The sequence below is a fragment of the Blennius ocellaris genome, assembly GCF_963422515.1.
Source record: "Blennius ocellaris genome assembly, chromosome: 17".
Classification (NCBI taxonomy): domain Eukaryota; kingdom Metazoa; phylum Chordata; class Actinopteri; order Blenniiformes; family Blenniidae; genus Blennius; species Blennius ocellaris.
The window spans coordinates 6,351,144-6,421,558 of record NC_137666.1 but is presented as its reverse complement, the minus strand read 5'-3'; the positions used below and the strand labels follow the sequence as shown (position 1 = coordinate 6,421,558).

The following is a 70,415-nucleotide window of genomic DNA, read 5'->3' as shown; positions in this document are numbered from 1 at the left end:
TGGGATTTTCAATTGAAACTCAAAACCATTAAGCACAATTGAGTGACTCAACACCGTCACCCAATATACGGCAGCATGACTCCAATTTTTTATAGAGCCCCTTTAACGTCCTAAGCTATGACTGCGTACAGCACGATGGCAGTTTATATTCAAACCTTTTCATCTGCAGTGTTAAGAAATTACAACCCCACATAATTTCTTCATAAAACTTGCTCTGATATAAATCACAATGAAACTTGCCATTTAAAATGAAGTACAAATTTATTGTGCTCGATCATCCCTGCTCTCAAATGCTTTTGAATTTTAACTGAGGCAGCTTAAGCAAATGATGTATACTTTTCTGAATGACTGCGGTGCTCAGTGAAGACAGGTAGTGAATGGAAGTCCAACCCCTGGTGTGTTTATCTCCACTGATATGGCAGCAGGCACGCGCACAGAGAGACCTCATGTGGTACTCCAGCATCTGCCCCTGTGGTCTTTGCACAAGTGTCTTGTATTCTACTTATTTATACCCAACATCATATTAAGCTGTTTAGATTTGACGTATGCCATCAAATTTCACTTGCAGTTGCTTTATTTAATGTTGAACCAAAGTGTCCTCCAGGTTTCAATTAGGAGGACACGAGCGCCTCCTCCCCGTTGACAACATCGCAGCTTCAAGCCCGGCGTAAAGCTTGACAACAGACATAAATCCTCCCGTCAAAATGTTCCTCCTAATGAAAACCAGTGAAGCGGGCAGACTCGTCATTTTTTTCAGGCAACCTGAATGTAAATGCGTCGCGTGTTATACAGTGTCTGCACCTGTATGCATGAATGCTAACCGACCGTCATGCTGCTTTCATGCCCATCGGGTGAATCACTATCTTACGTCTGCTACAATTCCCAAAATATTAAAAACTCAAGATCATTTAATGCTAAATTATCTCAGGTCACGTTGGAGAAATAAACCATTTGCAGCTGTTTTTGTGCTCTGCTGTACGAAGTCCCCAAATCACAAATTTAAAAGGGTACGTAATCATAGCAATGTGTTTGGTTGAGTACGCTTCATTGTAATAATGCATTGTGGCAATTTTATATTATTATTATTCATTTGATTTCTTGTTGTTTTTAATGTTCTGCTGCATTTGTGGGATGTAGAGCTGAGGATTCCAACTTTGCTGCTCATCCCACAAATGCATCTTCCTTACATATGTGTCTGAATTTAAAAAGGGAAATCAATAGACTTTCCAACTGTATAAGATTGCCAAGACATTGCTACAGCAAAGGAAAAGAAAAACATACATTTCTGTATATTTTTGGCTGACTGATCAACATTAAAATATTAAGCTTTGATCTCGTTCCACTGAAAAATTCTCAATAGTTTGATTCTTATGCGCCATGTGTTGTACTTAGCAATCTGTCAGTTTTATTAGGACGTTCACTGCAAGTTAGATCTTCGTCTTAACACTCCAAACATTATTCACACTATTACGTTAATTTGTACTGTGTATTTTGGAGGCATAATATTTGAGCAATCATCTTATTGAAATGTGTTTGCAGGAAAGAGTGCTGGATTCTGGTGCTCGAATTTGGAGGCTTCGTGTTGTAATACAATGATTCTGTCACCAAGCAGTCTGCTCGTCATGCTGTTGCTCTGTTTTGTTCTAATTACCATGCACATTTTTTTTTTTTACTATTAACCAGTTGCAGCCAACTGACAGCTGGTCTCCTAAAAAAATGTGGTAAAAGTGAACGTTAGAAATCATTTGTCTATGCATAAAGAGCTATACTGGAAGCAATCAGTATTTATTGCACAGCTAATTAAGAAAAACGATAAACAGAAGACGCTCTCTTATGATTGTTGTTTTAGGTTAAAAAAAATCAACTTTGCTGACTGAATCTGAAAACATACATAATGCAAAAAAGAAACCTTCAGGATTCTGAATCCGAAGTCAAAGATGCAAAAACTCTAACCACTTACAAGATACAGGCATTTGAGTGTGACAACTTCAGATGGACCACAAACCTACGTCCGCAAATTTTACAGATGTTAATGATGAAAACATCTTGACATTAGTTTCACTTAATAGTATAGCAGGCCTGTCTATTTAGTTTCTCACGCAGAGCTCTCAGAATTTCCATGCATGGCCTTCGATAGCAACTTTGCGTGTACTCTGAAGCTCTGAATTAAAAGGACTTCTTGTGGCTTTGCGACAAGACACAATGTATTAAATAGTACAACTGAAATTGCAAAGAGACGATAACAAAATGTCTCCTTTCAGGTGTGTGAATGTGAACGAGAAGAGATGAATGGAGGGTGTGTGTGTGTGTGTGTGTGTGTGTGTGTGTGTGTGTGTGTGTGTGTGTGTGTGTGTGTGTGTGTGTGTGTGTGTGTGTGTGTGTGTGTGTGTGTGTGTGTGTGTGTGTGTCGCTGTGGGGAGGATGGAAGGAATATTGATTTCGCTGTATTCATTAGCATGTACCTGTGCGACGAACGTCTCTATGGGGTTCTGGCGAGACAAGCCAATGCTCCGCTCCTCTCCCTGTGGTGAGAGACTGGCTTGCCACTCCCCTCCTGCGCCGCCTGACACTTTGGACTGCGAGCGAGACCAAAATAGAAGCAGTAAAGACAGAACCAGAGACCAAAGGGGAGCCGACACTGTTCTGGCATCTCGAGGAGCCACACACCGGGGGAAGAAAATAAAGCCCAAACGTAACACGCCCGCAGCTTGCCCGACTCCTTTTATTGAACCATAATTCATTATACTTCCAATCACTTACGATGCTGACATGAAATATTTCCCAGCTCGCTTTTGATGCGCTGTCCCTGTCTCTTTTGTAAAGCCAATGTAGTCACATGAACTTCCACATCAAATATAGTGACCTCTTTTACAGAAACACCTCAAGTTAAATCAAACTGCAAGACAATATGAACCATGAAGTTGGAAATACTTAAATCAAGGTCCAAAATAAAAAATTTTAAACTTAATTGTTTGTGTTTTTTATATGTACTACTTACATGTCTGGTCTGTCCTCATCCAGAGCCCTTTGAAGATTCCAGTGTTTTTCATCCGTCTTTCATGGTTACATACAGAATGATAATAAGCTGTTGGAAAGCACAAGCTGAAGTGTGTGGGTACGGCCCTTGTTCAAACCTGCTGCATGATGGAGACTTCCTGTCTCCAGGACTTCCTGGAGTTTGCATGTTCCATCCATGTGGGTTTTCTCTGGGTACTCTGCTTCACCTCAATCTCGAGAAAGGCTTGTTTAGCTGTGATACTAAATGAGAAACAGGTTGGAAACATGCATGGGTGTGATCATATGTCTCACTGCGACCTTTATAGGGTGAACCCTGTGTTTTGCCCCATGTTGGGAATGACAGGTGACCTTTATCTGAATATAGACGATATAATCTAGGTAAACTAGGGGATAAGTGTCATTTTTAAAGTTAGGTGTTTTAGCGTCATATGTCTGGATATATGTTTTACAATTATAAGCTTCAAGACTGGAATGCGGAAAAGAATATTGAATTCAAAGCCTGAATACCGCTAATTAAAACACACAATGAACTAAGCATCCGTATATGGTACAGATTATCGTTGTCGATTAGAAACATCCTCACTATGCACATGCACAACCTCACAGGAACTCCCAGCATGTCTGCAGCATTAGTTGCTGGTGCTCCTCATTCCAAGTGGTTTCATCCGAAGTGGCCCCATTGATGCCATGGCTGTGTAAATAATTCATCTCTATATTTGTGTCAGTGATGTTTGCTAATTCCCACAGAGAAAACAACAATATATGTTGCATTCTTTCAAATGTGTTATATAGGCTACTGTTTCAAATGTATCATGCATGACAAAGCAGAGTACAGACAATGTTGTACATCATCATATAAGGATTATTAATAGAATTCAGTTTAATATTTTGTATCATATCTCTATAATAGATTATTTTTGTCCTTTCTCGCTTTGTAATACAACTTATTTCGAAAAAGAAGAATTGTTAAATAAGAGCCCTTACAAGTTTTGCTATGAATGTCACATTTCATTCGCCGACTTTATCTAATTGCTGGACCAGAGCAGCAGGCCCATCTTTTTGGGTGTGAATGTCTGTCACGAAGTGACTAAGCGATTATGTGATACATGTTACATCACTGGTCGGCTGATTCTTACTGATTCAATTAAAAAAAAAAGAAAAATCCAACAGATTTCTGGTTCCAGTGCTGCTCAGTGACATAATAAATTACACCAGTAGTCAGTTGATTTTTTTAAAAACTTGACTAAGTTAAGGTTACATCATTGGTCAGTCAAGTGCCAAAAGTAAGACGCGGACCCACAACTGTTTGATCAAAAAACAAAAACCAGAGAGATTAAACTGCGAGTGTTTCTGCCGTTTCCATGTAAACGGGCACCGTTTTCAAAATGTTGTAGTGGAAATGCAGAACTTTCCTTAAAATTAAAAAATACCAAAACAATGAGTTCTCACTTTAAACTTTGTTGTGTAAACGGAGCCTTAGTGAATAATAAGACTATGCCATTAGCTGGTTAAATATTGATTGAATTACAATGTTTTCATTGCAGGACAGTTGAATGTTGATTAAATTACAAAGGCGTCACCATGGGTCAGTTAAATCTTAAATGACTAACAATGTTTTCATAATTGGAGATTGGATCGATGAATGAATGATTTTGTATTTGCTATCAGCCTGTTGAATGGTAAATGTCAAGTTAATGGCAATATTTACACATTTGGCCACCTAAATGTTAAATAGAATCATGACAGCTGTAACCAGTGATCAGTCAAATGTTAAAAAGACAATGATTTCATGATGGGAGAACATATTGGTGACTGAGTCATGTATTCATTGTTGGTCTATTGAATTGGTGACTACATGACCATGTTTTCACAATTGGCCACGTTTATACTGGAAAAACAATGACAAATTCATTATTGGTCAAATTGTTGTCACCACTGTCAAATTACATAATTTAAATATTAAGTAAATTGGCTAATGAAATATCATTAATCCATGAATGCCTGTATTCATTACATAGACATTCTATGTTTCATTAAAGCCCTGCAGCCTGTACAGACTTTTTTCTTATTAGAATTGACTTGCGATACCACATGCTTACCAGCCTTCATTTAAACTTACAATAAAACTCAGCAGAGTTGTTCGAAATATGACAATAGATACAGTAGCAGACAAAATAGGGAAAACAAGATGCTGATAGCTTAAATGTATTCTACTCATGCCTGAGTCAGTGCAGACTCCTGCCAAAATGTAGTGAATATTTTCTTGACTGATGGCACAGAACGACAGCAGCATCTCTATAAATACGAGCAACTCGCATTTTGACATTTTGGATTGACAAATAAGAAATTCATAATTTAACTGTATTAATATCCCCAGTGATTAAAACATAGAGAACCTGACATTTCAATTGACTTTTTATTTATCGTCCTACTCAAAAGGGCAGACAAGGATACTGTAAACTTATTTTGAGAGTGACAGCCCCTTCTCTAAATGGAGCATTCCTGCAGCCAGATCTGGGCGAGAGTGATTATGCCTGATGAATGAAAAGTTTCTTTTCCAATTATCTAATTTGTTGTGAATTAATACCAATCTGTTTGCTTCTGCTCTGCCCGAAAGACTCATTATTGAGAAGTTAGGCCTGGAAAAAAAAACACACACACACAAACCACAAGCCAAGACATGGGGGAGTGAAATATTCCATTTCCATTTTCAAAAATGAGCTATGTTGTTGTTTTGTGAAACAATGTGTTGCCTTTCATCAAGTGTTTAGTTACAAATGTATAAATTCAAATCTCAAACTGTCTGTGATGTACAGTTTGGTTTTACTTCCACCAAACCGAGAAGGTGAACCGTTAAAGAAAAGAGAAAACTATTTTTTTTTAATGAAGTACCAGTTGAGGTTAATAAAAAAAACAACAACAAAGAAACATGTAGGATTTAAGCAGTGAAGTGGGAGGACGCAGGTCGGTCCTCCTGAACCGTCCCGGAGTCTGGTGGCAGTAGAGCCGCGGGGTCACAAGCATCTGGCTCACATCATAAATGTCACCTGCGCTCACGCAGAGGTTGTGCAGAGAGGCAGAAACAACGGGGACAGAAGGCGCGCCATTTGGTCTCGCCTCTGAGGCCTTCAGGAAAAACAATGGAGCCATCTTGACTTCATTTTGCTCAAGGTGTACTGTGACTGAGGCAGCTTTGGGACGAATGTTGGTGTCATCATGAAACACAGGATGCGGTTATCCTTTTTGTGATAAACAAGGCTCTGCTTGAGCACACCGGCGATAAGGCCATATCTCCGTTTTCTTTTTTTTTTTGTCTTTGTCATTCGTCCACTTGAGGACATTTTGAAACCGTCAACACGCATCACAAACTGCACGTACTGATGGCATTAAGTGGGGCAGTTATGTAACCTCCACACCTCTCAGAGGCCCTGTGTAAGATAGCTGATGCCTGACCCGTCTCCTGGTGCTTCACAGCGGGGGTTGCATAAGGCCTCCGGTGGTAGCTTGTGTGACAGGTCGCACTCCAACACAAAACAGCAACACATCCAGCTGATGCACTCTGCCACCGATGTTGCTCCTGTCCAAAGAGTTGAGTCAGCTTGTGTTTTGCAACGGCTTAAAAATGTCAACCCACCATCGTGAATACACATCACAAACACAGTTCGGGCCAAGATAGAACAAAAACTAAAATCTTGTTTGACATTTAATAACAGCTTAATACTATAGACTTACGCTGAATTGTTTTCGACGGGTCTGGAAAGGATTTCGTGATCAGAGACTTTGAGGTTGACATTTAAGGGCTCACACATTTTGTTTCTGTCCATTTTGTTTGGTTTTGTGATCAACTATGGGGTTTATAAACAGGCTTCGTCCATTGTCACATGGGATCGCTTTGACTTTACCTACAATTGCAGTAGCAGTCTGTCCATCTTCACAACGTGGAGGGAATTGACAAATGTGATTCCAGCATTCTGCAAATGTATAAATAGTGAATTCCGTCATGGGTATAGTAGTTAGCTCTCTTGCTTCAGAGCGAGATGGTCCAAGGTTGGTGCCCAGGTTGAGCTTGCTTTGTTTGTAGTCAGCACGTTCATCTCAATTGAATCCTGCTTCTTGTACTATATATATATATATATATATATATATATACACACATAACCAAAAACAAGGCACTTTCACATATCTTTTCCACATGAGAAATTATATGTGACAATGGAAAAGACGTCCCTCTTGCCAGGAAGAAGGGACCTGCAGAACCAGAACAGAGGTGAAGATTTTCTGCTGTTCTTGGTGACACAGACTACAGGAGAGACAGAAAGTCAGTGACATGTAAGAGGAAAGAAGCTCAGTCTAATTCTGCCAGTCTTCCTAAAACCAATAGCAGCTTCACTAGAAAATGGTTCAGCGTGGCCATAACCTTAAGTAAGCCAGCACTCTGTAATAGAAATGTTTTTTTCTGGGTAAATATGGGACTAACAGCTCTTTAAGACAACTGAATAATTTTAAAGAAGTTTTTTGGACATTCTGTTAACAGGGAATTACCCTACTGTTGATGATGTACTGTTGAAGTACTCATTTAGCTTCTTCAAATTCTCCCACCGTCCAAAAACATGCGTTTGAGGTCAGCTGGTGAGTTTCTTGAGCCTCTGTTTGATGGACTGGTGACATGTCCAGGGTGTATTACAGTAAGCTGGAATCAGCTCACATCTGTGGTGACCACAAGTTGGATAAAGCAATAAAATATATATATATATATATATATGGACAAATGAATTTGCCTTATTAACCTGCATTAAATGACTGTTGAATGGACTAATATCATGTTTATGTTCCAACAGTAGCAGTCAAACAAGAGGCCACTGCACAGGTAAAAGGCAGAGGGGGAAATTGCCAGGACGTATTACCTCCACAATGAAACCACAACTGAGATTTGCATTCTGTGCTGTGAATGGAACAAACAAGCATGCTTTAAAGGACCTATTAGTAAGCTTCAGCAGTGCAGATATATTCTATTTTTCATCTTTTTATGGTTGGAGTCCTATTCCGTGTAGCCTAAGATAAGCTCTCTATGGTTTTAATTGCCCAACTCCAAGCCGGAGCGTACCACGTGATACAATCCCTATATACGTACAGTAAACAGAAAGAGCCCCTAAAGCCTGGCAGGTAATAAATATACACAGTACAAAGAGCAAATCTTTGTACTGTGATCTTTCGTGGTGTTGGTAGGATTCCTTCACCTGTGGACGTCTGTCTGCTCGTATAGGCTTTGCACAACTCGAAACAAGTCGACTAACATACAAGAGTGACGTCTCTTGTTACTCTCTGGGAGAAAATGTCTCCATTCAGACGGTCTACGTGAAGCAAGAGGCTGTAGAAGAAAAGACAAGGAGAACACTTTGGACATTGGATTTTGTACGGATCAAACACACATGGTAGAGAGTAAGTCTGTTAGCTTTAGTGGTGCTGGAAGGACACGTTTGACCTTTGAATAACTGTTGTCTCGCTGCTTCTATTCAATGTGATAAGCTCCGCTCGAGATTCTCTTGCATCACAGTTACAGGGCTGCCAACTCATGAGGTGTTCCGCGATGCTATTGAAATTCCCAAATCAAGCCAGTCATTAATTTAACATGGGCTAAAGAGAAGCTTTGAACTGGCTGGTTATAAATGTACTAATACTACTACTACTAATAATACACTTATTTATACACTTTAATGCTCATCCATAATTGATATGAAAATTACAGCTCCTAAAACTCACTTTTACACATTTATTTGTACAGCTTTGTGTTGTTTGAGTGAATATAAGTGCTATAATAGGTAAATCTATGGATTTCAACTGTTCTGGCAGGATTATTTTTGATCTATGGTCGACTGGTATCTTTTCTTCTTTTTACTTTATGGTGGATGAGCTAAGCAGTTATGCCGTAGTAGTTTCATCCTCTTCTTGCTCTTCTTGTTTGACCATAATATTGTTCCCTCTAAGTGGTTAAGCCTCATGGATACAGAGGAAAGCTTTCTTTCAAGACATAACCAAGTCCAGTTGCCTGACTCGATTGCTTTGAGTTGGTTCTACCTGAAAAAATGAGAGCATACATAGTCTCATCCCTCGAAGTTGACCGCCAGTTAAAAAAATGTAATACAGTACAAGTTTTTCCACTAAGTTTGATGTATTTCTACAATCATCCAATGCAAAATTTTAATGTCGATAATGAACCAGACGCAGGATCTTTGAATGGAGGGAAGAATGGTTGCGGTGAGCATTGTTCGGGGAATATTAACCGCTTTATCACTGGTCAAACACGCACAATCACACCTGAAGGGAATATTGCAGCCTTTGCTCCTTTTTAAAGAGTTGTGGGAGGAAAATTGGTCAGGAGGGAGCAGCAAAGCAGCTCTGCAATAACAAGCATCCGCCAGTTCGGAGTGTGTAATGAAATTATTTTACTACCAATGCCATGGAAATGAAAATGTGGAGGCAGTGATCAGAGGATAAAGAGCAATATTCAGTGAAACACTGCACCTTTTGTAACGTTTCTGTGTTAAATTGCAAATTTAAAGCAAAACTAACCCTTTTAATGCTTCCTAGTCCAGGCAACATCGTAGAAAATGGCTTTATAGCTCTTGTAACTGTTCAGATTCTCAGTTGTGATCAGAACTGTGCACAACTCGGACATACATCTGTGCTGTATTTGTCTAAATGTAGTAATTAACTAAATGGAAAAAAAGGGAAAAGAAAAGAAGAACCTATACAGATATATATTGCATTTTGAATTCACAAAACCCAAACCATTACTGAACACAAATGCTCCAGTTCAAGGAACTACGAGGAGAGAACCGCCGTGAAAAAGAGACGAATGTTTCCAAGGTGGCGGTGTTAAGATTTTTGAGGCTGCATCAGGCAATGAAGTGGAGCCAAGTGCAGCAAGACTGAACATGCACTCTGAGCATTACCAACACACACACGCAGCTTGAAATCTGAAGGCTTTTGTTACTTGATATTTGTTTTCATTAATCAAATCCTATATATCACAGCCCAACCTTATTGTATGCATGTATTTTATATGTGTTTTTGAATAAAAGGCCTGTTTAAATGACAAATTCCTTTCATCTGTTCCAACAAAGAAAAACCCGTCTCGGTATGACACTGTGACTGTGTCAGGGTTGGGGCTCCCCTCCAGGGACACCCGTGATAAATATGTAGCCTGTGCACTCATGCGCTGGTTGTCACACTCACACACACACACAGCACATGTCGACAAAACGAAGCTTATGTATATTTTGAGAGCTCTCTCTGTGTCTGTGCAAGAGCAGCGATGATCTAGTTTGAGGGAAGTGGTGGCCTATAGGATATATATTCCCCAAGGCTGCCCCAGACAACAATATATACTTTCCACCTTCTTTTATAGTGTGCACGGGCTCAGTGCTGAAAGCTTCAAAGTGCTGATGGACGTCACTAGGCTTTTTTTCTTGTTTTTTTCTGTTCTCTGTAAATGTCTTGTGCACCAGTTGTAGAAGGCGAGCCCTCTTTGAAATGCATATTTACAATAAACCCACAGAGAACTGAAATGCGTCCCCATTGTATACTACACCCCGGCTATAAAAACATATCCATCATATGCAGTTACAAGACAAAAAGCGATCCTATTTCATCCATTAAATGTCATACACAGAATAGATCTCTCTATAAATCTCTCCGGCTTGAGCACAGCTTCTGACGTTCAAATGTTTTCCCTGATTAGTCGATTAACAAAATTATTATTTAAAGCTGCTTTTTGAGGGGATTTTTATTTATTGATTTTTACCACTTATTAAATAATAATCCCTTTTGACCTGTGTGTGATGCATGTTGGTGAGGCAGAGTGTAGTATTTATTTCCAACAAAAACATCAAAATCACAAATAGCTCTATTTAGCCTATTCATTGGTAAGATGGAAAAAGTCCCACTTCCAAATGGGAAAAATGTGTTTGGATTCCATGTGGAAAGTAGGAGTTTTCAGAAAGCCGACATCAATCAACATGGCAGTGTTTTTGGTCAAAGTTTGAAAATGTACTCACTTGCACTCGCAGGCGTTTTTACAACCCTCCATCTCACTACTTCAGTGAAAAAGACTGGTTATTTGTAACTATAAAGATTTATAGCAGGAGTTAGAACGATTGCTAGATATATTAACTGTGGAAAGCAAAGCAGCGGCTGTTCAGCAAATGTGTGTAAATGTAGCGCGAGAATGAATTGTATCTCACGAGCTTCATTTTATCCCCCTCTTGGCTGATCTATGTGATGATGAGCTTGTTTGTCTCTTTTATGCACTCTGACAGCAGCACTGCCGCCGGTGTCCGCGTTCGTGTTTGTTATTGTCGCATGAATGATGTCAACTGGGAAATGAAACTTTCCCAACTGGTAAGTTCCCAGTTCAATTTTACATTGAGTCCATCACATTTCATTAAATACTAATTACATCAGCACCGTATTTAAACATGTAGAGAAAAAGAAGACATTAAGGCATCCAAACAGTCGTTCCCTCCTCAACCATTACCTGGTGTTACTAACGCTACTAACAGGACTCAACAAATTAACAACAACATATACTACATAAAGCACAGAAACAAGTGTAGGAGTTGATATCAAGCTGCTTTCGCTATTGAGGCATCATCCCACTGGGTGCTGGTTAAATATATATTATAATTTTTAAGAAGGGAAAATGCAAAACAATGAATTCATCAGTCTAATCAGACTCATAAAATATGCTAAACTACGCATTTGAACTGTGATTAGTAATTCATTTAATAAGTATAATCAAAATGATAAATTCTGCAGTCAGCAAAGGTTGAACGATTTGGCATTCAGCGTTAGAGTTTTCACTGCCATACATTCAAGCCTTTGTATTTTATAACATTTATTGATAAAAGTATAAAAAGCATGCCCGAGCGTGGGTGGTTGGACTGAACAAAGAGAGGGAAATTTAACCATTTAACATACAAATATCACCTATAAATGTTAGGTGTGTAGAATTTAATAATTTCTACATCACGATGTGGATGTGAACAATTGTGGCTCAAAGCAGTGACAAAACATAATCGATTATAACGCATATTTCGAAAATTCCCCAGCTTAACTTCTCGTGTAAATTTAAGGGAAACTTTCTGGAAATTTGCCGCCCCTTTGGAAGATAGGAACAGGTAATAAAATCCATATTTTGTCATTGTTGTGTTTTATTGCCAAGTGGAGATTGCAAGATTTGTGAATGGTCACATATATCTATCGTTAAAAATGAAAATTGAAGAGAACACTGTCTCTTCCTAGGGTTGGTTGAATATAACTCCTTTTCAACCAACATCAGGTTTACAGGGTTCAGGGTTCATCGGGTAAATATGAGTATTATTAAAGCAACCGTTTATATGGAACGTATTCACTTCGATGAGTCGAGACGACAAATAAAATGCAACGTCTGAATCTCCGGAGTTCATTTGCCACAGATGAGTGATGCAGGCAGAGCACGGGGGGTTATTATTATCAGCCAATTTAATACATAACTGCCAGTGCAAACACTGTGAAACTTCACAAAAAGGCTACGCTAATTATCTCCAGTTTGTGTGAACCCTGCCAGTTGCAACCTCGCCTTCCTTTGAAACTTGGACGAATGTGCAGCTCAAATGAACGAGAACTTCTATTGATTGGATATTTTCAACTTATGTGGACAGTGCTCAGTGGCCTATCAGTTATTTAAGAGAAATAACCTTTTAAGTTGAGATGTTTTTTTCACCCCTTTTGAGATGCTTGGGTTTCACAGGCCTGCTGGGTTTTTATTCCAGCCACCTAATGAGGGACTAACTGACACCTGCAGTGCCAGGTGAATAGGATTAACTGCAATTACCCACCTGGTAAGACCGATAACCAGAAAGCGCAGTGGCTGCTGCAGGCAGGACCCAGATCCACTGTATTAAAGCATAAATCACAGTGGTAATTAACACGATGCAAACTAAATGTCACTTTTTCAATTAGCAAAAGAACGAAGAAAAGGCCAAAGTGGATTGATGCAATGATTAATTGAGCCAAAAGTCTCACTCCCATGGAGCGCATGGAACCGGAAAGCCACTGCTAAAAGACTTAAATTGAGCAAAGAAATAGTTAATCATAGCAATAGCACTATATAAAACAAGCATTAATGGTAACAGATTATTTGAAACTTAAGATAGAAACTTGCTACAATTGAGTTGACAGCTCAATACTGCTACCAACTTAATGTTTTGCAAATTCAGCTTCATATTTAACAGACTTTTTGGCTCACAAAATGGTTGTCTATTAACTTAAAAAACGGTGAAAAGATTCAAAATGATTGCATAATGGAGAAATCTGCCAGCTGAAATGAAATGTATGTGCACAACTGGCCACAAATCAAACAGTCATGGCTTACATGGGTGTTTGCATGTTATTTTTTGAGTTTCGCTGCACTTCCACAACCATTATTTTGGCTGCACAGAGAAAATCTTGCTCTGAGCATCTGTAAAATGTGAAGGAGCGCACACCTGCTGCCACTGCTCTCTGCCTCGCAGAACTAACCTGCTTGAGCTCAAGTGGGATTTCTCAGTAGTAAGTAGACGGAGCCATGCGTCATTGTGTTGTGAAATATAATTAAAGCCTTCATTTCTTATGATTGGCTGTTGCCTGTGTGAAGCTTCTGAAACAATGGGAACACTCAATGGAAGTTACTTAATTGAGAGAAAACTGAAAACTGGGCTTTCAACATCTACTTTAACTACAATATGTTTTCATCTCTCCCAGAAACTGGCCACATATGAACTCAATTTTATAAAGTGCTTCAAATATTGAGATATTGAGATCAGGATTTATTGTGATTGCATTTGCATTTGATTTTTCTAATTTGATTTTCATTAATTGTAACTAATTTAGATATGATTTATATCTATATATTGTTTTTCTTTCTCTGAGACACAATATTGTTTGTGCGAGCAGAGATTTTCTCTGCACAAACATGTGAAACTCTTGCACAAATAACGTGTGTATGGCTGATTGACTTGCACGTGCGCCTCACTGACGTTTGTGTGGACCCTCCTGGATTTTGCCAAGGGATTTGCCATCACATATTTTACGTAAATACCCAATTTGGGTTATCCATATGGCTCATGGTGTTTTGTGCAATGTTGTGAACATTAATATTACGTATATGTTTGGAGAATTTATGTTGAAAGTCTGATGTATTGAAACACTCCCCTATACAGTATGACGATTATTTTAAGCAACATTTTAGTGTACCTTTGGCATACACTTACATCCATAGTGGATTTGAACATGGTAATTATGGCCTTGTAATATAAATTGTGTAATATAAATTATTATTATATTGTTTCCCATATATAAAAATTAAGACTATTTTATTTTGAATTAATGTTCACTGTGGTAGAACAAAATATACATCACATTATTATGAGATAAAAAAAAAAAAAAGGAAATCTATGATAATCCCCCTTATTGAAGTTTCTGCAAGCATTAAATGTTAATTTTGCTCCAAGACACAACCATTCCCACTGCAAATGTAGAATCATATTTCCTGAGACTGGGTTGCATCAGCGGTGTGAATAATTCTAACAAAAGTGTGTATTTTACAGTTCTATGTTCATTTCCCCCTTGAATATGGTCCTCTGTTGCTACAACAGCAACAACACTGGGAAACATACCTGCGTGGAATAAAGTGAAATTCTCCTTGGTGGTGCCAGAAAGCCAGAAAGCTCACTCCCTGGAGCCTTTTGCTCAACAAACAGTTGAAAGTTAAGCGAGGTAACAAGGTTCCAGTGTGAGATGTGTCTTAAAAATGATCAATAAAATGTTAAAATCAATGCCAGGGTGCTTTGGGAGCCAGTAACATGGAGCTGACATGAGGATAATATGCTGTTGGTTCTTAGTTGGCTATGAGGATTCAGACTCAAACAGGTGTACAGGGAGTTTGGATCGATACGATAAATCTGAAAGGCGCGCGAGGACTGCCCAGTGTTTTCTGTGTTTCTTTCTTACCATGAATATTTGTAATATCCTCAAGTATCGCGAGCCTGAGCATTACATGTAATCTGAACCTTTACGTAAAATAGGCAAACTACCTCTCTGATCACCGTCTTCATTTATCTCACCGGGTTAACAAATCCTGTTATGGATTCTTACACCACAGGGAGAAGAACGAGTGCCTAAATGCCCCCCGGGGAAATTGATCAGCCATCTATAGAACGGTAAGCGGATAAAGCATTGAGCTTCACAAATGGCTACAGCTTAGATCCTTTTGCTGTGAGGGTATTCCACAATGTTATGTCCTAATTATAGCTGCTGGCAACATACACTGTAAGTAATATAGTCTTTCTTTGATGTCAAACGTGGAGTCTCATTCCTGGCTCACTGCTCGGCTCCTCGCTCGCATTACACCGCGAGAGCTTTTTCCAGTCACAGCGGCAACACACGGGGAAGTTCCCGTTTGATGTTTCATGGTTTTTGCTGATTCTTTTGAGACTCCCTCTTCACCTCTGCACAAACACAATCCATTTTTCAGCTCTTGTTGCTGCTAAACTTAATTTCCTTTTTTTTGTGTGTGTGTTTTTTTCTTCCCACTCTTTTTTTCTCTCCTCTGAATGGTGTGCTGGCGCCATCAAAGCCAGAGATAGGAAACACCCAGACAGACAACACCGAGCTCCTAAATCATTGCTTTTCAAGACGAAAAGCCTGCAGGACGTAGACTTTAGGCTGTAAACAAATCCATCTCTGTACTGTCTACTTGACCTAACAAACACCAGTTTAAAGTTAAACAGGGTTGCAGCTCCCTCCAGTGTGAAGTGATGGACAGCAGTGAAATTATTACCTATTAAAACCCGCCTGCAGCTAAAGCGTGGACAGAAATACCCAGAGCAGCCCTAAAAAAAACAGTCAGCCGGATAAATACTACTCAGTGATAATATTTTATGTTTTCCCTCTTTGTGCTTTTCTGCAAGTTATAGCTTGGGAAATAAACTGCCTCAGCAGCATTCGTCTTTGTGAAGTCTCCTCCTACTTCCTGTATTTCCCCAGCTGTGTCCTTCCGTCTGACTGATGTGACCCGCCACCTCACGTTGGAGAGTTTGGGGTTTTGATAAGTGCCTGTGATTGGAAAACAAGAAGGCCCCCGCGGCTGCCGGGGGCCCGACCGGAGACCAAGAAAACTCTGCTCGATTCAATTTGGCACATTGATTGCATTCATTGCTGCCAAGGTTAGTCTGTAACCCCATTTAATAAAGTGACCGTGTCGGCAGCCGGGTGTTTACCTGCATTTGCTTTCATTACGTTTCACAACAGAAAGATTAAAACTATTTAAATCCATCTGGGGAGATAGACAGGTCGAGGAATGCAACGTGTAAAAACTAAACTGGCTTCTATTGTTCTAAACTGTTCCGTGTCATGTGTAAAATAAAGTGCGTTGCTTTATTGACCTTTGAACAAATTTTCCTCCCCATTGATATCAAAGTGTGGGCTTTTATTAAAATCGATTCTCATCATATAATCCAGTAGTTCAAAAGCCACACAGCTTCCAAAATGACCATAAAGTTAAAGCAAATGATTATTTTTTTTTTTTTTAATGGTTGGGACATTACAGCTAGCTCAATGGAGAGGATTAATAGTTATGCTGTACTGGTTTCTGGAATCCAACTGTTTCATATTAAATGCTGAATACATACGGTACATATTTTTCCCAATAAATGTAAGCTCAATTACATAAACACAATAAAAGAAAACCCATTTCAGAATAGTTAATAGTTACTAGGTTATTGTAAAAAGAGAAACCTTCCAATAGATAAATGTCATAGTAATGAGCTGATGTTTGAAAACGGGGGTCTCCAAACCTTGGCCTGGACGGCTCCTGTCCTCTATTTTTTAAGTCTCATCCTGCACATTGATTGAGATGAGAGGATCCTTATTGGGCTTTTTTTTTTTTCGAAGCTGGAGAAATAATCATTAGATTCAAGTGTGCTGAAACCTGCAGGACAGGCTCTTCATGACTACAGTACAGCCTGTCTGGTCAGATTGACCTTTGGGATAAAGTGGACAAAATAATGTCGAAATTCATCAAGTGACGAAGTGACTGTGATAAATGATCACATTTTCCTTCAGAACAGACGCTGATGTGACAAGTGGGTCTTAAGCCTTAACTTAGACAAATCCACAAGCACAATTTGTCTAGTTCCAATGATTTTTTTTATGAAATTCCAAAATGTTCCACAACATACAGCATGAAGTAACATTGCGCCGCCTGTTCAGCTTTGTTTGCGACTGAAAACGCGACGTACACACCAATTAAGCCAGACCTTGTTTCTTGCTCTAAATGGCAACTGGCCTTGCTTCAGGTCTCAATGACATTTCACTTCTCAACCGCGAGGCTTCATCAATTCCGGCTGATAGGTCAGGGAGACCAATATTCATTCTGTGGATATCCATACGCTGCTTTCTACTATATTGATCTCAAAGATGTGTCAATCAGTAGTTCAAGCAGGTCCAAGTGCTTTTTTTTCCTTTTTTGCACCAAGGAGGCACACAACATGTATGAACACACCTAAACTAAACTAGATCATGCCTTGACTATAAGAGACATCTAGCTCTTTTGTTCATACTTGAGCACTTTACACTATTAAAATTCACCCTTGTTGGGAGCACTACGCTTCTAAACTAGAATCAACATCACAGCATCACAGTCTGGACATTAATAGAACTCAAAACATGAGAAATGATTGTCTTGTCTGAGACTATAAGCACTTTCGGAAGCGCTCCAAGTACTATGTCTGCTGAACAGCAGGCATTGCCCTGGTTAATACCAGCCATATGGTTAAGCATGGCGGTGGCAGCATCATGCTGTGAGGGTGCGTCTCGGCAGCAGGGACTGGGAGAATGGCCAGAGGAGCAGTACAGCGTGATCATTGAAGGAAATGCCCCTCAGAAAGAAAGTATCAGACATTGGCGTCATAGTTGAGCTTCAATAAATAAAAAAATAAAAAACATAACGTCAAGATGAACTTGGAACAGCTTCAAGACAAGCATCTGACAATCTTTGAACCCCGACTCAAACTGCTGAGAGCGTTTAAAGAAGGGCCTGAAGCTGGCAGCTCTTGACAGTTTTCCCGGCTTTGGTCACAAGCAATGCAAGCCCTGCATGTTTCAGTTCAAAATGGCTGTCAAAGTGCTGGACTCAACAGTTCTTTATCAACAGAACATGGGAACGGGGAGGAGGAATACACAGTCAACAGAAACATGGTAGTAAAAACAAGGGTCAGAGGCGATGACAGGAGTAAGCAAGGGTATAGCCACGCAAACTAGGGTCAGAATCCAACTTGGATCTTGAAACAAAATGCCAGCACAAAGAACACAGACAAAACAACCACTTGACACAGAACAGAGGCCCAATATATGTCTACTGCTATCAGCAGGTGAAGACAATCACACACTCAGGCACAGGTGAAGCTTATGAGGAGAAATTAGGACGGAGAGAAGGAGCCCAAAACTGGAAACAGGAGACATAAATGTGCATTGCGATAATGATAAACTAAGTATAAAGGAATACAATACTTGCAAAGCAATTTAAACTGAAAACGTCCAACTAGTAATTCAGTTTTTGTTTTTGTTTTGGGGAAAAATGCCAAGAGACATTAACTGTAGTATCTTTTAATGCAAAAAACACAACGAAATCTGATTGAAGTAGATGACAAAGTACCTTAAGCTCTGTGTTTGGACTTTGCTCAAAATACTTTTTGTATTTCAATTTTAAATTTAATATACATTTACATTACCATATAATCATATATATATATATATACATACATATTTCTTTTTAGTTTAAGACCATAAATGGCTTCAAAGCAGTATAAAAGACTTATTTATTTAGTGTTGGTCTTTGAGAAGGATGTATCAGGGTTACAGTGACAGATCACTGAATCACTCAAGCAAACTGCAAAATTCCCTTTATAATGGTTTTCTAACAGTAATATGTGTCACCATATTATGTGTATGAGGCCCCACGAGTAATTGGTGATCACTTGTTTGCTCAACCACTCTGCAAATGTGTGCTCATACAGGCGCAGCAGAGATCTTCCCTTCATGACATCATGTGGGGGAAATTACCGCTCCCTCTGGTCATGGACACTCACATTTGCCCTCTAAAATTATGAGTGTGTGCCAGTTTTTCTTTTCTCCTTGCAACCACTACCTGAAAACAAACACAGCTCATTAGCATTTAAAGGCACAGAAATAGAAACAACCTGTTTTCAGTATAGACCTCCCTCGAGGGACTTTTAAACTGACTGAAAATTCAGGACCAAGACTGGAATTGGAGCAATGCACTTTGAGTACAATGTTGTTGGACCTCAGACTACTATGTGAAATTGTGTTTCAGAAACAGTGAAACCTGTATATATACTGTATCTGCAACACAGACTACAGAATGACACTCCTGTATGTCCCTGCTGCTCACCTGCATCTATCACAATCCAACATCCAAACTTGTGTTCATCCCGTAGAGACTGTCTGTTCCCCAACCATTTAATTGAACACAAATTGGATTCCACGGGAGAGGAGTTAATCGATCAAAACTGACTCTGTAGCAGAACAAATGGCCACAATAAACGGATGTGGATTATTAAATATCACCATCCAAATCTTTCATCCAAGCGTTTACTAGTGAATGATTTGATAACTGATAACTCTCACTTGGATAGAGGGGACATATATCTTAGCCTGAACGAAGTGACCAGTCACTGTGTTCGACCAATATTTCATCACCAGGAACCAATGGAACATAAATACAAGACACAACGGCAGGGCCCAAAAATATTGACACATATTATTGCAGTTTTTTGGCATTCGGGTCCACAATTATTTTTCTTTTTTTAATTATTCATTATTTAACCATCGTTTAACGACGTGTGTCCCACTGAGTTTGCAGGATCTCTTTTCCAATGGCCGGGGACCTGTACTGGATCTGTCATGCATGTCTTTCCACCGAATGCTCACATGCATGTTTGTCCTGACAGAGCAGCTTCTCTTGGGACTCTTCTCTGGACCTCAGCAGATGGAGCTGGGTCACTCTCTCAACCTCGCTCATATTTCAGATGTGCACAGAGCATATGTATATGTATGGATGTGTACATGTGTATGTATACATAAATGCACACATTTCTGGTGTCCTTTGCCTGATGTTCTTTTTATATTTGTTCTATATTACTTGTGGGGCCCTTTGTCCTTGTCCTTTTCGACACTTCTTGTAAACTCACAAGGGGGGGGGGGAAACAAAACAAACAAAAAAAACCAACATTGTACATTGTATTTCTTTATAAAATAGTATTATACATCATTCAGTATTTCATTTGGAAGTTGATTATTTCAAATGAAGCCAAACATTTGCAGCTGTTTTTATGAGGAGGAGGATTGTTAATGTAGTCAGTCATTCTATGCCTCAATTCGAGGAGGTGTCTCCTCCAAAGACATTTGTTGGGTCCTTAAAATTAATCACTTTGAAGAAATTGCAATTTTTTTTTTTTAAAGACTCAGCCACAAGGAATGCCTAAAAAAAAAAAAAAAAACCCTGCAGGGACTGGTGAATAGAGAGTAACTCGAATTGCTTTGAAATCTCTCCTCTGAGTTGGTTTGAACCTGCCGTTCAAACGATTTTCTATTCCCTTGAATATTATGTTAAAATTGTATCATTTGCATACACCTACGCTTTTGTCTGTTTTCTCTCTCAGTGTTGTAAATAATGCGTGGTGAAACGTAGTGGACGTTAACAGTAACAGTAGTGGTTACTATTACTGTCGCCATTGCAGTTATAGTAGTAGGTCAATATCTGATTAGTATGAGGGAATTCCTAAAACTGTTTGAGCTCTGTACAATTAAGCTTAGCCCCATAACATGATGGATCAACTGTAAATCTAACAAACATCCCTGTGTCAAGGGACATCACGCTTTTGCCAGAAATCTTATGAACTGCACTTTTCGAGATGGACGTTTTAAGTTTGGTAAACTCGTTCACTGGAGAAGGATCATCAAAACTGAACAAACGTGCTGATTGCAACAGAAAAAAATGTCCCACTCCAGGTAATGTTTAATTGTAATTGTGATCCATTAGCACCCTTTAGTACAATGAAACTTCCTTTGATAAGTGCTATCTGCATTTAACATCCAAAGGTAGTCTTTAATCAAATCCGCAGGTTGTTTTTTTTCTCTTCAGTAAATCACACAACTGATTTCACTGCCTTTGACATGAAATAATCAATCGAAAATTTTACAGATTCTGGCAAGCTGTTATTTCCATTGAGACTTTGACTTTTGTCTGTATTCTGAATTGATTTTCTACCTTTTTTCCTGGACACAGCTGTATAATTTAGCTTCGATCATGCTGTCAACAGAAACTGAATTGACAGGTTGGAGGTAAAAGAAAACAGAAAAACCCAACCTGCTCAGTCTGACTAATTTTATTGTAAAAAAAAATCTGTATTTTACTGACTTTTATTATGCGAGTGTGTGCTTGAAATGGATCTTATATGGCATTTAAAAGGTTACTACCACAACTCCGACGAGGAGCAAATGGAAGGCCGCCGGTCACTTGTAATGCTTCATCAGATGAAGAAGGCTCTGACTGCAGACGTATTGCCTGCTGGCTTAAACGAGCCCATCCTCGAGAACGTGGTGGCATTTGTCATGTACAAGTGACATTTTTATTGCTGCTCCGATGTCAGTGAACAGAGAAAGAAACAGAGAAAGGAATCCATGTTGGCCAACCCTCACCTTTATATATATATATATTTTTTTTTTTATTTTTTTTTTCAAATTTCTTTTACAGTGACATTTTAAGCATCTTAAGAGGGTGGGGGGGGGGGGGGGGGGGGGGCAGATGTAGCCTGGCAAGTGAGATTAAATTTGTCACTTTTCAAAGCAATACCATTTTTTTTTGAACATCATTGTGTCTGTCTTAAGTGGTGGTGAAATACAACAGTGCTCCTGTCTGGGAGATAATAATTTGGTCGATAAATATCAAGATCTTGTGGATTGGGATCGCTATGTCATTTATTGGGGACTGACACAATGAGACAGAAAAAAAAAGCTATTCCATAATGTTTTAATAACCAGCATCACACTCGGTTAGAACTAAAGACAAAAAAGGTGTGAGAAGAAAAGTTCCCCAGCTGACACGGGGCAAGATGGATTCATGCAATCACGTTGTATGAGAAATCGAAACTCATCAGATGAAGATCTCGCGTCGTTTTGGTGAATTTGCGTGAATTGTAACCTCCACTTAATGTCAATCTGCTTCAGGTTCAAATATAATCTTCAGCATACTTGGGTTGAAACTAGTTGTAGAAGTCATGTTGCTTTTGTGTTCTCTGCAATCAGTCTGACTATTTGTACTCTGACCTCTCAGTGAGGGTTTGTTTTCTGTTAATTCACACATTTCTCTGGGAGACCTACAAAAGGAGACTGGTGAAAATCCCTGAAGATTACCTGTGAATTGCCCCCCCCCCCCCTCCCCCTTTAGGAAACGAGCTGGAATTTCAGATCTTCGTCATGTGGTTGTACTGCATGCAATGGTGGCGTATTGGTTAGCATCGTCACCTCACAGCAAGAATACTCAACAGTTTCAGTTTGATCATGCAATATAGGGGGAAGTTGATGGCAATACCATATTTCATGATACCTGCATTCTCAAGCAGGTCCTTCATATTAATCATATGTATTATCACTTTTTGTCAAACACATTTTAGTTCATTGGCCACAGATTGTTCTCCATAGTGACATATACAATTACAGCTGGATTGGAGCTCTCGCCAGCCGGTTTTGGCCCACTGGCCTCATGTCTGCCACCCCTGGTTTAGACTATTATGAACATAAATACCTCGTCAGATCCATCTATTGAATTATTATTTTTTTAATCCAGTAATCTAAATCTTTTGTATGGCATTGTCTATCATAACAAAGCACTAGAATGGCTATTTGTTGACCACAAATGATGCTACGAATACAAATAAAGCACTGAACAACTGAACAGTTAATAACTGCAAAACCAATGTTTAATTATATCAACACTCAAATTAAAATGGGTCATGAAATACTTTAAAAAGGTTTGATTACGTGCAACAGTTCAAAGCAAAAAAAAAAAGAAAAGAAAAGAAAAGCATAAAACAAAAGTCTAGCAAACTAATAATATGCAGGCAAATTAAAACAATAAATTAAAAGGCTTTAATGTCATTAAAGGTTACAGCAAACCGACCATGCTGTAAAACAAAAAAAAAAGGGGGAGGGCAAACCTCATTCTGCATTTCAGAATTCCCTGCCATTCAAAAAACAAAAAAAAGAAGAAATAAAAATAGAATCGGTATAATTATTTTGAATAGAGTATGAACTATTAATCCCTCTTATCGTTAGTGTTTTGGAAGATTTGCGTGCAGCTGTTTTCCTCTGGTGTGTGTGTTTTCCTGTGGTGCGAGTGTCCCGGGCAGGTTATGGAAACATTTGGCATCTTGACTTTTTATTTATTTTTTTTTTCCTTCCTTCCAGATTGCATTCCGCAGAGTCTTTGCAGCAAAGTAAACATACGCACCAACAACAAATAAGACAAGACTATGAAAAGAGGCACATGGGGCAATGCTCAAACGACAAATTTGTTCTTGGTAGTTGAGCCGCTTTTGGTGGCCGTGTCCGAATGGGACTGGTAGCCGATAGTCATTTTGGTGGGGAGCCCCAGGCGCTCTTTGTAAACTCTCCTGTTGACGGGGAAAGCAGAGCATTAGGAAGGAGGGCAGAGTTTAAACACTCGTGATGGTTTGGATTGAAGGAGGGCCTCACCCTATGTGCGTGACGGCATCCCGATTCTCGAAGTCTGATGTCCAGACGGCTATTTTATCCCCTTTAGTGCGGATGTTGACCACGGCTCCGCACACTTCGTCGCTGTAGTCGTCGAAGGCCTCTCCGACTAAGCACAGGAGCTGGTGAGAGGGTGAGGAGGGTGAGGAGGAAGAACAGTGGCCGCCATGGCCTGACGAGCCACAGCTTCCTTTAACCTTCAAATTGAAATAATTTCAGAAAAGACAAGAGTCGATGTTGCTTGTGGAACCGAATATGGCACCGTTTGCATAACATTACGTACTCCGAGCCACTGAAAACGCAACTTTTTGAAATGCTTAGACCTAGTCACTGTCGAAACGGGAAAAAAATGCAACTTTTCTGTAACACTGCTGTTGTCTATGCGCTTGACTGAAGTAAACAGTTGTGCACATGTGCAAGGAGATCAACAATAACGTTTCTCTCCCGGTCCATATTCTACTGGGACTTGGTAGTTTCATAGTTGAGTCACCGAAATAACAATCCGGTCCACATGAATGTCTGTGTTCTCGCCATCATTGGTGTTTATGGCGTAATGCTCTCTGGATGTCAAGTTTCATTACAAAAACAAGCACCAGCACCCACTAGTGGCCCAACATTAATTTTTCAGCATTTGTCGTTTTGTTTTGAAAACGTTGCCATGTGAACGCAAAACTTTTCTAAAACCAAAACACAAAAATGTTGTCGCGTGAACGAGGCCCAAGTAATGAGTCGTAAGATTTCTGATCGCATAAACAATCTTAAAAGTGATATTTAGCTAACATGATAATGGATATTTGCACTGGATGATCATCTCTTTACAAGATGGGGAAACAGGCAGCGCCTTCCTTCCACGGCGAAACGTAGTTAGCGGGCTGTTCATAACTTGCTGGACGTCTGTGTAACACTGCCAGTGACCTTTGGAGCCACAGAACAGCTCACACCAACGCCATGTGGACGGCTTCCTTAGCAGCGACACAATGGCGCCGCTCAGGTTTCAGAGGTATCCCTGGACGTAATTGCTCATTTCCCAAAGCGGTAAAGCAGAACGATAAGAGCATCGGTGCTAATTATGGCTGCCGGTGCCTAATAAAGGCACTACTTCGTGAAGATGATAAGCTGAAGATGTGATGGGAAAAAAAAAAAAGAGCCAGTTGAGGACACAAGAGTAGAAGCAGACACAACCAAACATACAGTTTCCAGCCAGAAGCGGTCCAAGTCTAATCTCCTCTGCTGCTTGTTGAGTGTGATCAGCCAGCGCCCGCCACGCTTGTTCCGCTCGTCCTCCCACATGGGTTCAATGCCATCCTGCAGCGGTGGTTTACATGGTCAATAAACATTCCCAAAGATGAGCTCACAAACTGCTTCTGTATGGGGCTTTTCACATTTCAACAGTTTGAAAAATAAATAAATACTTTTTTTTTTTTTTTTTTTCTTTCACTCCTCCACATTCTCAAATGATTCACCCAGGGTATCCTCACATATTTGAAGTCCACATCTCATGAGTTTCATGATCTTTTTAAGTATGGTAAATGGGAAAATAGAGTATTATGGCATGGAAAGGAAAGAGTAAATGATAAAAAAAAAAAAATAAAGGACAAACTTGGATTTAAAAAAACAAAAAACTTGATATTGTAGCTTATCATTACAACTGTTAGATCAAATTTGATTTAATATACAATTTAATGGCTATTGGTCAGTCTCACGGAGAAGAACAAAACAAACAAAAAACAAACATTTAAAAAACATCAAAACCTGAATAAAGATAGACCCATTCATTCAGCCAGCCTCACCAACATTTTCAGACTTTAAATATTCAAAGGGAGCTGAGGTGAAACAAGTTCACTGATACAAGCAAAGACCTTCTCCGAACAACTAATATCTGACTACATTTTCCAATTCTTCCCATACACCTGAGAAGTGAAATCTCTCGCAGCTGTTAGTTCACATGCCGCACGGCAACGTGATGATAGTTTGTCACTTGTGGTTAAAAGAGATATTTGGCTGACGAGCTCAGCTTCTCCTTAAGTGATGCTGCTACAGCTGCTGGTTCGTCTTGAGTGATGTTTTCCTACATTATGTTGTCAGAAACATCTTACAACTGAAACCTTTTAACCACAGTGATAACTGTGGATAAAGGCTCACTATGACAAATATTAGGTGACTGACTTATAATCTACTGGTCAATTTATATTAGCAGCCGTTGGGTGTATTTTTTTGTGATTGCCAATTCAAAATGGAATGTTTTTATCCAGTCACCAGCTTTATGTATATATCAATTGTTATGTTGCTTTAATTTTGCGGTATTCACGGTTTTAAAATATTGAGCATGTGATTCTACATGATAATTTGCGTGAAATCCTCTGCAGATAATGTACTTTGTGAGCGAAAGAAACAGAAGTTATATAGGACACTGATCAAACAGACAAAAAGCGACGTTACTGCATTTAAAAGTCTCTGATCCCATCAAATGGTGAATAAATCAAACGTACCTTAAACAGGGAGTAATCACAGCCAGACATGAGGTTGCTTGACAACTGGATGTGGTTGTAGAGGCTGAAACGATAACAACATGCGGCGTGAGGAAGGAACGATTCCCTCCACATCTGAAAGGGTGTACAGTCATGGCATGTCTGCACTTTGAAACAGGTAAGCACACAGAAGATGAGCTTTATAGCCTCTTACGCCCAGAAATCTTCGACTGTGTCGAATTTAGAGATGAGTCGCAGGTTGGCCTGCCATGTTTTGCTCTTGTCATTCTTGAAGAACCACAGGGACCAGCTGTTGGAAGAGGAGGAAGAAAAAAAAAAGATTTACATAACTGCGACAAGTCCCTAATTATGTGCACAAGGCAAATGAGGCCATTGTGCCTTCGAGCAAACTTGCGTCGTATGGCTGCACCTGGATAGCGTCGATGCAAACTGCTCTGTAAATCATGCCGTCACTCTCTCGGCCTAATTAATTGTGACGTGTTGAGCATGTGTGATGCTAAAAAAAAAAAAAAAAACTGCCTCATAACTACAGACTGGAAGTCTTTAAGTTGTTGTACATTAAAAGGAAGTGCGCCTGCTGGAACTATTATGCAGCAATTAAAACAGTTCTTCTGTCAGTGGGTGAGTTTAAATGAGAGCACCGTCTACAGAAATGGTAAAGAGAATACAAATTCAACCCTCTTCAGTACATTACGAATGCATAGAACAGCGTCTGTCAAGCAAATTTAGCTATTTATAGTTAATCTCGCCTGATTTAAATGAACAGACCATCTAAAAGTCTCATAATGAGGCATTAGGAGCACCTAGAATTAATTTTCTTGAAATGTCTTGAGCACTAAATCAAAACTTTTTGAGAAACTTTGACCACCAAGCTCTGAGACACCCCCCCCACTAAAGCATTTAAGTTGCGGCTTTTCTTTTAGCTGTCAGGCTTTCTGTAGCATTTGGCTTTTCTAGTTGACCCTCACGGACATAAATATCCTTGCAGAATTTAAATACACATCAAATATTCATTGGTGGCTTCTTTGTATTCGGTGCAGGAGGGAGCCGCAGCCGATCTGGGGTAGGATTGAAAGAGAGACTGTGAACCTCCCCGGACAGGTCACAGGAGCATCACAGGCAATCACTGTCTGAGGAAGAAATTAAACGACTATAGCACAGCAGAGTGAAAGAAATCCACGCTAATTCAAGGCCACAGTGGCAGGATAGACTTAAATACAGTGGTATTGTATTTGGTGAGAGTGCATTGACGAGCATAATCACTGATTGGTTGTCCAATGATTAGCTGAGTATTTCCATTGCGTGTTAGCCAGGTGTTCTCATGTAAAGAGTTTTTGACGATCTGTTTTATTCAGCCCTGTGCAAATAATGGATCTGTTATTTCTGAAAAGACCCGTCAATCCCGCTGCCTTACCCAAACTTTTAGCTCGTCGCGATCGACCATGTGCGTTAATTAAGAACCCATTATTTACGCAGCATTGTCAATAGGTTGTGCGTCACCGGTGGGTCACAGCAAGGCAACATTTAAAAGCTGACTGACTAATATACAGAAAAATAAATGGTTGAAGATATTTAACACTGCCCCTAAGCAGTTGAAAGATAAAATGCTTTCTTCGCTTGAATGAAAATAGCTGCTTTTCTTTGCACAGATGGAGGAAACGCTGCATGAAAAAATGTATGTTGTGCTATTTAACTGTACATAAGTTTCCTGACATTGTGATTTACTTTGAACTAAAGGAAGACCAGCAAAACAGTGGATTGACATTACAGGTAAAATTTTTATGCAATAATTTCATCACAGTACGCAACATGAAATTATCTGATGTGTTATAATACAATACCAAGAAACCTGATCACACCAATATTAGGTTATTCTATCAACACGATATAAAACTAACAAAAACGTCTATCCACCTTATTTAGTTGCTCCTCAATGATAAATTGTATTTGGAAAGTTTAATCTCGATTTGTTTTAGCGCTCATCTGGCAGCAGCATACCCACATGATATTTCACTTAAAAAAAAAAATAAAAAATTCTGTGTATTGTACTTCATGTACACCACTGAAGAATCTGCCCTCAGGCTTCTACTCTGTCTGAATCACACACAGCCCTCGCAGTTTTCTTGCCATGTTAGAGAAATTGTTTCAGTGAGGGAAAATATTTGGTGTATTGAGCTAGATCCAATCATACCAGCTGCACTGTGATATATATCATACGCGAGTGCGGTCGTGTCCAATCCTTATACTGAGAGCCTCTGTAATGCGTTTCAGGTACCTTCATGCTCCGGCGGATTTGTACACATTGTTGTTTTACTGAAGGTGAAAAGGCACTGCTCTCAACAATCTCAAAAAAAAACAAGACATTTCCCAGATGTTGTGACATCTGTGACAGCTGTGCATATGCCTCAGCTTCCCGCTGGTCCGTTAACACCAGTGCCCATTGTTCTTCACTGAATGGTCAATTCATGTCTCGCTTCCACTTCGCCACGTGCCGCTCCACATGCCTCGAGATCAAACGCAGAAGAGTGGCACGCAGGTCGCCAGTCTGCTCTTTGATGTTCAGTGACTTTATCCTCGTTTTGACATGCATGCATGTACACACACATCCTTTGAGCTTCTTTTGCGGCATCTGCATCATAGACGCACCGACGACCAGTAGGGATGTACATATTGTTCAGTGTTGGGAACAATGTCACTACCTTTGGCAGCAACGCATTAGTGCATGACTACAATTATTACGAAATTAATAGTTTCTGCTGCTGCCTATCTGTCTTGGTTGTGTACACTGTTAGCTTCACCATCAGTTTAAATGTTTCTCATAACTTGTTATTATTTCTCTGAATCCACGTTTACTGAAGCATGTACGCCTCGTACATGCTTAATGAACTCTTGATCGCAGCATGAAAGATGTTCACCATAACGCAAGTATATTTTTGAAGTCCGGACGTGTGAAAACACAAAAACCATGAATAAAGATAGATACATACTTGTGATAACAGAGAAATTGGTTTGTTTTCTCAAGGTGGTAAGAAAATGAGACAAAAAAGAAAAGAATCTTGGAAACTTTTTCCATATTAATCACCCAGAATTCAGATTTCTGATCAATCAGAGACATCATGGAGAGAATTACATCAACCACATTTATAGAAGTGATCAGCCACTGACATACCCGAATACCAATTATGATTGAGTTTTAAACCAATACTAATACAAAAGAGACAAGAAAGACCAAAAACTTAAATATTTCGAGCTTCTCAACCTAAAACAAGGCCAAGGTCTGGGAGTGTGGGAACCCAATAGGGAAACACCAGATGTGACATGTGCCAAAGAAAACCCCAATAAGTACAAAATGGTGCTCAAATAGAGGGTCTGTCGCTTTTTGTTTAGACTCAATCTGGATTCAGTTCCTGTTAAAAAAAAAACCCCAACAAAAAACGTTGGTCAAGTCAACACAACACAGGGAGGTGTACAGTGCTGCCATTGATCCTCTGAAGTCCCAGAGTGAGAGAGCGAGACCTTTGAACAGGCTCTATCTTTGGGAACTCGCTCCTGTTTGTGTTCTGATGCCCAAACTGAAGGGTGGATGTGCAGCGGCCGACCTGTTCTGGAGGGGGTGCTTGATGTAAGCCTCTGGGCTCACTATCTCCTGTCCGCTCTCCTCAGCTCCATCCTCCTCAGGCTGGGGTGGACTGGGTTTATTTTCCTAGAAAGTAGTCAGGTGGAGGGGAAGGGGAACAGAGGGAGTAAACAGAAAAAAACATGGAGAAACTCTTGTGTCCTGCAGCTGCGACATGAAGCTCAGTGGCTTCACTCACAACTCAAGTGAAACCACTCATTTCAATGGTGACACAAATAAAAATAAAAACCTAAGAAACAACTTGTACAAAGTTAAAAAGCTATATCGTATTTTTTAAATCTCAAATTACATTGCTCATCCCTTAAATAATGTAAATATTAACCCAAAACCCGATTTCTTTGGCATTAGTGGAACATCTGGAAGACATTTAAATGACATGTGGGGCAGGACTTTGTCAAGCTCTATGTGTTAAGAGTTTGTGTCATTTCCCATCCGACAGTTTGTTGGAAGTCATTCTAGCTGCCCCTAACAAAAACTTAAGGATTCTTAATTAATTCGGCTTGTCACAAAACTTAACTTTCAAGTCGATAAAACTACATTTAAAGGAAAATCACCGTGTAGCCTAGCTGCTGAAACAGCTACATGTACGCTGTAGAGGTCAGCAGGGGGCCAGTCTCCACCACTTATGTCAGTTCACCTATTCACCCACAAATTAAAGTTTCGAGTTTCCTACGCAAAATGACACACGCCGAACTTTAGTTAAGTCTTTGTGAAACATATACGTCTTAGAAACTGGCTTGTCAAGCTAAAGTATCGCCACATAATCTTTGGTTGGCGCTAAATAGGCTGGACGTTTCAGAGCAGTTCTGCCCGGTGGCTGCAGGCGGTTTGCTGTAACGTCAGCCTTAAAGTTGGGACAATCTCCGAACAAGCATTCCTCTTTAACGCCCGGGTCGTGGCACACAGCAGACTTCACTGAAAACTCCCCGAAAGAGCGCACACGGACCCGGCAGCCGTGAGCAACCTACTGGAGGCCGAGGCTGGAAGTCAACCGTCAACTTTAAACCCGACGTCGCCCAGCATTTAAAGCCCAAAGCGCCCCATATGTTTTGACATGATATTTGTAGAAAGTGCTCACCGGTTCGGCGGTCGCCATCTTACAAATCTCTGTTAGGAAAGTTTCCGCTGATTGGCCGGAGCTGGGTTGACGCGAGTCTGGTAGCTCACGCCGCGCGCATGCGCCGTGCGCCGCCCGCTGGATGGCCGGCTGCTCGGCGAGTCGGCGGCGGCTCCACCCCTCCCGCAGACGAAGGCATGGCGAGCACCGAGGCTAGAAGGGAGTGTGAGACAGAGGGCTGCAGCAAGGACGCCAAACTCCAGTGTCCGACATGTATCAAGCTCGGTATCCAGGGCTCCTATTTCTGTTCACAGGTACCGCTGCTCGGCTCGGTTCGGACCCGGTGGAAGCGGCTTGTTTAGCCGCAGAGCCGGGCCCTCTCCCTGCCTGCATCACGAGGCTGCTAACTCACCACCATGCTAGGTGCACATGTGTGCATTAGGAGCTACCACAACAGCTTACCGGGCGTTTATTAAAACTTTAACTGTGCATGTTGCGTAAGGATAAATATTGTGCAAAACCCACGTGGGGAATCGACTGGTCGTGGGTCTTGTTTGTGCAGACAGCAGGCCGGTGAGAGAGCGTTTAGCTTAGCTGACTTGCTAAAAGAAAATGACAACCCAGCTTCAAAAAGTAACGTTGCTCTCAGTGTTGAATGAACGTGTGTTTACGTGAAGCAGTAAACTGCAGTGGAATCTGAGTCACAGGGCAGATCACTTACTGTCATGCTGTCTGACCCTGATCCTGGCACTTATTTTATCACCAGACCAAAGCTCATGCATAAATCTGGCTTCTCAGAAATGCCATTTTGTTCAATTTGCACACATTTTTTGTTAAACAGTCATCCAAAAACCCTGAACTGCTCATGGATATATTTAGCTGGACTTGTGAGTGTAAATCAGCAGTGTGCAAACTGCAGAAAGTTTACAAAGTTCACCTTGAAAAGGTGTCAGATGCAGTTTAGAGACTTGAAGCATGCATATTTAAATATGTGCAGGTTAACTCTTTGTGTACACACTGCCTTGGTTGCATTCACAGTTAAGGCTTGCTTATTGTGCTTGGTTGTCCAATTCAATCATCACAGCCTGACTTTGCTACATATCAAACAGTTAAAATTGGTGGAGAATTTCGAATGAGAAGTTGAACAATCCTGTTTTTGTATAATCATATACCACTTTGCTTGCTTTTGTTGTACAATTGCTTAAATCGTGTACCTAATGATTTTGTAAATTGGTGTTCTTTAGTGTGTCTTAATTTGAGTAATGTATTCCATGTTTAGTTTTGTCTAATAAGTATGCCCTTTTTCAATTTAAAATGTATATTTCCTATGGAATCAATAAGGTGTTTATCCCTCTAAACATCATTGAAGCTGCAAGTCACGTTACCTTCACAGTCCTGACTGTTGGCTGAGCACAGTTATGTTGAGTGACAGTTTCAAGTCTCTTCTGGAACCATCTTATCTAACTCCAGTGGTCTTTGCTGTTAGTGCAGTTTTGTCTTTGCAACTTGACCCTATGCCCCCCCACCCCTCCTAGCTGTCCATGTCATTCCAAGACTGCAGTGGCACACTATAGTCTTAGTCTCTTAAAGTTCTGTAGCTAATTTTAACTTTTAACACAGTTTTAGGGGCTTGATTGAAGCATTTCACTGCACAAAGGGGAAAAAAAGATTGCATTGGGGATTCCTGAGGCTATCAGTATTCCCCAATGACGGTAAAAGAGTGTTGCTCTGCTACTTTAAAAAAAAATTTGATCCAATTATCCAAAGACTTAGTAGCTTCGGACCATGTTAAAACTGAGGATTTTTAATGCTGATCATTTTATTTTCCAGGAATGTTTCAAGGGAAGCTGGCAGTCTCACAAGTTGCTGCACAAAAAAGCCAGTAAGTATCATACAATGTCTGTGATTTTATGAGTAGCTTTAGAAAGAGTTTGTGCAAGATATTTCTGCAACCTGTTTGTTTTTGTTTTTTATTAGAGGAAGACAAGAACCAGAATGAATCTAAAAACTGTGTGGAGAATGACATCAACACAGACCCATGGCCAGGCTACCGCTACACTGGAAAGCTACATCCTCACTATCCTCTGGTCGGTTTGTGTTGTAAATACAATTTGAAAATAATGCGTGAAGCACCTTCAAGCCTAAATTCATGGTAGACAAATGGATTTTACCCCCAGGTGGGGCAGTTTTAAGACTCTTGGGATCCCAAACATGAGTGATGAGAAGAAGGATTGTACAGTAATCTAGTCAACGTTTCCAAGTGGGTCTTCACCTTTGTCTTAATTATCCTAATAAAACAATCAACTTTTATTTATAGAACATTTTCCAGACAGTAAAACGCAGCACAAAGAGCTTCACTTGTTAAAAACAGAGGGTGACATTGTGGATGCATGCAGGCTCTCTCCAAGTGAAAACTCCACAGTTGTTTGGGTGTCTAATTAGGTGGAATCTGGAGGGTTTTTCAATAGATGTGCACCGGGCATTTTTAACTGAGACTCCCAAGGTCGGCTCAGGACACGCTGCAGAGATTTAATCACTTGGTGGGTTTGATAATGGCTCTTCGTATTGCCACCATAATCCCATGAGGAGTACGTGAGAAAGAAGATAGATGGCTGGGTGAAAATTGAATTTAAATGGACTTTTACTAATATAAAACGTTTTTTTACTGCTCCAGTAGTCTCTGATCGTTTTACATGATCAGGCGCAATCACCCATTCACACGTACGTTTTCGAATACACTTCATCCTGTACGGGAACAAGCCGTGGAGTAATCTCGGGACTCGTTGAGATAACTCCAGGTGGTGATCAGAACTGAATCTTGGAATTGGAAACTCCTCGGAACAAGTGTTAGTGAGGCAGACATTGGAATACAACATATATTGTACCTGGGAAAAAAGTCCCTTACAAAGTCCAAACATTCATATTCGTCATATTGCATGTGTCAAAACTCTGGCAGTAACACTAAAAGTCATAGATTGTGACTTGCCGCAGGTCTTTTCTTCTGTGCCATATCGATCAATGTGAATTCAATGATGTAACCCGTCTGTCTCGGCTCTCTTTGTAGACTCCCATGAGGCCGGTCCCGGGTGACATCCAAAGACCTGACTACGCGGATCATCCCAGAGGTAACAAGTTCTCCTTCTTTCACTTCGTTGCGCGTCCTCTGCAGGCACATGCCATCGTAGTTTTAGCTGCATTCAATTAAATCCAAGAATATTAATGATTTGAAATACATTTCGTTTCAACACATGCAAAAGGAGAAACAGCCTTTACGCTGTAAGTACTTAAAGTCTTTTAGTATGTTTTTTTTTTCTTTTGCTTGTAGAACTGTGATCCTTGTCTATTCAACAAGAGCCGTATTTAGCCTTTTACTCCTGAAATGGCATATTTCGCTATTATTGGGTGGGTATTTAAATGTAGAATGTGGCTCAGTAAAGGGAAACAATTTTTTAGGTTTAATCCCATATTTGTTATCCTTAATGATTTATTCCTAATGATTAAACTCTTCCTATAATTTATTTTATTCTGATCTTTTATGCTGTTTTTCAGTTCATTACCTGGTGCAGACTAGGTCATTTGGTTTTTGTGGCTCTTCTGATTTTCCAGACTGTAAAACATTTGCACCCAAGCAAATATCCATTCATAGAAATCTGGTTTGGTAAAAGGAGATGTTTTAGTCTCTGTGTGACTGGGTCCAAGTGTTCTCTTGGAGTTCCTCCCAAAAAATGGATGTTTACTTTAACATGACAACTTGAAAGAAACTACATGACGGTACTCTGAAAGCCCGTTTTCATGTAGGTGGCCAATGAATTGCCAACCAGTTGAATATTGACCTGCCAAATCTCATTAACGTCAATGGACAAACAAGCACGTTAAACCTATCAAACCTGTACCGGCCAGCAGCTCACGGCTTAGCTATCAGCACGACACCAGTAGGCACAACCTGTTGCAGTGCGATCCTCTGGTCAGGACAATGCGCTCGTCCATGCGTGTGTTTTCTATCATGTTTGCGTGAATACACATACGAGTCGATTTGTGTGTCGTCGGCTTCAGAGCGACCGGATCAGCCCCCGCGGGCCTCACTGAGCACAGATTAACACCCAAACTACTTCATTTTGCAGGGAGGAGAAATGTGTGCTCTGCCGCAGCTGTGCAATTTCACAACCACCAATTTGCAGCTGAGCTGGTGTGTTTCAATCAGTATGGCTTGTTCAAGTGGCTGGAAGTTGTTTACAGATGCTCGACTGCATGTTTTCAATACATGGTTTATTTCAGGGTTCTCTTTAAAATGGTTTTGCGGTAGAAGTATTAATTACACCTTTCAAAAACTTTTTGTTGGGTGACAATGGCTATAAATGACTCTAAAAATTAAACTTCAGAGGCAGGCGTGTGAATCAATACCTTCCTCTCTGAGCTATCAGAGCCACTTCTCCAGCAGACTGCACAGCAAACAGAGAATGTTTTTTCAAGTGAAGGCGTAAGAGGGGGCGGTCCGCTTACATGACAATGTTGCTTGGGGCCACTGAAAACGCAACATGTTGAAAATGGCTCCCAAAGTGGAGCCTCTTCAAAACTCTGTGATTCTGTCTCCCTGGAAATGGAGAACTGAAAACATGTGCACTACGGCTGTGTTACATAGTTCTTCTGCACATGCGCGAGTAGAAGGACAATAATGGCAACTTGATAGTTCTTTAGTTGAGTCACTCATGATAGTGGTCCAATGTGGTCATCTGTCCATATGAATGTCCGTGTACTCCCACTGTTAACATTTATAGTTTATTGATCGTTGCACACATGAGGGTGGTTTCATTACAAAAATAAAAACACAAGTTGCCCTATATGAAAACATTTTCAGCACTTCTGCCACTTCAATATTAACTGACATGAAAATGTAAAAACTGTGTTGGCACATGAAACGTGTGGATTAGGCATTGGTTGACTGTAAATACCGCTGGAGCTTATTCAACCTGAATACTTAGCAAAATGCTAACCTCCATTGTGCTCTAGGGTACAAAGCACCTTTTACTTGAGCAGTGTTTAATATCCTTGAGGTTGTTGCGAATGGTGGTTTAAAGATGTCTAGTAACTCTTGACAGTTACACATTCTGGAGTTCTTATGAAATAAAGAACCCCTGCACCCGTTACACCTGTTTTATAATTTGACTTACTTTACTGTCTAATATGGGGTTTTTGCATTTAAAACCTGGTTTAATTGACAATGATTTAAAGTTCAGTTGTAGTTTTCAACAATATATAATCCAAAGAAAAAGTACCATATAGAATAGATGCTAGTATAAAGACACTCCCCTCTTCTTCACAAATACCATCTCTTCACTGCTCATGTTGTTTTAAACGGAAGAACTCACTCAAGGGTGTTTATTCTAAAGCAGTGCTTTGTTGAACCACGCTGTAATATCTCAGGTTGATCTCTGTCCCCCATTGGCAGTGGATTATTGAAGTGAAACGTAAAGCTGCTGACAGGCCTGCAGTTGCTGTATTTCTTCATCGCCCGTCAACTTCTTTTATGTAAACGATCACGCATTGTAATCATTCTAACCTGCCTCAATATACATGTATTTTCGCTGGGAAAGTCATTCACTGTGCAACCATGGCAACCGCCACATCCCTGTCATCAGGCTGCATAGATCCATATTCAGGTAGTCATGGTTACGGTCTCTTTTCTCTCTCCTGTGATGCGTCGTCAGTGAGTGGAGCACAATTGTAGCCAGCTGATGTTTCCCCAACATAACCTAATCTGCATGCTCACCTGAATGCTGTTCTCTTTTTGAACAATGAAGAGTATTGTGGCTGTTACAACTCATAAAGAAGCACAAATAAACTACTATGGGAATATTGTTTTTGCACATGTTTTCCGTCCCTCAAGAGTACCATGTGCATCAAAGCATAAGTAAGTTGACTTGACTGTTGCACTCGCACTATAGGCTCTGGGGGTCAAAAGAAGGGCTGTATTGAACTTGTACACAAATCGGTCTCATATCTGTGTTGCTAAGCAACAGGGCATGTTCATCCAGCATTCATCTCGCGGAGTTAATAAATTATAGATCATTGAATTGTTGATGACGCCCGTGTTTTGGCCAACAAGTGTCGGCGCACACTTTTCAGAGTAATAATAATGTCAGGATCTGGTTTGCGTCCACAGCGGTTGGCTTCGATTGATAAGGCGGCTGCCTGCGCACAAGCCCGTGCTTTCTGTTGTTCTCTAATAGCACCCGCCCCTGCCTGTTCTCCTGAGTCCACAGCGTGAGCGTCATTAGAGTTTGCCTCAGCTCAGGTGCTGCAGCTTGTAGTGTCATCTCTGCAGGAGCAGCTAGTTGCCCACAGCAGCAGCTTTCATATATTTGTTGGATTCAAACGGGAAAATACTCCTCACAAGCTAGTTTCTGCTTAATCTGTTGGCACGAACTAAAAACATGTCAATTTGTTGTGGGGGGGGGTGGTTGAAAGGTGAGTACATCATGATTTGATGACTGCCAATTCTTCCTTACATGCAAACCTGAATTATAAATTGCTTTATTCACTGCTTCAGCATTGCCAAACGCACTTTACATTTTTATTCACATTTACACACACACTCAATCTATCGAATGGGATCAGTTTAGGGTTCAGTTTCTTGCTCGGTTGGTCACTCGGTCAATTCAACATATGGACAGAGGGAAGACGGGGACGATTGAACCTGCAACTTCACTACTGAAAGAGAACATGCTCAACCAGCTGAGCCAAGCAATGCCAACAACTACAATTGTTTGACCCAATAAAGGAAATAAAGTAGGTTTTCATGCTCATCAGTATCATCTTGGTGTCAGAAGCAAAACAATATATATATAAGCAGCTTCTTCAGTAGACTGGCTTCTGCTGTAGACGCTAGTAAGGTTTCATGTTTGCACAGATGTTTATGCGAAATGAGCTGTTTGAAGTTGAATTAACCGTGTGCTGTTTGACCTGTTGAAGCTGCCAGGAGTCAGATGCCACCGAAGGTAAAATGATAACACCAAGGATTAATTGAAATACCTTATAGCATCTTTTTTAGCCCCACTTAAAAATGGAAATGTGAGCCCAAAGTGTTGCCTGTGGTGGAAGCTCATATCAAATCAGGAGGATGTAAGTCCACCTGTGAGTATGTTGGAATTGGTAGACTGACGGCAGCTGCTTCTGGAAAGGATGGAGCAGACCGAGTTCATCAGCGTCGCTGGGTATTGACATGTGAGTGATGTCCGGTGTCTGTCCTTGTTTGTTTCCCACAGGGATGTCTGAGTCTGAGCAGTTCTTGAAGGGGACGTCACAAATCAAGATCCTCTCCCCCGAGGACATCGAAGGCATGAGAATCGTGTGCAAGGTAGCACCAGCTGCAGCTTTCACGCTGTTAGTTTTGCCTCGATCGCAGGTTGGTTTTTGACACATATGTTGTTTGCAGCTGGCGCGTGAAGTTCTGGACATTGCAGCGCTGATGGTGAAAATAGGTGTTACCACGGAGGAAATTGATCACGCAGTTCACCTGGTAGGTATACAACAATTCTACGTAGTGGGTTTTAGATCCTTCCATGTCGGAGGCCTTTGTGTTGCAGACACAAACATACAGCACTGAACGCATTTAGTGTGTTTATGATGTGTTTGTTCTGACATCAGACATTTTGGTAAATCCGAAGTAGCAAGTGTGACGGAATTGTTTTGTAGTGAAGAGTTTTGATCTAGAAATTGCATTCAAATGACACAAAACATGAATATATCTGTATCATATTAAGTACAAGTGGAAAGGCTGAGCACATGCCCATAAAAGAGAGGGGGAAAAACATGACTTGATTCCCTACTTTGAGGTAAACATAGTCTACATGTTGTGTAGAAAAAAGCCATCAAGATCCAAAATAAATCCAAAAACACTAAACCACAAACAAGACAAATCCTCGGTATGCATTTGCAATTAATAACATGTCCCTGACTGATCAGTGTCTACAAAAAGCAGCAATCCTTTAAATATCCACTGAGCTTATGAGAATATTTAGTACACAGCAGCCGGAAACGTCTCAGTGAGAGACCAGGAGGCTCTGCTGCTTCTGCATGCACATCCATGGGTATTAGAATCTAAACAGGAGTCCACAGCAGAATAAGCTGCTTGGTCCTGGCAAAGAGGATTTTGCAAAGTTTTCGTTGTTGCAACCCCATAGTCGGCTCTGCTCCACATTCTATAAATGTATGTTCTTAACAATTCCTCCCGGGTACCGCTTAAAGAGAAGTAATTGTGCTTTCTGTCATAATTGTCAAGAAGCACAATCCTCTGCGTTCAGATTTTTGGATAATTAATGAGTAGTTGTCACAGAACCAAAAGTCAAGAGTCGACACAAGCCTGAGGTTTTCAGTGTTAAACATTGAATAGCACTATTGAAGCTGCTGAATTGCTTTTTGCAGAGTCAGAGCTCGACATTTGTTCTTGTTTCCATGTCTAGAGAGAAGGTGCACCAAGAATTTCCACTTTTAATCACGATGGTTGTCATTTCAGGCCTGTACAGCCAGGAACTGCTACCCCTCCCCTCTCAACTACTACAACTTCCCTAAATCCTGCTGTACGTCTGTCAACGAAGTGATCTGCCACGGCATCCCCGACAGAAGACCCCTGCAAGAAGGAGACATCCTCAACGGTGCGCTCATCACACTACACACCCTCTCATCTCTGACAGCTCCGCTTTTGTTCTGTGGATGAGACGGCAGGCCGTGAGGGGTCGGTGAAACCAGAAACAAACTTGAAACGGCATTTTGAAAGCATTCCAGCCCAGTCATGTTGTCGGTGTCCGACCAACTCCTAGGAATAGTCACACTAAGTTTGGAAGATGGGGGGATGTTTTATTAATGAGAGTGGAGGGGGAAAACAAGTTCTCTTCCATGACAAATGGTTGTCCCAGCATCTTGAAAGGGTGTCAGCAGGAGTTTGGCCAATTTTAGCCTCTTTATGAATATTTCTGTGAAGGCAATGTCTTCCATCCGCCACTCCCCTCAGAGCGACTGATGGAGCACTTGCCAGTAAGTCATCTCTCGCTGCGTGGTTCGACAAGACAAATAGTTTCATTAACCTTTACCAGTGGGGATTTGCTAGTCACATTCTCTGCTCTCTACATTCCTGACAATCAGCAAAAGAAAACCCCCAGTTTGCACAGTAGTACTGCATGCTCCAACTGACGTTGTATTTGGTTTTTTGTGAACGTTTTCTGAAAACCTGCTACGTCGCTACCAAGGGCTTCAGGCAGGTTGTTCACGCAACTCGTCCTCAGTGTTGAACACAATGATTCTGACGCACTCCTCTTCCCACACTCACACAGTGGACATCACCGTCTACCACAATGGTTTCCATGGCGACCTCAACGAAACCTTTTTCATTGGGGACGTGGAAGAAGGAGCAAAGAAGCTGGTTCACACTACATACGAATGCCTTATGCAAGCCATCGACTCCGGTAGGCAATGACTGCACACGCTACTGACGTCGGCGCTTTGTCTGCTCGCGGGGCTGGTGGGCCGCTTGCTCATTAACTACCGCTGCTCAATCATCATCATCACTGCACATGACGTCTAAGACGACGTTGTGAGTAATAAATGTGTGCAAAAGCAAAGAAGGTTAATGTGTATGTGGCCCGAGCAACCGGCAGCTCCAGCTTATTATGCAAGCGTGGACAAAAAGTAATGAATTCCTATCAATGAACAAAGGTCACAACCTAAATCCTCTTTTGAACAATTCTACTCCAACAAAGCCGTGATGATGTTTTATGCTTTTAAATCGCTATTCATCTCCAGTATCCTATGCAATTTGCTGCCTCAACAGTTCAGGATGTTGCTGATATGCGGAGGTGTAATAATAACCGACAGGGTCAGTAGAGGGATTTTGCTTAGTAACACACTCCCTCTGATGATTGCCAAACAGCTGACGGTCATCAGAAGAGGTGTATTATGAGAGTCCAGCAGGGCCCTCTTCAAACATGTTCTGTTGAGTTACATTGAAAGGCACATGATCGCTGGCAAACCTTCACTACGCCTGGTATATCAGAAAGATGAATCGAATCTTGTAACTGGAAGAAGTGGTTCAGATCCCTGTGCTGACAAGTCACTATTGTCATACCTAATTAATATCAGTCTTGTTTAACATTTTATTATTAGTTACTCACACCTGATATTTCCACTAGTTTCTGGCAGTGCATGAGGCTCCTGTCTAATGGTAGCAGCTGTCATATCCTTTTATGTGAAAATCTGTCTTAAAGGGGTGAAATATCCACTCTCAATAATTTGTCAAACCGATAACGATGATCAAATTATTGCAGAAATATATTTATCAATAATATCTTTCGATCAAACAAAATATATTGAATAAGCATGAGAGGCATGAGCCAAAAGCAACTGGCACAGCTCATACAGGGTTGAATCAAAAGGCTATGGTTATTTACCTATTAGTATTAATATTGTTGTAGTTTCTCACTGTGGTGTTTTGTTATTACAAGAACTTGTGGGAAAAAAAACCATGTTATGTAGTTCTGGATTTGTAAACATCTGACAGCGTCATCTTAGACTCAAAATTTTGGCAGATAAATAATAAATGCCGCTTTTGATGCTATTACATAATTTGTCCACCAGAGAGCAGTTACACATGTGAGACTCATTTCAAATTGGGAATGGGAAATACTGGAACAATCAGAGTTGGGTTTTTTTTTTTTAGTTTATACGGTGGAAAATTAATTGCAATTGGCAAAAAAAAAATTATTCATCTTTATTTATGTGACAGTGAATGGTCAAGTGGTCACTGTGTTTATTTCCCAGCCTGCAAAACCTGATGAATTCTTTTGTTTACAAGTTAAAAACAAGTAAAACTAGTCTTCCCTATCGAGACGACTCTTCAAGACTCTGTACCTCTCCACACAGTGAAGCCGGGTATCCGCTACCGGGAGTTGGGTAACATCATCCAGAAGCACGCCCAGGCCAACGGCTTCTCAGTGGTGAGAAGTTACTGCGGCCACGGCATCCACAGACTTTTCCACACCGCTCCCAACGTGCCACACTACGCCAGTGAGTGACCGCACCGGTGGGAATGACTGAATGTGAATTTCACACGTCCCGACAGAGGCGTGATTCTCCTGCTCCTTCATTTCACAGAAAACAAAGCAGTCGGAGTCATGAAGCCGGGCCACGTGTTCACCATCGAGCCCATGATATGTGAAGGTGAGATGACTTCCGTGTATCTGTAAGACAGAGCAATAATTAAAAGTTGTAGCAGTCGAATAAAGCAGACAAACTAATCCAGAGGCTATAGAATAAGAACGGAGCCTAATCCTAATCCTATATTAATGGATTTCCCCCCCCCCCCCCCCCCCTCATAATTCTGACAGTTTAGTGGTGTTTATTTGGCTTTTTGAGAATTTTACTTTCCCTGTCTTTATTTTGCCTGACCAAAGCAGGATTCACATGGATTTCTCAGAAGACAAACAAACATAAATACCCGTCTCAAAGTTTGTGAGTCGGCCAAAGCTCATTTGGAGCCAAAAACCTGGTCACATTCACACTCCGGCTTAGATTTTCTGAGATGAGCTGAGGCTGTTTGGCAGCCACAAGCAGGATTTGTGGATTAAATGGTACCCAAGAGCCAGCAATGCTTTAGAACAGGTCATTATAGATTTAAAAAGCACTTTATACCACGCAGGTATCCGGTTAGCTGCTGCCAGAGTGCGATGGTGCCTTTCCGCGTTTGTGTTTCATTCGACGGTTCTTGCGTTTGGGGTCTCAGGCGGCTGGCAGGACGAGACGTGGCCCGACGGCTGGACAGCGGTGACCAGAGACGGGAAGCGCTCAGCTCAGTTCGAACACACTCTGCTAGTGACGGAGACCGGCTGTGAGATCCTCACCCGCCGCATGGAGGACAACGGACAGGCTCATTTCCTGAGCCAAATGTAGGCCTGGCCAGAACGTACAGAGGACTGGACTTATTGAGACACAAACACACACACACACACACACACACACACACACACACACACACACACAATATATACACTTGTGCACACAGACGCACGCACACACACACACACACACGTTTGAAATCACGAGGCGCCACTCGGAGCTCAGTGTCACCGCTGCCCTCGTGATTCTTTGATTAAATATTGGTTCCTAAAAATAAATGGAAGTACTTGAATGTGTCTTATATCAGATGTGGATTGCTTTATTAGTGAAAACTATCCTCTGGAGGGAATATCAAAAGTATTTATGAGATTTGGTCTTGCTTAGTGGTCAGGCTGGACATCGGACCTGCATTCTAGCTGATATCACTCCGCAGTTCATGGCAGATCCAACTGGTACGCCACGCTTTGCTTCTGTTCTCTCAGCGTCTCCTAACTTAATCGCACGTTCTATACATTTACCCGAGAAAACCAGAGCAGAGTCAGCAATATCTAGAGACACGAGAGGATTCCAACTAAGTCTGCAAGACTCAGCAGCTCAAAATTTAGATGGAAAGTGAGGTCGCATTTGAATCTCAAGCAGCTCTCCTGGATATCCACAGAACTCCTGCCGCACAACAACAGGTCAGTGGAGAAAGTGTAAACTACTCATCGTTTCTGGTGCGTTAAAGTTTCCCCCCGACCTCAGAACCCCAAACATATTTCAGTGTTTCATGGTTAATACAAAAACAAAATGCAGCTTTTAGTCTTGCAGTTCAGTCTTAAAAAAATGAACGAGTGCAGTGTGACGTGTTAGTCTAACGAGTGTCGATGTCTTTGAGCGCTAAAGTGACCCGCACACGCAGCTCTGTCGTGGAGTGTTTCTGTGGGTATGAACGTACAGTGTCGTCGATCTTGTCAAATGCTTTGTGATGTTTATACGGTTTAGAATTAAAGGCAAACAGGCTATCCAGAGAGCTAAATTGATCCTCGGCAGCAGTTAGTTATCCCGAACAACACCCACCTGAGCGTTCGCTGTTAACAATTTCGCTCAACTCTTAGGAATGTGTCCTTTTATGAGCCACAACTGCTTGAAGTGTGACTCAGTGTTTCTGTGGATATCCAGGCGGAGGATCACGACGGTTACTAATTGCTTCAGTCCTGCTTTGAGGGAAAACCTCCGTGTCATTACTAACAGCCCTGGTGTAGCAAAAGTGAAGCCTTAACACGTGAATTTGAGAATAGAAGCATTGCTGGGTGTCTGGAATCATGTAAACTGGTGTCCCTCCTCCCCGAAACTCAGCAGGAGGGATCTTACTGGTGCGAGCAACAGTGGTTATTTCTACTGGTCAGAGCAGTAATGTGATTACAGTTTTTCTGCCATCTTTGTATTTCTTCTAATGGAGTAATAAATGACTCTTCTGTAGCTGTTTGTGGATGACTTTGTCTTCGAAGGGATTGGAATTTGCACTAGGGCCTGAGCAGTATCGATTTTTTTTTTTTTGGGGGGGGGGGGGGGGGGGGGATTCCGATATTAGTGAATAAAGAATTCTGCTATATCTGTCATTATTTGTTTTAGTGCCGAGGTGATGTGTCAACGTAAATGTTTATTATTGGTATCAAATGTGTCAGTGAGGCGCATCATGGTAAACTCTGAGCTGTTCATTTCACAAACCTTTTAGCTTACCGAGGTAAACTCGCTCGGTTCAGTCAATGTGCCGTTGGCTTTGCGCTCTGCTGTTGGGTGACTGGAACGTGACATGAAAGCAGTTGGAGCCTCCTCTACTGGATACCTTATATGAGGATGTTTAGAAAAACACCATTGTCCCTCCATTTTATCTGTGAAAAATAAGCCAGCCAATCAATCGCCGGGGCTCTAACCTTTACTCCCCTCATTTCTGGAAACAATTATCTAATTGATGTTTGTCCAGCTAAAGCATCTAAATATCAGAAGAGAATGCTGAAGCTCCCGATTTCAGAAAGCTCTGGTTGGACCAGGTGTGCGCAACAAAGCATTTCATTGCAGTCTTCATATTTTAATTTGCTCCACCTTAACAGCCAGTAAGTTGATGGGGATGGTATCAATTTACAGACATTGTCAGCTTTGCCTTATAATACCCTGCCACTGACTTCTGACTCCTGTAATGGACATTTTCCCTACAGTTGCTACTGTAATTCTGCATCCTAAATAAAAACTAAATCATACAAAACTGAATAACACTTTTTGGGGTTTTTTTTATACTTGGGACCATGGAGGCTTTAGCGAAGGCCTGGGTGATAATTTTATTTACGGACACTTCTACTATTGATGGTGAGGTCACCACTGGCCCGTTTGTAGAATTGTACAACTGCTGTCAGTAGTGATCTCAACTTAAATTTTCAACTTCCTATAAAAGCCTATTTCCATTAAAAAGTAAGGTTATTTTGTCATCCATTAGAGGGCACGGCACTTGCTGCAGTATCTTTTGCAGATCCAGAGCCCTTTACACCAGGGGTGTCCAAACTCCGTCTTGGAGGGCTGGCGTCCTGCATGTTTTAGCTCTCTCCCAGTTGCAGCACACCTGATTGCAATGAAGGGCTTGTTATTGGGCTTTTTCACAACCTTGGTAATGACATCATTAGATTCCGGTATGCTGAAGCAGGGAGAGGACTAAGAGAACCACCGGGTGCCAATCAAGATGACTGGGATGACCAAGCCGACATCCAGGGAGGCACTATTGGCCACAGTGTCCCTGTCGTATCAGGTCCACTGTGGGAGGCCGAGCATTGGTCGGCACAATGGGCCAAAGCAGTTGGAGAGGCGAGACGGAGTGCCCGACGGCTTTTTTCTCTACTGACCACAACTTTGACCCAAAACCAGTAGTGGTTTGGCGTTGAGCTGGAGGACGGTCAATGGTTTGTGGAATCATCCCAGTGGACCAGGTCCTGGAGGACCGCCGTCAGCCACGGGATTGTTCATTGGCGGTGTCCATGCAGGCTGTCAACAAGGCCGACTGGGCCTTTAAGCTGGCGAACATCCTCCTTAAGGTCAATGAAGTCTTTGTCAGTTAGACTCACAGGCGAAGAGTCTTGAGAGAGCCGGGAAGTAAGTTAGTTCATAGTCCATTGCACAATCCGCCACTGACCAGGAGCGTCAAGCACATTTTAGCTCAGGGGCCAATTTCATCTTGTGTGATCCGGACCGGTAAAATAGTACGTGGTGGTTATCAAAAATGACTAAAACAAAAATCAAAGATTATGAGAGAATGCATCTTCAACCCACCTCCAGATGAAATAAAAATAATTCACCCATACTACCAACGAGAAATCAGCAGCTGTGTCCTTCTCTAACATGAAAGTTTAATGTCACAGCCGGAGCTGGACAACCTTGCCGAGTTTAGAAATGTGGGTTTAAATAAACCCACCAAGCCGCCCCAAACCTCTCAGTTCTTTTTGCTCTCATTGTTCTTTCTCAACCAGATGCATCATCTGTTCGTCTTGCAGAAATCACAACAGGCTTCATTACCACAGAAAGTGTGTGGGAGGAATAATGACTGTAGTCTTCTGGGGTTCATACTGTTCCTGAACCAGGCTGTTTTGAAACCCAGCTGTTGACACGTTTAGCTGAAAAGAACATGTTTGAATCAGATGTGTTGTAAATTCCCTAACTCGGTTACAATTTAAGCCAAAAAAAAAGTACGTCTAACATTCCAAAGCCAAAGTCAGAACTTTCCCCTCTCACATAAGATTAGAACCAAATGTTTGCGCTCGGATCCCACAGGGACGTAAAGTTGAGGATGTTAAGAATTAAAACATTGTGAACTTCATGTGCAGAACGAAATAATCCAACTTTTATGTCCACACTGTTCCAGAAAAAAGGATCTCTCAGCAGTTGTGGTTGTATGATCTTATTATTCATTCACTCAAGATCAAAGAACATTTCTGAATAATCCTGTTTTGGTTTCAATGTTTTCTCGTCTCAGTTCTCTCCCAGTGAGTACTATATACGCTTCTCTCTGACGGAACATTGTCCCAGTAAGACAAACACTCAGGGCATTGAAAGATTTATTAAAGTGAGGTGAATAACCGTGTAAACAGCATGTTTGGTTGTCCCACACTCTGCTCCTCCGTGTCTAGAGCTGGAGGACGACGCGGATGCTGAAACCAAAGGGAGAAAGCAAAAATGTCAGCGTTTCTTCACCACTTAAAATGATTTACCGTGTGAAAAAAAGTTATTTTAAGTGAGGGAATCCAGGATTACCATTTCCCAGCATGCATTAGATCGAAACCTTCCGTGATCTTCTCAAATGGCAGAGTGTGAGTCACGAACTCGTCCACTCTCAGCTTCTTCTTCATGTACTCGTCCACTAGCTTGGGAACACTGTCCACGCTTTTGTAACCTGTGAAAAATTAATATGAGCTCTGTAACAACCGGCAATAATATACAATAATTACATTATTGGTAAGTAATCACAATCTCGCATTATTGGCCATTATTATGCTATTGGTCATTATTACATTATTGTTTGTTACAAGGTCCTTCAGAGGAGGGGAGTGGTGATCGCTGTGTCTTCAGCTGATTACACAAAATGGTAGTTTTTTTTCTGCTTTGTCAAAGTGTAATTAATGACTGTGAGCAAAGTCCAATTACAGCTCAGATAACTACTATCAGTTACTTCTCATGTTACAACACAGCGTCATAGTCACTGTTTTACCTCATAAATGTGAAGAAGAAATGGCTTTTGGGCCATGAATGAGACAAATAGGTAAAAAAAAAGATAGTTGTTGCAGTGTTTGGGGGATATTTTTCCCCAACCCAAACCATGCATGTCAGGTGTTGCTTTGTTTTTTTGTAATACAAACATTGCATACACATAGAGGACATTCAAGCTCCTTTAAACAGTCTTTCTTTGTCTTGTGATCCACATGAGGGTGTCGTAAATGTGCACTCTGTTGGAGAAGCAGTGTTAAATTCAAAAGAGTGAGAGCACAAACAGCACTCTGGATTCCCCCACTCTTATTGTTGATTTCAGTCATCGGACTGCAGTGAACCATCTTAAATCGTCATCTCAAATCGTTCAGTGGTTGAACTGAGTCATACCTCCGAAGGCAGTGCCTTTCCAGGTGCGTCCAGTCACCAGCTGAAACGGCCGGGTGGAGATTTCTTGTCCTGCAGCTGCCACTCCGATAATGACACTTGTGCCCCAGCCTTTATGGCAGGCCTCCAGAGCAGCCCTCTGCCACCAGCAGACAACATCATTAAACCATTACCTCATATATTCAGTGCACCTATGCACACGATTGGTCCACGTTCAGCACGCTAGATTTCCTTGGTTTAGGACTCACCATGATTGCCACGTTGCCTACGCATTCAAAGGAGTAGTCGACGCCTCCATCCGTCATGTCCACCAGAACCTCTTGGATCGGCTTGCTGTGGTCTTTTGGGTTCACGAGGTCCGTGGCTCCAAACTCGCGAGCAGTTTTGAACTTGTCGGGATTGAGGTCGATCCCAATGATCCTGGCAGCCCCGGCGGCTTTGCAGCCCATTATCGCAGCGAGGCCCAGTGCCCCAAGGCCGAAGACAGCACAGGTGGACCCCGCCTCCACCTGCAGGGTTAAAGTGAGCGATGAGCGGGGGGCAAATGCAGATAAATACGATGCTTATTCATGCTACAAAAGCATTAGATATAGTAGTCCAAACAGACAAACTGTTTGTGTCGGTCTCAGCATCTTCAGTCAACTGATGAAATCAATGAACCACAAACTCATGATTTAAGGAATTAACTATGTAATCAGCCTCTGGGCACGATGAATTACATTAATTGCGAAGATACTTTGATCGAGACAAAACCGGACACTAAATATGTGACTTTGTTGCTCCCTTGTCAGGAGAATTAGCCGTGATATTGATATTGACACGGAATCACCTCATGCAGTCGGAAACACGAAAGGTCAATCGCTTTGTTTTGTATAAATGTAAATGATTGAGACGGTGTAAGAGATGAACTAACCTTGGCCGTGTTCAGAGCAGCGCCATAGCCGGTGGTGATGCCACAGCCCAGCAGACACACCTTGTCCAGAGGAGCCCTCTCATCCACTTTGGCAAGAGAAATGTCAGCAACCACAGTGTACTCTGAGAAGGTGCTGCAGCCCATGAAGTGGAAAAGACTCTGTCCTTTGCAGGTGAAGCGAGTGGTCCCATCCGGCATTAGTCCCTTTCCCTGCGTTAGTCTGGAGAAAATCACACAGAATCATTGAGTTTGTTTGGTTTTTTTTTAATTCAAATGCATAAATGGAGAGTATGAACTCTGGTTGGTTACCTGATCTTCTGACACAAGTTGGTTTTGGGATTCCTACAGAATTTGCACTCACCACACTGTGGGACGTACAAGGGTACGACGGTGTCGCCTAAAACAAAAGCACATTGTTACGTTTCTAATATAGATTTATGCAGATGTGTATTGGGAGAATGAGTGTTAATATGTTTGGAACACTGTTGATTTAACGTCTTTTTCAGGCAGAGCTGATGTGGAATGTAATTGGATTACTTCCAACAGTGAGTGGAATCTGTCAAGACTGAAAACCAAGCCTGTGTGAGAGTCCCTAACCAATTTGACTGTGAAGTGCTTGCCTCTGTGCCTGCGAGAGAAGAGGGAGAAAAGGAGAAAAAAGAGGAACCTGGCTTAAACTTGGTGACTCCCTCTCCCACACTCTCCACGGTGCCGGCTCCCTCGTGCCCCAGCACGACGGGGAAGACTCCCTCGGGGTCGGAGCCGCTCAGCGTGTAGGAGTCGGTGTGGCAAATCCCCGTGGCTACAATCTGAAACAAAGGATTGTGGTCTGAAATCCGTTTCCCTCTGATGTACAAAAGGTTGTTTCGCCCCATTTTGTTGTGGAGGGGAAATTAAATATACAGCACTAAAACGGGGTGCTTGGTTTGATTTTATTACAGGTGGGAGGTGCAACGTACACAGGGTGCAGTGTAGTACCTGATTACATGTCTACTTAATGAAAAGCTTACAGATAAGGGCTTTACCGTGGAGCCAGTCAGGATATAAATATATACAGCAAACTCTTGCTTGCTTCAACATTATTACGTCATGCTTCCTTCCTGAACGTTCATGTTAGTGTTAAGTACCTTGATGCGGACCTCCCCGGCTTTCGGAGGTTCCACGTCCACCTCCTCCATTACAAGCGGTTTCCCTGGGCCCCATGCCACAGCAGCCCTGCACCGGATCACCTACAAAACACACATACACACACGCCGAAAAGCTTCAGCTGCTCCATCAAGACTTGTTTGAGCCCAATATGTAAAAACGACCCAAAATGTAACAATGACATGAATTGTTGTGAAATAGGATGTAATAAAACGAGAGATGTAATAACTGGTTGATAATGTAACAAAAGTGCTGAGCCTGACATGTAAAAAGAGCCTGAGCCAAGAACTGAAAAGCTTTTAATATTATAATATGGGGCAGGCAAACTATTTTTCCACTAATATTGCAATAATTCTATTAGATCATGAAGTGATTCAATGATTTATAGTTTGGACTTAACACAGAAGAATGAGATCTAAAAGTTTGTGCTATTTGTTCATACGTATATACAGTTTATGGTATTTATGTATGATTGCGGTTTTCCCAAGTCATTTATGGTCTTCTGTTCTCGATAATCTGTAATCTATTTCTCCAATCATCAGTACAACATAATGTATAACATTAAACATATTAAGATCACATTAAAACCTTGTTACATCTTTTTACATTGTTGACCAGTTATTACATTTTGGGTTTCATTACTTTTTTTTTTTTTTACTTATTGCATTATATTTTATAACAATTCAGGTCATTGTTCCATATTGATTGGTGGAAGCAGACCCCATAAGAAGTGGTCACACTTTTAATCAGGTGGAGCTTCCAGGTCTACTTTTCAATAAGCTGTAGATGAATGAACTTTGACTTTTACGTCCTTCCGAGTGCCCGCATGTTGCAGCAAGGAATCAGATGAAACAGCTCGCAGAAAACATTGAATTCACTGAAAGTGACACGTTAGATTCCTCTTGAACCCGGTTCTGAGAGAGGGGAGATGCCTGCTGCCAGAGCATTCACTGTAAACATGAACTCCACTCTGTAAACACTTGACTGAGCAGGAACAGTTCTTGGCAATCATCGCAGTGTTTTCACGCACTAAAATCTATCAAACATTCACATAAGACAATCCTCCTAAAACTAAACACTGTAGATGTGGCAATGTGCTTACCTTCCCCGCAGTTGCCATACTTGTTCCTTAGCCACACGCTGACTCTAAGCTTAGCCGGGGGTGTTGGTTTTATCAGTGTTTGGACCACACACACACACACACACATACACACACACACACCCTGCCCCTTCCTTTAGCGCTCACTCATTCACATTCTCCAACCAGGAAGAGGCAGACCTACACTCTTCCTCTCATGTGTTCACTTGTGTCTCAAGAGATTTCCCTTCTTTTATTAAATGACAATTAAGGATACTTAAAGAGATAATAGTTTCACGAAGGATGTATTCAATAATAATGTGAATACATGTTATTTTCTCAGGAAAAAGGTAGCCCGTCCCTGGTTGCGTAAGAGACACCGATGCCCCCTATAGGAGGAAATGGTGTAACTCTGTTAGAACCAAGCTCGTGAAAGGCAATGGTGCAGCATGTTGCCAAAACTCTTTCATGTAAATAAAAATGTTTATGAGCTGTCGTTTGACCTGTTGGATGTTTCATGGCTACAATATAGAATTTTGGACATTTTTATTTATATTTTAATGTTTTTTTTCTTCTTTAAGCCAGTTTAGTTGTTTTAGCCACTTTTGTTGATTTCACAGTTTTCGTTATTTTGATGTTTTACTTGTATTTCTCCTGTTACCTTTTAAAGTGATTTACTCTCTATCACTGTTTTATCAATTGAACCCATCAACACTAATATTAATGAGAATTTATTGATTGAGTGGGTCTAAGTGAATGTTAATTTGTGGAAAAAATACAAGGTACATGTATTTGCCTGTTACAGTTCTTTTTCATTGCCGCTGACATCCAAAAAAAAACCAGGAGATACAGAAACAACACTTATTTATTGATCAACTGAAATGGTTGTATTCGATGGATGAAAGGATGGATGGTCTCCGTCAGCCATGGTAATTGACTACTGACCTGTCCAGGCTATATCCTGCCTTTCATCAATTGTTGGCTGCAATAGGCTCTAGGCCCTTGAAACTTTACTCTTGATGAAGTATTTACAGAAAATGAAGCAATGGATGGATGGATTGCTGGTGTTAGCCCACTGATTGACTGTTGACCTGTTCAGGTTTCATTCTTCCTCTCATTAGCATGTAAAAAAAAGCTCTGGCCTTACACTGACCAAATATGAATAAAGCAGATAATAAAGATGGATATATAATCGAATACACTTTGTGTAATACATTGTTAGATTTAAAAACAGAATTAGTGAATTTCAGTAAATCACCATCTTATATTCTGCTGAAACAGAACGTTTCAGATTGGAGACGTTTTTCTCACTCTGGAGAAACCCTCAGGACAGTCCGGATGCTGTGCAACAAAAAGAAGAGGCAAAAAATGAGCACAGCTGCATTTGTTAATATTTAATAGAGAAAACACTGTAAAATCATTACCTCTTTCCCTGTTTCAACAGTTCAATGGCATCGTTGACTTCATTCAAAGTCATGTTGTGAGTGATGAACTCATCCACCTTGATCTTCTTGTCCATGTAGGCTTTTACCATCTGCTGCACGCCATCCTTACTCTTAAACCCTGAGCCACAAAATGCAGATGAGGCTACAGAACTCAAGCAACAATGTGTTTATTCGTTTGCATTTCCTGACAATTGAGACTGTTCTCACCTCCAAAAAGGGAGCCCTTCCATGTTCGACCCGCGATGAGCTGAATGGGTCGGGCAGCAAAGTCTTGCTTGTTGGTGATGCCAACCATCACACTGACACCCCAGCCTTTCACACAACACTCCAATGCACTGCGCTACATGGACAAAGAGCTCAATGTCAAACAGAAATGTGTTTTTTTGGCTTTGTGATAGAAACCTGGGCTGGGCGGTATGGGTACATTTTTGGTTTATCGCCCAGGCCTAATAGAAACCCTGAACTTTTGCACATTTCCTAGATATTAAATACTCTCAATGTGTCCCAAGTCATCAACATACACTAAAATGAAACTGATTGACTAAATTCACAGTTTTTGGTCAATGATATGCTTTACTCAGGTGGGATTGATCATGCTTGTATTGGGCTCATTTATGTGCACACAAAACCATATGTTATTACATATTAAAAGAGGTTTGAAGTTAAGCTTCAGGGAGTATTCTTTAAAAATTGCTCAGGCGTTCCAATCTAAAAGTTATATAAGTATTTTGACTATTATAGACTGTTTTATATAGACTATAAAGACTATTTTGTTATCCGAGTCAAACTCTGTTTTGCAATGAGCAAAAGTATTTCATCATGAATTACAATCCCCTTACCATGGTTCCAACATTTCCAATACACTCCATGGAGTAGTCCACTCCTCCGTTGGTCATGTCAGCCAGCACTTGGCTGATTGGTTTATCGTGATCCTTGGGGTTCACAAAGTCGGTAGCACCAAGTACTTTGGCCATGTTGAATTTGTCTGGATTGGTGTCCACAGCAATGATTCTTTTGGCTCCTGCAGCTTTGCAGCCCATGACTGCAGCCAGACCCACGGCTCCCAGGCCAAACACGGCACACGAGGAGCCCGGTTCAACCTGCAGTGAAGAAGACTTTGGTCAATTTCTATCATTCCAGACTGTGAACACAAATAATCTTATTTTGTAATCATGAATAGTATGTGTTCTGTCAAATACACTAACTCACGTATGCTATCAAATAATATTGACTACGACATCCGAACCCAGATACCTTGGCGGTATTGACAGCTGCTCCATATCCAGTGCTGATCCCACAGCCCAGGAGGCAGACTTTGTCCAGAGGGGCAGCAGGGTCGATCTTAGCCACAGCAATCTGATTCACCACAGTGTACTCAGAGAAGGTACTGGTTCTTGAAAACTGCTGCAATATCTTCCCTTTACAAGTAAACCTTGAGACGTCTTCTGGCATGCCCTCCACACGAAAAAGGGACCTGAGTAGCGGAAGGTTAATTCTCCTAGGTGTGGCTGAATGAGATACATTTTTAGTTGAAAGCCCAAAATGACATTTTAAACTTTGTCTATCTTGTTTTTGTTTCATTTCTTCCTGTTGATAACCTTCCAAAAATATTCTAACAAACTGTTGATCTTCTCATTGAGGACAGATGTGAGCACAGACAATATCCGCCTTTGTGAAGGAGAAGAATCAAATTGAAGAATATTCTGTGTTAAACTCACACAGTGTTGTCACACATGTTGGTCTTAGGGCTCTTGCAGAAGCGGCATTGACGACACTGGGAAAGAAAAATGGGAATCACCTTGTCACCTGAAAGACACAAATGAAAGACATGTCACGCTGCACATTTTCTGTCTCCTCTGTTTCCTGTTGTATTTAAAAATGTAACTGTGTTTCTTGCTTCATTCTCCATGACCTCTCCCCCTCATGTCTGATTGCTCTTCTCTGCTCTGATGTGTTTCACCTGTGCCTGACTGAATGAATGTCTTCTGGTGGCTGCAGAATATATTGGACTGGTGGAGGACGAGATCCCGTAGTGGTCTGGTGGGGGCCTGGCTGGCGGCCTGGGGAGTGGGGGGCACCCCCCTCCCAAACAAATAAATGTATGTGCGTATGTCTGTATATATGTAGATATGTATGTCTGTGTGTGTATGTGTATGCTTGGTGTGTGTATCTGTGTGGGTGTGTATGTATGTCTGTGTGTGTGTATGCGTATGCTTGGGTGTGAGTGTGTGGGTGGGCTGGGATTAGGTGATGGGGTGGGGGGGGGGGGGGGGGGTGGCTGTCCTCCGGCCGGGCCTGGCTGGGCATTCGCTCTTCCTGGTCTGGGGCTCGGCGGCTGGGGCCTTCTCTGTCCCGCTGGGGTTGGGGGGGTGGTGGGGGGATGGCCCCCGGGGGTGCGGCAGGCTCCGCTGTCGGGGCCGGGGGGGCTCCCTGCCCGCGTGGCCTGGGGGCGCTGCACTGGCCGGTCCCGGCTTGGCGGCTCGGTCGGGGCCCGGGGCTCTGCGCCCTTTATCCTTCTCCTGTGGGCCCCTCTGGCCTGGGGGGGGTCCTCTCTGCGCGCTCCGTCTGGTGCCTTCCGGGTTGGGGCGTGGCTCTCCGGGGTGGTTTGTCGGGGCCTCCCTGGATCCGGTGGGTCGCTGGGTGCCGGAGTGGCGGCGTCCGGCCCTGGTGGCCTTGGGCTCCGAGGTGGTGCTGCGGGCCCCCCACAACAGTTCCATTCACATCCAGAGGACAAACCACACACACACACACACACACACACACACACACACACACACTTCCACTCCTCATTGACGAGATTGTTCTGTTAATTATCAAAACCAAGTTGTTGTTTGCTTTTGTTGTTGTTGTGTTTGTTTGTTTTATTTATTTATTTATTTATTTTTGTTCTATGTCCTTTTTGTTTTTGCTTTTGTTATAATTGTTGTCATTATTTAGGTCTTTTGCTCTGTTGTTGCTCAGGCTGGTCTTAATCTCATGGCAGTTGGAAAATATTTAGATCACTGTATTATCAAAAAAAAAAAAATAAATAAATAAAAATATTTGTGTAGCACTAACAAGGGTATTGTATGTATTTTGTATTTTGTATTTTTTGTATTTATTTTGTTTCACCAAGCCTTTCTCTGTCTCTCCTCTCCTCTCCTCTCCTCTATCCTCTCACCCCAACCGGTCCGCAGAATGCCGCCACCTCTGAGTCTGGTTTCTGCAAAGGTTTCTCCTTGTTGAGGGAGTTTTTCCTTTCCACAGTCGCAAACACACCTGCTTGCTCATGTGGATATGTTGGGCTTTTCTATTTTCTCTATAACAGCAAATTGGAATGACTGTAAAGTATTTAAAAATAATAAAAAAAAAAAGTTTTTGGATATTTGACTGTATTTTGTAAAAGTCTTCAATTAAAAACATTATGTTTAAAAAAAAAAAAAAAAAAAATATTGTGCTTGAGGTCTGTATACCAAGGCCAGTTCATCTGTGTTGCTGCGTTCCTGTTCCAGTCGCTTGCTACATTGTGTTCCTGACTTCTAACCCTGACTTGTTTCTACCGATTACGACTCCTGTCGAGCCGTTGACTGATATCGGGATGCTAACCCTTGCCTGCATCTTTTTTTGTGCCTTGTCGCAGGCTGCAAACAAAGTATTTGGAACCGACCTTGCTTAAATTCAGTGACTCCAGGCCCGACACTCTCCACGATGCCTGCTGCCTCATGGCCAAGGACCATGGGAAACCTGGATTCATCTCTGTCTTCCAAAAGAAAGTAGAGGTCTGACCGACAGAGTGAGGTGGCCACAATCTGTACCAAGAACAGGAAGGTGATAAATAGACGTGTTGAGAGGGGGTTCAGTAACTTCAAATGGTTTAATGTTAAAAATATTGATTACCGTGCTGATTTTTGTTAGTTTTTGTTTCTCACCTTGATGCGGACTTCATCATCCTGAGGCGGGTGTACCTCAATCTCTTCAATCACCAAAGGCTTGTTGGGCTCCCAGGCCACTGCGGCTTTGCATCTGATGACCTACAAAATGCAGCAAAATATTGCAGAGAGATATGTAAGACCCATCTTGCCAATGTGTGGGCCTTTCAAAGATTGATTTACCAAGATCCCACAGCAAGAGTATTCAAATGCAGGCATCGGAAGCCAGTTACACAATCATGATCTGCTGGAAATGGCATTCACTGCAATTTGTTTGGATTAAAAATGAAGTGACCAGATGGAGTGATGTGGAGCTAAGTATCAATCATATCACAGTGATTATTGCAAAAAAAACGAATCTGAATTTGGCACCAAAAAAAGAGTGGGAAATTATCAACAAAAAAAGGAAAGATATGGGGAAAATAAACAAGCTGTTGCTTCTGCAATGTTTGCTTGTCATGCTTAACAGATGTGTGCAGAATTTCTGGGGCTGGGAAGTTGCCTGTTCTCCGACTGAACCTGGCCGAGCCCTCGTTCTTGCCAAAGAGGAAACGGGAGGAAAAAAGAAAAAGGGAAAAGAAGAAAAACAGGGGAAAAAAGAGAAACAGACGACCGATCGAGGGTGCAGTTTAAATTAGGTAGAAATAAACTTTTATGAGAAATACTTTGTAATTTCTTGAAAAAACATCTCCAAACAAGTTATTTATTTTACCCTCAAGAGTCTGTAACCAGACACTTTCCAGTCCAGTCTTTAAAACTACAACAACACAGATTACTAGATTTTAACACTCTCAGAAAGCAAATGAGTTATTTATATGTTTAATCACAATTTTATTGAACAATGCCACACCTGTGCATGCATCACTGTGTTTGTATAATTAGGATATCTTCACCGTATTAGGTGACAGTATGCAAACAGTTTCCCAAAAAAAAGCCACATTTCCTCAATTTTTCTTACCTTTCCTGTTGTATCCATTTTAATTACCGATCTCAGCCTCTCAAAGTAAGAATGGGCTCAAGTGAAGACGAAGTGAAGCAGAGAGCGAAAAAGGGAAGTTTTATTATCTTGGGGGGGGGGGGGATTGATGCATGTGGTTTTGGGATTTGAGCACGCCCAGCCAATTTTGCTGGGCGTGCTATCCGTGAGTCTTTCACATCAACCAGACTATGGGCGCTGAATAAACACAATCCTCAGATTATCAAGACATTTTATCAGCAATTGTGTGTGTGTGTGTGTGTGTGTGTGTGTGTGTGTGTGTGTGTGTGTGTGTGTGTGTGTGTGTGTGTGTGTGTGTGTCTGTAAATGATTCCTCCATGCAGTTGACTGACAATTTTCAACCAACCAATGCAAAATCCACACGAACACACATAGACCAGAGCAGAACAGCTCAACTGATACAACAGCCCCCAGGTGATGACAATCACACACTTAGGCACAGGTGAAAGACATCAGGTCAGGGAACAGCAACCAAACACGAGGAGGGCAAGCTAAGGAGCCTCACACCAGACACATAGTTGATTCTCACAAAATTAAAAAATAGCAACAAGACAGAACATGAACAAAGGTTCAAATTCCTCAGCTGACCGACCCCTGAGCAAGGCCCTGCAGGAGGCTGTGGTTGTCCTTGAAACATAATCAGCTAAATTGCAATGCTCTCTATGTTGATGTCTTGCAGTCTGCCCTCAGTCGGCCTCAGTCTGATTCTCTTTTACATCTCAAATTCCTTCTGAAACATATTGAAGGATTGCTGGAAGACAAGCGATCAATAATGACAGTCTGAAGTAAAGCAGGCTGCTCCCCACATCCAGCATATAATGGTTTATTTATAGGCAAGCAGCCGTTAAAATGTGTTTTTCTAAACTCAGGAGTGTTAATGTCTGCAAGCAATTTAAATCAATACTTTTTTGTTTGCAAATTTTGAATTGTGAATTTTTGATGCTCAAAAATATGATTAAAACAAATTCTTAATCCTTTTCGCCACAGCACAGGTATTATCAATGAATAACATGCCACTCAATTAAAAAAAAAAAAAATGGAAAAAGAAAAATGGCAAAAACACAAAGAATCTCAAAAATTGGATTTGAACACTTTATTTTTTTCTTGATAAACACTTTTGGTTTTCTTCATGGACATTGTCGATGTGGCCAGTGTGGCCCAGGTGGTAAAGCAGGTTGTCCTCAAATCTCAAGGGTTCAGTTCCAGTCTTTGCATGTTCATGTGCCGATATGTCTTTAGGGCAAGAAACAAAACTTCAAATTGTTCTATTGTTGGAAAACAAAGTGAAAATAGCAGTCACATGTGTGTGACGGTTTATGTAAGTAGTAAAATGGGATAGATTTTGTGAAGCATAAACATCATAAAAAATGCACAAAGTAAGACAAATATTCAGTTTTTACCATTTACACTCATGCCTGAACATACTTTGTTCAGCTGTAATGCTGATAACATGTTAAATAACCACAGCACTGTTATTGTGGAGAAACACTCAGGACTGTACGGATCCTGGGGAACAAACAGACAAAGGAAAGAATCAGAAGACCAGATTCTGTTATCAACAAATATAAAAAAAAAAAAAAGTGAGCTGTCCACAACAGACATCCTAAAAGTCTGGCTGAACCGACAAAGGAAAAACTTCCTCCTCAACATTATGAAGCTCTGATCAGCAGTTACTGAAACGGAAAGTGTGTTTATCCAAAAGAAGTTCAAGCAAGGGGCTTGCTTCCTTTCTCCAACAGCATGGTTAATAAATAATTAAATATTTGAATCGTTGTGTGGTGTGAAGTTACCCACATTGTGGTTGTGAATTTGACTCTGAACACGTCATGTTTTATGGCCAATTCATGCATAAAGTAAGACTTGTGTTGGCGCTGAGATTATATGACATAAACAATGGTTATACCCGATTCCCTGCTCCATCAGTTCGATGGCGTCGTTGACTTGGTCCAAAGTCATTTTGTGAGTAACGAACTCGTCCAGCTTTAACGTCTTGTCCATGTAGGCTTTCACCATTTCAGGCACGCCGTCTTTACTCTTAAAGCCTGAGTGAGAAAATGCACACAGACTATAGATGGAGAAGAATCATAAAACCGAATTGCAGCGGTTTAAAGGTTGACACGCTCATTCATCTTGGTCTTATTTCTGTCACCTCCAAACTTTGAGCCCATCCATGTTCTACCAGATAAGAGCTGAGCGGGCCGGGCAGCGAAGTCATGCATATCTGTGTAGCCGACGATCACACTGACACCCCAACCCTTCACGCAAGACTCCAACGCATTGCGCTGCATGGAGAGTAAACACAATGTCAGTGTGTTGTTGAAGAAACATCATTGGTACTATTTGTATTTATAGACACCAAATATAAATCATAGAAACTGAATTCAATCAAAATTCATACCATGACTTCCACATTCCCAACGCACTCAATGGAGTAGTCCACTCCTCCGTTAGTCATGTCAGCCAGCACTTGGCTGATGGGTTTGTCGTGATCCTTGGGGTTCACGAAGTCAGTAGCACCAAGTACTTTGGCCTTGTTGAACTTGTCTGGATTTGTGTCCACAGCAATGATTCTTTTTGCTCCTGCAGCCTTGCAGCCCATTACGGCGGCCAGACCCACGGCACCCAGGCCAAACACGGCACACGAGGAGCCCGGTTCAACCTGCAGTGATGGCGACGCAGTCACATTTAGTTCAGAAAGTTAAATCTAGGATACTTTATGAAAGTTCTTGTCAAATGCACCACTTTAACTTTACATCCACTTGGACAGATTAAAACAACGTTCACACCTTGGCATTGTTAAGTGCCGCGCCATATCCGCTGCAGACTCCACAACCGATGAGACAGACTTTGTCCAGAGGAGCCACTGGGTCGATCTTGGCCACGTAAATCTGGTTGACCACGGTGTACTCGGAGAAGGTGCCTGTGTTTGCAAACTGCAACAGCTTCTTGCCCCTGCAGGTTAACCTGGAGACTGGCTCTGGCATGCCGTACACGTGAGCGAGGGGCCTGAGCAAGGAAGATTTGCTCAATGAAATGAACTTGCAATACAATTTTAAGTGCTTGTCCTGTCAAATCCGAGCGTCGTCGGAGCTTGTTCAAATGTTCAGTCGGGATCATCTTTTCACGTCTCACGGCAAGTTTGTCAAATGAAACATGCAGAATTTAACTCACGCAGATCTATCGCACAGGTTCGTCTTAGGACTCTTGCAGAAGCGACATTCCCGACACTGGGAAAGAAACACGGGGATCACTCTGTCTCCTGAAAGATAGAAATGTACAATTTAGGGAGGGTTCAACCCTGACAATTCATTTTCATAATTATTTCTCCAATTAAGGTTGTGAATACACAGGTCAAGGACATTACACAATGAGAGACCAATTGTCCAGATTGTGTTCTCTGTTGACTGCAAAACATTCTCAAATGTTGCAGTTGTTGATTTATTTATATACATGTTAACCTATCCATTTTAATTCAAAGGAACAGATAGTACTGATGCATAAGCCCAAACTCTACAAGAGTGATTAGAGTGTCAATGGTAGTCATTTCATTATTTGTCCACACAAACAACGGTTCCAATTCTGATTAAAACAAACAAAACATTTTTTTCCCCATTATTTACACAAATTAAAACCAACATTTTTGATCATCTTTTTTTCAAAAACCAGTAGCTATTATTGCGGACTCAGGAACATTAGCTGGTTGGTCAGGATGTGAGGAATTAGATGCAATGTCTTTCCAGTTGCTACACTATGATCATAAAACTAACAATGAGCCACTGTGGTACAAAAAAACAAGATGCACCTGGTTTGAATTCAGTCACTCCAGGTCCCACACTTTCCACTACACCAGCCACCTCGTGGCCGAATACCATTGGAAAAGTGTACTTAGCTGTACTCTCCAAAAGAAAATACAAATCTGTACGGCACAACGCAGTTGCCACAATCTGTATAAAGTTGGCAAAAAAAAGAAGGTTGATGTAATTCATCACAGAGGTATAAGAGCTCATTATCAGAAATTGGTGACCAACAATGGTTTTCTGTGAAACGTATTTCCTTCCTTTGCGGGCACTCGCTACACAGTTTGTTTATTGCTGACACTTGTTTGTTTATTCTCACCTTGATTCGGACCTCATTTGTCTGGGGTGGCGCTACCTCGATCTCCTCAATTACCAGCGGCCTGTTGGACTCCCAGGCCACCGCTGCTTTACATCTGATGATCTACAGAAAGCAACATTACAGAGGAAGATGCGTGTACTTACAATGTAATGGGATCTCATTGGGATTTTTTTTTTATTATCACATTTAACTTCACATTTAACTTCACATTTATACATTGTGAATCAGATTGTGAATGTGCAGTGGTTCCCTGGAGATTTATATGATGGACTATATGTGTTGATCATAATGCAATTGTTTTTTGTTTTTATTGTTATGACTATTTTTTGTTGGTCTAAACAAATTTCCACAACATTTGAAAATGGTTATTCATTAATGTTGTGTTTTCTTTACTTTGTGATGACTGCTCTAAGCCACATTATTTTCTTACATTTTAAAGAGTATACATAGCTTTAGTGGGAAAGTTTTTGATCATTTTTGATAATGAAAAAGCATTTTCTATTCCTCTGCCTTTTTTTCCTCAAAAAAACCCCAACTCTATTCTAGCAATTTTAACAATTTGTGCTGTCTTTGTGAAATTGTTAATATTTTAGTAATTTTATCAATTGTCTTAGCAATTCCAGCTATTCTGACTGTTTTACTTTATCTATCTTTTTTTTTTTGAGCTGAGATTAGATCAGTTTTGAAAATCAGTATGATATGCAAATATAATAGATGTGAAACAAAGTTCACTTGAAGACTCTTAAACTTTCATAAAACTGACCAATCTGTAATTGAAGTGTGATTTATTTTAGTTTTGCATAGTTTCTGCATAACTTTTACAATTACATTCTGCTTATAAAGCATTCCCGTGATCAAAAACTCCTAAACAGATACCCACACATATTGCTTCATAGTTCTTAATGTTTACCTTACTGTTCTCCCCGATACCAGACCTTGCACCAATATTTGTTTATATAGCAGAGAGCCAGCATTTCCCCACCATGAATTATGGCTCCTTAGTTGTTAAATTAATCTACTGAAGACATATTTAAAATTCAGACATTGCTTCCACAGTCCCAACCTGTATATTTTATGTGTAAGCCACTTTATCATGTACGCCCCAAACAGTCACTTGTTACACACGTAAATAAATAAATAACAAGAAATAACTGAAACTATTATCTATTGTCTCATTTTATACCAGCTTTGTTAATTATACTCATCCAAATACACAAATATATGCAGATAGTATTAAGTTTGGTAATATTCTTACCTTTCCAGCTGTGGACATTTTTGTTACTGAGATCCCAAAGTTTGTCTAAACTGGAACTTGAACTGGAACATCGAGTGAGAGAGAACGAGAACAAAGTCCTGGTACATATTCTGGTAAACATTCAGACAAGAGAGGACTTTGAAACAAGTTTGAGGCACACACTGGATGTTCCCTAAATCTGGACAACCTCTGTATTTCTGAGTTTTCATGCAAGTTTTCAGCCATGCCTTCACAATGTCATTGTACTGCTGCTGCCGGTGCTGGTGCCAGGAAAAAAATTAATAATAATCTTGGGATGCATCTTCTGTTATTATAAGTGATTATGTGGTCTCAGATTATTTCATTTAGAGGGTCTGGTGTTTGACTGTAATATCCTTTTTTATTACAAGTTGTTGAAGGAGCAGACAGTATAACCTCTGAGGGATGAATCCGGGAGTCCATACCAAGGTAATTACAACACAACCGGCAAAGTGAAGTACACAGGCTGCTCCCGCTAAATCAGGTGATATGCAACTTTTATGACCAAACGAGTCGTTTGTGCAATTTTCCATCAAATATATTTTGTCGGGAGCCACAAAACATGATATGTTGATCATATGAAATCAAGAAAAAATGTAAACGAAAAAATGTAAATGTAAAATGCTATTTTTTGTAGCCACTTTGAACAATTTCCCTATTTTTTCCACGCATTTTTACCACTGCAGCCATTTTGATTATCTACGCCATTTTAGGCATCTATAGCCACAGTGAATTTCCTAATAGTTAGACTAGTAAGTAATTTTAAGCTTTGTGGACTGTTTTAGTGATTTTACCATCACCATTTTAGCTGATTTTCCTATTTCTCTTTCTTTTTAGTTGTTTGTATTTTATCCATTTTTAGTAACTGTTGCCTGTTTTGACGTATTCCATTATTCTTTACCAGAAGATTAGATCATTTTTGAAAAATACTACAATATGCACATCAAATTAGAAAGTTACATTTAATTTTCTGAAAGTTTCAGAGATTCACTACGTATTGCCTGAAGAGCCACATGTGGCTCCACAGCTGCAGGTTGCAGACCTCTGTTCTAAATAACAGCTGGAAACATCTACCAACAGCAGTTAAAACTTAAAACTTAAACCTATTAAACAACAACAAAACACTGAAACCCAACTAAATTCTTTATTGTTCTTGATCAACACTTGACATTTGTTTCTTTTTCTCACAATCATGATCTACTTATATTTCATTGAAATGCTCTGTGATTTGTGCATCTTGAATGTTGTTGTTTTGTTTCAGTAAAGCGGCAGGGCGGTCTTCACTGTGGTGAAACGCTCATGACCACTCGAATGCTGTGGAACAAAAACAGAGGAAAGACGTAAGCGGAACTGCTTCGGTCCAGGCTGCACTTAGAAGTATTGTAGTATTTAAGATCAAATCAACCATTTGCCCTGCTTCATCAGTTCAATGGCGTCGTTGATTTGATCCAAAGTCATGCTGTGAGTGATGAGCTCATCCAGGTTCAACTTCTTGTCCATGAAGGCTTGCACCATCTCAGCCACGCCATCTTTACTCTTAAAGCCTGAGCAACAGAATGCACACAGATTGTGAGCTGAGCGTTAACTCACATCTAAAGAAGCTGACTGACTTCACGCCAAGGCTCTTTAGTGGATCTGTACTTCATTAAAGAGAAGCGACTATTCTTATCTTGCTCACCTCCAAACACTGTGCCCTTCCATGTCCGACCAGCGATGAGCTGACCAGGTCGGACGGCGACATTATGCATGTCTGTCCACCCGACAATCACACTGACGCCCCAGCTTGCGATGCACGACTCCAAGGCACTGCGCTAGATGGAAAAATGGCATGAAACGGGTTTACATCCACAATTGTAATCTCGAAAGATTGGAGATCAGACAATGTTTAAAATTTAATTTAAAAACAACAAAACAAAACAATGATCTGTAAATCTTAAAAAACAAACAAAAAAACCCCCATTCAATTCAAAATAGAATAAACACGATGTGTCAAGATGATTACCTAATGCTAACATAACTTGACATTGTCAAGACACCATAGAATCTGGTGCAACCCTACATCAGGAATACTGGCTTTTAAATTAAATTATGTACTTATTACAAGGTGAATGGTCTTCTTCGATCAGTAAGGCAGCAAGGTTTTCCATGTTGCCTCAGTCAGGGTTAGAAGCAGTAGATTTTGAATAACCAGAATACAGCAGTGTTTTTTTGGATTGTGTTCACCAGTGGCTTCTCGACATGTTACAGTTTATATTTGTGGGTTGCATGAGTAACTGTGCTGGTGTACAATTGACAACAATGATTTGTGGAAAGGTTAATGGTTTCCAGCGCACATTCGCATCTGAATGTAATGCCACCAAATGACCTCTGTGAGACTGTCTTGAATGTCTGAAAATGTTACACATTGTAGAATATCTTCATTATGGATACTGATGGAATATTGAAAATAATCGCAGTTTTAAATTAAGGCGCAAATATGTACTTCCACATTTATACCCAGTCTGACCTGTTATCAGTTGACCCAAAGTTGAAAGAAAAGTCCGTAAGTTGTTGTTTTATTACCCCCTTTCAGTTCAAGATTGAACTTTTCCTGTCCTTCAGCATTGACATTGTGTTCATGTTCTATCAGATATAAAATAAAAGTTTGTTGTAATTTCAAATCAGTGCCTTGTTTTGTGGTTGTTTTTAAATCCACTTTGGTTCTTATTCTAACCTTTTCAGAACGGAGTTTGTAAAAGCACACTGTGGTAGTGAGGCGATTGAGCCCCTGATGGGAATCAGGTGTGCTGCCTCACCTCTCTGCCCATAAAGGAGGCGCGGCCTGGATGCAGGTGGGAAACACATACTGGAGCAAATCCTGCAAAAGGAGCTGTGTTTGTCTGGTGTTTCAGTTTTGTTTTTGTCATACTTGTAATAATGAGGTTTTTTTGAACTCCTGCCCCTGTGTGCGAACCCGACTGTGGTGGGCTTAACTGCCACACACACAATGATCTATTACCGTGTTTGTATGCAAATAAGTATGAACAAATATCCTTACCATGACTTCCACATTCCCCACACACTCTATGGAGAAGTCCACTCCTCCATTGGTCATGTCAGCCAGCACTTTGCTGATTGGTTTGTCGTGATCTTTGGGGTTCACAAAGTCGGTAGCACCAAGTACTTTAGCCTTGTCGAATTTGTCGGGATTGGTGTCCACAGCAATGATCCTTTTGGCTCCTGCATCCTTGCAGCCCATGATTGCAGCCAAACCCACAGCTCCCAGGCCAAATACAGCACATGAGGAACCTGGTTCAACCTACATTAAATGGTGTTAAAAAAAACATAGAAATAATTTTAACAACAACACTAATTGATCGAAGACGATCTCTCTAATTGACAAGTATACATATGTACAGACCTTAGCTGTGTTTACTGCTGCTCCATACCCAGTGCAAACTCCACAGCCGACAAGACAAACTTTGTCCAGAGGAGCAGCAGCATCGATCTTGGCCACAGCAATGTCATCAACCACAGTATATTCAGAGAACGTGCTGGTTCCCATGAACTGATGCACCCTTTTGCCCTTACAGGTCATTCTGGACTCCACAGAAGCCATAATTTCCTGACGAATCCTGGTCCTGAACAATGCATTTCTTTTTACATATGACTGTTTAAAGGGAAGCGAAGAATGAAGAAAATATGGCGTGTATGGAATCCTCACCATGCTACTTCACACTGATTGGTCCTTGGACTCTTGCAGAAACGGCATTTCCTGCACTGGGAGAGGGTGACAGGAATAACTTTGTCTCCTGTAAGACAATACATTGTCGACAAGCTTTGAGAATGTTGTAAAATCCCTGTTATTTGGTTCCGATATTCCTTGAATCTGGCAACAGGGCAGAGCTAATGTTTACAACTTTGAATCTTCTCGTCGCGGCTGTAAATCCTATGTTTGGTATTTTCTGATGCTGAAAAACTTCACAACTGACCTGGCTGGAATTCAGTGACTCCCGGCCCGACGCTCTCCACGATGCCTGCTCCCTCATGGCCCAGGACTGTTGGGAAACCCTCAATGTTCATGCTCTCCAAGAGATGGTATAGATCCGTGTGGCACACTGCAGTTGCCACAATCTGCACCAAAGATAGCAACCAAGCTACTGAAGAGTGTTCATTGTTGTTGGATTCAGCAGTTTGATGAGTTGCACATTCATAAGATGTGTCAAATCGCTCATTCGAGAAGAGTGACAACAACAACAACAAAAAAAAACAAAAACAAGATGCTTGCAGGAGTAAGTCTTGGAAATCAGGGGCCCTCACCTTGATGCGGACCTCATTGGCCTGAGGTGGGGCTACCTCAATCTCTTCAATCACCACTGGCTTGTTGGGCTCCCAGGCCACTGCTGCCTTACACCTGATCACCTAAAAGAAGCAGTAGTCAAAAATCCAATGGAAGCTTTATTCTGTTGCTATGTGGCCGCGGAAATGGCAGTAATAAATCTTAGCTAGATACAGTTGACTCAAAAGAATTTAAACCTATCTTTGTCACAGTATTGTGTACTTTTGGGGAAAACATGGAAGCTCCACACCTAATTCTCTAGCTTGGACTCGGCAAAACATGGGTTTACCATCATGCAGTAGAACAGTTTTTCTATTCTTGCTCTGGAGTCATATTGAATGTATCAAATAAAAAAATTAATTGGACAATTCCCATGATATTTTAGAGATAAATGTGTGAGTCAGTGACAGAAAACGTAGTCTGCGATAAATTGGATTGGTGAGGAAAACAATCCCAAGTCCATCCAACAGTACAAAGGATGGGATTATTTGAAAGTGACTAAAAGCTAAAATATACCAAATCTGCAAAAATTGTTTGCACATCATGTTTAAAAAAAAAAAAACCTGTCAGAAACTAGCAACATACAGCTGTAAGAAGTCCATGATCAATGGTCATTAAGGTTGTGAAGGCCTCTGTAAATAGGTTCTAGTGAGAACTGCTAACTTTGTCCATGGTACATTTTTAATTCTATCTAGTTTTGTGCTTGCATTACTTTATTTATGGGTATCCTAATGAATATTTTGAGCATAAAGAAAACATTACTGCGCTCATATCGTTGATGAAAATTTGAGATGAAAATGTGATTCATGGACACAGACAAAATAAGATCCAATAATAAAACACATTAAAATCGAGAAAACTCCCTTTTGGGCCTGACTCCTTAATCCTCATTCACCTTCTCTGGGGTTGACAGAAGATCCCCGCCTGAGAGAGAAATGCTTCCTTAAAACAACAAGCAATTTACTGCTGCCTCTGCATTTTTTGACATTAGTCATTGAAGAAATAGTCGTTGATTTTCTTTGTTGTCTATATTGGATTTCCTGTCCTCACATCCTCGCCAATGTCCACAGTTAAACAGAACTGACAGTAAAGCTCCAAAGCCAAGCTAAACAAGACATGAGATAGTTATCTTGAGGTGAAGGGGAAAGGGGCGGAGTGATATCATGAGTTGTTATGTAAAGTAGGAAGATTACATAACAAATGAAAGGTTTCCAATTCTCTGCTCACTTACGCCAGTGAGACAGTGAACAGACTAAAACAAAGAACTGTATACGATGCGGCGGCAAAGCGTGACACAGAAACACAGTATTAGCCCTTGTCTTACCTTCCCAGCTGTAGCCATTTTTAGCTTCAAAGATCAGATTGCGGTGGAGTTATTGGACGCTGCAGCGCAGTGAGTGCGTGGAGACGCCTCGGTGCTCCGGTGAAAAATAGGGCTGTTCTTATCTATCATGTTTTAACTTCTTATCAAGAAATGGACGACGAGTATATGAGGGGTTATAAAAAAGCGAGTGGCAGCCAACAGCAGCCCAGGGTCAATGGAAACTTTTTCTTTTTAATTAAAAATCATCTTGTTATTAATTACAGCAGCTAAACTGATCTGTTACATGTTTTTTTTGTTGTTGTTGTTTTTTTAAAAAGGAGTTTTATAATGTGATTCAGTTTGAATAACCATCAAATTTAACATACACCGATCCCCACTGTTTATAGCTTACATTATGACATCTGTTTCTGGGTTGGAGTTCACTGATGGAGAATTAGAAGCAGGATGTTTGACATAGTCAGTGCACTGTAGTGCATTTAAGGTCTGCAGTCGTCAGTGTCTGCCAAAAGTGGTCCGATAAGGATTTGTAGGGATTGGGAGGCTAATGCCCCGGTATGTGCAATGGGGAGGGAGTGCTGGTTTCTCTTGAGCAGATCCAATAGATTTTTTACTCAAATTGTTGAAGAAATTGATGCTGGTTTTGACGCTATACCACAGTTTTGTTTTGTTTTTGTTTATGTAGCTGCATACATAGCCCTGTATGATGTGCTGCATAACAAAATGTGATTCATTGAAGCCCAAGCACCAGTAGGAAGCAATGTCTCAATGCGGTGGGGTTGTTTTGGCTGCAAAAGAAACACCTACATTTTATCAGATAGTTTGGTTGCAGTAACTTGCAGTGGATATCAGATCAGATCTATTGCACAATGAGCCACCAAGAAGGATGTTAAAGAGACTGCAGGCCACTGTCCAACTTAATGAATATATTTTAACTGGTCTATTGGAGGTTGGGTGTGTTGTGAAGAACTCTTTCATTCATGTATTTTGGCTGAACTTTGTGACTTTGTTTCCTACCAGGAATGACCCTCTCCATCTTCATCACACACACAACATTGCGAACAAATCGCAATGATTTTTGCAGTTTAGTTTGCAATTTCTATTATATGGATTTTCTTTTTCCAATACCAACTTAAGAACAGATAAACGTGAACAAATAAGATTTCGCAGTTACATATTCAGAGAGGTTGTTGGTGGTGTTTTAAGCTATTAAAATGTATACACACCTGGAAGTAAATAAAGAACATAAGACTGTCTTGACCAAGCAAAGGGGGAAAAAAAGATTTTTTTATGACAACTGGTGGGCTTAGAAGTGTGTTAAATAAAAATGCTTCCTGAAAATCTTCCACTGCTTGTCATATCTCAGTTCCACCTTCAGCAGAGGGCAGAAGTGACACAGACCAAACCCATTGGGACACTTGAACACTTTGCATTAGCATATCAAACATCTTCAAAATGTACCTGAAATCAAGGCTTACTATTTTTTTTTTTTTTTTTTTACTTGCATGAGATCAAAACCACCAGTGATCTGCTCAAAGGGCAGAGTGTGCGTCACAAATTCATCCACTTTGAATTTTTTGTTCATGCAGCATACTCCCCCACAAGAATAATGCTGAAGCTCTGGTTTGCTGCGAAAAATGTAAATTAGCTCATTGAGTCAGTAAGGGCAAAAAAAAAGGTGTATGCATTGTGGCTGCACTTTACCTCTGAAATAGTGTAGTTTCTTTTGTAAATAATAGTTTACAACAGAAGTTGGTTGTGAAAGCCAATAAACTTGCATCATTTAATTATCTTACAATATTTGTTGAATTGAACATGAACCCAAACCGTCGC

At 41.0% G+C, this 70,415-nt stretch overlaps 4 protein-coding genes across 4 annotated transcripts; 1 reads left to right on the top strand and 3 right to left on the bottom strand.

The window, feature by feature from the left end:
* Positions 1-23,064: 23,064 nt before the first annotated feature.
* On the bottom strand, positions 23,065-31,143 carry eif4eb (eukaryotic translation initiation factor 4eb). Its single transcript, XM_080513121.1, has 7 exons — positions 31,094-31,143; positions 29,978-30,081; positions 26,572-26,667; positions 26,379-26,442; positions 25,081-25,194; positions 23,872-24,011; positions 23,065-23,789 (listed from the first exon to the last, which is right to left on the bottom strand). Exons 1-7 carry the CDS (start codon positions 31,109-31,111, stop codon positions 23,675-23,677), a joined length of 651 nt encoding a protein of 216 aa, XP_080369247.1. The 5' UTR covers positions 31,112-31,143; the 3' UTR covers positions 23,065-23,674.
* Positions 31,144-31,210: 67 nt separating this feature from the next.
* On the top strand, positions 31,211-44,474 carry metap1 (methionyl aminopeptidase 1). The gene is made up of 11 exons (XM_080512289.1): positions 31,211-31,386; positions 32,903-32,954; positions 33,050-33,159; positions 34,137-34,197; positions 38,335-38,426; positions 38,505-38,588; positions 39,585-39,723; positions 40,399-40,530; positions 41,984-42,127; positions 42,215-42,280; positions 42,843-44,474. The coding sequence occupies exons 1-11, from the start codon at positions 31,270-31,272 to the stop codon at positions 43,007-43,009; spliced, it is 1,164 nt and encodes a 387-aa protein (XP_080368415.1). The 5' UTR covers positions 31,211-31,269; the 3' UTR covers positions 43,010-44,474.
* Positions 44,475-47,017: 2,543 nt separating this feature from the next.
* On the bottom strand, positions 47,018-57,605 carry LOC308142262 (uncharacterized protein). The gene is made up of 18 exons (XM_080512610.1): positions 57,516-57,605; positions 56,558-56,659; positions 56,296-56,437; positions 54,368-54,455; positions 53,904-54,123; positions 53,489-53,749; positions 52,857-52,989; positions 52,629-52,767; positions 52,524-52,545; positions 52,463-52,486; positions 50,108-50,209; positions 49,648-49,789; positions 49,290-49,377; positions 48,981-49,200; positions 48,316-48,576; positions 48,071-48,206; positions 47,231-47,369; positions 47,018-47,127 (listed from the first exon to the last, which is right to left on the bottom strand). The coding sequence occupies exons 1-18, from the start codon at positions 57,531-57,533 to the stop codon at positions 47,103-47,105; spliced, it is 2,262 nt and encodes a 753-aa protein (XP_080368736.1). The 5' UTR covers positions 57,534-57,605; the 3' UTR covers positions 47,018-47,102.
* Positions 57,606-59,026: 1,421 nt separating this feature from the next.
* Positions 59,027-68,603, bottom strand: LOC308142261 (alcohol dehydrogenase class-3-like; the record flags this gene model as incomplete). The annotated part of the gene is made up of 17 exons (XM_080512609.1): positions 59,027-59,060; positions 59,458-59,596; positions 59,704-59,836; positions 59,953-60,213; positions 60,341-60,560; positions 60,726-60,813; positions 61,357-61,498; positions 61,671-61,772; positions 62,926-62,951; positions 64,356-64,487; positions 64,622-64,754; positions 65,981-66,241; positions 66,344-66,563; positions 66,647-66,734; positions 66,915-67,056; positions 67,243-67,344; positions 68,586-68,603. The coding sequence occupies 17 exons, from the start codon at positions 68,601-68,603 to the stop codon at positions 59,027-59,029; spliced, it is 2,241 nt and encodes a 746-aa protein (XP_080368735.1).
* Positions 68,604-70,415: the final 1,812 nt, after the last annotated feature.

Bases quoted from the DNA above. Each gene is read 5' to 3' on its own strand.
- eif4eb (XM_080513121.1), bottom strand. The intron at 26,668-29,977 runs GTCGGCCGCTGC...CTCTTCCAACAG, and splicing joins AAGCACCCCCTCCAGAACAG to CTGGTCCCTGTGGTTCTTCA. The intron at 26,443-26,571 runs GTAAGAGGCTAT...TTATCGTTTCAG, and splicing joins ACAGTCGAAGATTTCTGGGC to CCTCTACAACCACATCCAGT.
- metap1 (XM_080512289.1), top strand. From the start codon at position 31,270: ATGGCGAGCACCGAGGCTAGAAGGGAGTGTGAGACAGAGGGCTGCAGC. The intron at 39,724-40,398 runs GTGCGCTCATCA...ACACTCACACAG, and splicing joins AGAAGGAGACATCCTCAACG to TGGACATCACCGTCTACCAC. The intron at 40,531-41,983 runs GTAGGCAATGAC...CTCTCCACACAG, and splicing joins TATGCAAGCCATCGACTCCG to TGAAGCCGGGTATCCGCTAC.
- LOC308142262 (XM_080512610.1), bottom strand. The intron at 52,768-52,856 runs GTGAGAACAGTC...TTTGTGGCTCAG, and splicing joins GAAGGGCTCCCTTTTTGGAG to GGTTTAAGAGTAAGGATGGC. The intron at 48,207-48,315 runs GTGAGTCCTAAA...TGCTGGTGGCAG, and splicing joins TAGGCAACGTGGCAATCATG to AGGGCTGCTCTGGAGGCCTG.